The 72,089-nt window shown below is 34.6% G+C and overlaps 2 protein-coding genes across 6 annotated transcripts; one reads left to right on the forward strand and one right to left on the reverse strand.

The window, feature by feature from the left end:
- Positions 1 to 2,326: 2,326 nt before the first annotated feature.
- On the forward strand, positions 2,327 to 11,530 carry LOC103560602 (killer cell lectin-like receptor subfamily E member 1). Its single transcript, XM_070619057.1, has 7 exons — positions 2,327 to 2,461; positions 3,762 to 3,962; positions 7,389 to 7,502; positions 7,735 to 7,773; positions 8,460 to 8,608; positions 9,455 to 9,555; positions 10,649 to 11,530. Exons 2-7 carry the CDS (start codon positions 3,776 to 3,778, stop codon positions 10,791 to 10,793), a joined length of 735 nt encoding a protein of 244 aa, XP_070475158.1. The 5' UTR covers positions 2,327 to 2,461; positions 3,762 to 3,775; the 3' UTR covers positions 10,794 to 11,530.
- LOC139083337 (uncharacterized) lies at positions 11,065 to 52,310 on the reverse strand. 5 transcript variants are annotated; one of them, XM_070619059.1, is made up of 5 exons: positions 52,150 to 52,296; positions 51,127 to 51,222; positions 50,231 to 50,314; positions 45,430 to 45,509; positions 11,065 to 11,442 (listed from the first exon to the last, which is right to left on the reverse strand). In XM_070619059.1, the coding sequence occupies exons 1-4, from the start codon at positions 52,226 to 52,228 to the stop codon at positions 45,439 to 45,441; spliced, it is 330 nt and encodes a 109-aa protein (XP_070475160.1). In that variant the 5' UTR covers positions 52,229 to 52,296; the 3' UTR covers positions 11,065 to 11,442; positions 45,430 to 45,438. The 5 variants fall into 5 exon arrangements, with proteins under 5 accessions (XP_070475160.1, XP_070475161.1, XP_070475159.1 ...); XM_070619060.1 differs by lacking the exon at positions 11,065 to 11,442 and adding an exon at positions 22,954 to 23,084; XM_070619058.1 differs by lacking the exon at positions 11,065 to 11,442 and adding an exon at positions 28,845 to 30,156 and having other exon boundaries at positions 52,150 to 52,310.
- Positions 52,311 to 72,089: the final 19,779 nt, after the last annotated feature.

The raw sequence follows: 72,089 nt of genomic DNA on the forward strand, positions 1-72,089 counted from the left end.
TGTGCATAAACCTTGTATGTTGCTATGTTTTCTTAATAAATTAGCCTCTTTATTGTCATGAAATCAACTTCTTTATCTCTGGTAATATTCTTTGTTCTGAAATTTACTTTGTGTGATATCAGTATAGCATATCAGCTTTCTTTTGATTAGGATAGGTATATATTTTTTCCATCATTTTAGTTTTCACCTATTTGTGTCTTTATATTTAGAGGGTGTTTCCTTCAGATGACATATAGTTGTCTTTTTTTTTTTTTTAAATACAATCTGTCAATATTGGATTTTTTTGTGTGCGTGAGGAAGATTAGCCCTGAGCTAACATCCACTACTGATCCTCCTTTTTTTGCTGAGGAAGATTGGCCCTGAGCTAACGTCTGTGCCTAACTTCCTATTTTATATGTGGGACACCTGCCACAGTATGACTTGATAAGTCCTGCATAGGTCCACACCTGGGATCTGAACCTGTGAACCCCTGGCCACTGAAGTGGAGCGTGCGAACTTCACCACTACACCACCTGGCAGCCCCCAACGTTGGATTTTAATTGGGATACTTAGGCCATTTACATTTAGTTTAATTATTGATATGCTTACATTTAATTTTACCAATTTTTTTCTTTATTTTCTACTTGTCTCATCTTTTATTCCCTCTATCTCCACCTTTTCTTTTTCTTCAGTCTTCCTTTGGATTAATTGAATATTTTTAATGATTCAATTTTATCTTCCTTGTGGGCTTATTAGCCTACTCTTTGCTTTGTTAATTTAGAGGTTGCTTTAGGCCTTATAGAAGACAACTTTACCTGTCACAGTCTACTTTCTAGTGATATCACTTCATCTGTAGTATAAAGACCTTATAAGACTGTGCTTTCGTATCTCTCTTCCTAACCTTTTGCTACTATTGTCAAATATTTTACTTTTACATATATTATAAACTCCACATTGTATTGTTACTACTTTTATTTGAATAATTATTTTCAAATAGATTTAAAAAGTAAAATTCTCATAACCATGTAGTTACAATCTTTGTGCTCTTCATTCCTTTGTGTAGAACCATATTTCAACCTACTAATCTTTTCTTCCGGACTGTTTTATATCCTATTGATAATGCTTTATTCTCTACAGCCTCTCAGCACTATATCCTCACTAAGAGTATACACTTGGCTTCACCAGAATTCCCCTTCCCTGTGCTGTGGTTTGGAAACTCTCAAGTCAGTTAGCTGTGGCAATCATAAGCTCATATAATTTGTTTTCCATTTTGCAAGAATCACTGTCCTGTGCTGCCAGATGTTCAGTGTCTGAAACAGTGTTTAATATCTTTTATCTGTTTCTTTATTATTTTTGGTTGTTTCATACAGAAGTATAAATCTCATCCATTTTATTCTATCTTGGCTGGTAACTGAAGTCTACTCTTTGTTTTGTAGTTGCATTGTTTAAACCATTAACATTTAATACCATTACTGATATTATTAGTTTTAAGTATATTATGTTGCTATTCACTTTCCATTTGTAAATATATATATATTTTCTAACTGGATCTCAACCACCTCCTTATTCTCCCTTAACTAATTAATTTAGCTTATTATTTCTAACTCTGCCCAAATATCCCTTTCTTCCGGAAGCCTTCCCTGACTCCCTGAAAGTTCAGTTTTTCCTAAGTATTTTTATAGAATCCTATATTTTTCCTATCCACTATTTACACCATTAGTAAATATATATTTGTGAAGTTATTTCATTATTCTTTCAATGAGTCAACAGACATTTATTAAGCATGTACTATATGCTAGGTGTTCTTGTGTCCTAGGATTATACCAGTAAATCTATCCACCTATCTATCTATCTATCTATCTATCTATCCATCACATTTATGATGATTATGTGCTAATCACTTTGTGTATTAATGAATTAACACATTTGAAGGGTTAATATTTCAGTTAGTATAAAAATTAATGAATAAAAGAATGAAACCGATCAGATGTACATCCCAAAGAGAACTTCAGAAAACAAGATAGCTATGATTTTTCTGTCTCCACATATAAATTTCAGTATAAACGTGAATATTTATATTACCATTATGACTTAATCTAATTTAATTCATGGCTTCAAAAAAGCCAATTTGAAAATCTTAGTGAAAATATGCTAATTGAAAAAGAAGATTTGATCTCAGCTTTCTTTTTGTTTCACAGAGTCTGTTATTTAGCATGGCTTGAAATGAAATGCGTGTAATATTTTTTTCTAAGCTAACCTAAGTTACAAGACATAAGATCCGTGAGATAATCTTGTGGGTGCTAAGGACAGATAAAAAAAAATAAAAGTGTAAAGTCCTGTTGGTTATTTCTGAAACATGACCTAGCAAGTACTTTTTCCACTGGGGAACACAGTTTCTCATTCTGTTTCAAGTTACCAGGTCCTGCTTCCTTAGACTCACACACACTAATTCTTAGCACAAGGAATTCCCTCCTCACTTCAGGTATGTTTTACCATTTCTGGTTCCCTTGTAATCTTCCCTTCCCCAATTCCTGGAAAATGTGACCAATAGATATTTCTTCTCTGTGCTGTTTCTGTTTGTGGATATTATTAATAAAAAAATTAAGTATAATATATTTTTTGGCTTCAAGATATCAAAGTTTTGCTTTATTTGACTATGTTTTAAAAAAAATTTTTACCTTATGTCTAGTCATTTTTCTTAATAAAACTTTTCTGAGAAATTCAAATGGAAGATGAGTGACTTTTTCCCGACCAGTGTTTTCCCAGCTCTGAAGCTAATAGCCCATATTAAGAAATATTTACAACAAAATTCTCCAAATTTTTGAATTTTAACTATCTTGATAGATAATCTATTTTAGTTATTTACTTTTTTTTTTTTGGTGAGGAAGATTCACCCTGAGCTAACATCTGTTGCCAATCTTCCTCTTTTTGTTTTTTGGCTTGAGGAAGATTAGCCCTGAGCTAACATCTGTGACAATCTTCCTCTATTTTGTATGTTGCACACCTCCACAGCATGGCTGATGGATGGAGTAGGTCCATGCCTGGCATCTGAACCTGTGAGCTTGAGGCCGCTGGATCTAAGTGTGCAGAACTTTAACCACTCGACCACGGGGCCTGCCCCAGTTATTTACTTTTTAATAATAGAGAGGACTTATATAAACATATATAGAATCTAATAAGTCAATTGGCTCTGCACATATATGGATTGTGGTCTTATTTAAATCATAAAATAATACAAAAAGCATTTGTCCATTAGTCAGTTTTTAATTATGGAGTCACTTAGGAAAAGTCTAAAATGCAATTATTAACCTTATGTTTTAATCAGAAATTGTGCAGTGCTTCCTGGGGAGCACTGCTAATAAGCATAACACTTTGATTTCTATGGTAGTAAAACATCAACTTTGTCTTTTATTATTCAATTTCAAGAGGCAAACTGCAATAATGTTAGAGAGGGATGGCCTTAGAATTTTTGGAGATGACTCCATTGGAGACCTAGAATTAATTTTTAAATTTTGTACTAAAGGCAATAATTACTCTCTGTATAAGAATTAGATAAATAGTTCCTAAAAGCTCTTTTAGGATTATTTTATTTCTAAGTTTTTGATAGTATGTTTTCTCATATTGGGGGCTTCAAACTGTTAAGAACATGCTTCCAAGAATGCTAAAAGGCATATCTATTTATCAACTCAAATTTTTAAAATTATTACAGCCCTCTTTATTATAATATAATGTACCAAATTATAGAATGATATACTGACATTTGAGCTGTTTATCCCACACAGTTTTCCCCTATGTAATGATGAATGAGGAACCTATAATTTATACTACACTATACAAAGATTCTCAGCAGAAGCACACACCAAAAAATAATATCAAGCATAAATTTAGTTCAAATGAATTGCCGTTAACCAAGGAGGAGCTGAGACACCAGAAACCTTATAAAAAATGGCACAAGAAGACAGCAGAAGATGTCAATGGCCAAGGTAAGATATATTAAAATACAGTTTTCAGTAAACATGTACAGAATGCCTAAAATTATGTACTGATCTATTCTATGTACTAGTGAAATACAAAAATATAACAGTTTCTAAATCTACTTAGAGAAAATATACAAGCAAAAATTTAAGTATCAATTTAATGCAGATTATGACAAGGACCAACTGGTAAATATCATAAATAATTTAAAAGATCACTCGGAACATTAGAAATTTCACTGCTAAAGTGAAAGTTAACTTAGATTTTAAAGGAAGAGTACAATTTGAATAGAAAAGGTTTGGAAAGTAATTCCCTTGAAACAAGAATGAAATGTTGCTATCCACAGCTGTTTAAGAGGACTGGGCTTAGACACCTTGTTTTGAAACACAAGAACTGTATTGTGAGAGAAGTAAACATTGTTGGACTGAATGATTTCTGGGCTAGAGTGTGGCGTACAGAATATGCCATAACTTCTAACATAATTATTTCCTGAAACAAGTAAACCATAAATGTATTTCTTTTAAATTTGGAGCACAAAATGGATTTGGTAGTAGTAAACATAATAATGAAACCTGGTGTAATAAGGTTTAATGATGTGAAGTTAAAGTTGCAGGTTGTTGCTTGTTTCTGGAATCTTGAGACTGATTGCTGCAGGGTTGTCTTTTCCTAACCTGACGATTTTCTGGGAAAGAGAAGAAAGCTTGCCTGTAGGCTGGTGAGCTTTCTGAAGTGACAGAGACCAATCCCAGAGATTCCAAAAAGAGTTTGTTTTTTGGAATGATTTTTTTCTTTTTCAAAAACACAAGCACTTTTTTGGTAAGTTTGTCTGAAATCGATAATAAAATTATAAGTGAATATTTTTCTCCTAAAGAAAGAAATTATAAGTAGTCCTTATATTGCTTGTTGATTAAGTTAATATATGTGCATTAGGGATAACATTAAAAATACAGGCAACTGTACACTTTGGAAGTCACCCATAAGGCTACATTTCGTCATATACCTATATATGTTTCTGGACTTGTAGTTTTATATTCTTTATGTTTATAGTTTGCATTTATTACCACATAATGAACGTCTTCCATATACTGTCTGATTTTATTTATATTAAGTTTAAATTGAGCAAAATTATTTGGTGGCAATAGAGATAAGGATAGTGGTTACCTTTTGGTCCTGGGAGGGGCCCTGTGGAAAGCTTTGATGTCACTGGTAATGTTCTATATTATGATTAGGGTGATGGTTACATAGATGTGTTCATTTTGTGAAAATTATTGATCTATACGTTTATCATATGTGAACATTTCTGGATGTATTCTATACTTCAAATTTTACTTAAAAACAAATTTAAAAAGTTGAAACTATATATAGTAGTAATTGGGGTCTGTAGGATTGTTGATGTCAGTTTATTCTTCTTTGTGAGTCAGTGAGGTAATTTTTGTTGTTGTTGCACCTTTTATCATATTCTAACTTTTTTATGTATTAAAATCTGTTTCAGACACACCTATTTCTGTTATATCTATCTCTTTAAAAATCAGTCTTTCTTAGTAAGACCACTTAATTTTAATCATGGACAGAATGAGATCCTTAATTATATTTCAAAATTATCATGATTTGTTTCATTTGCCTCTTTTCCAAAAGTACTCTAGATCTGCTTAGTCAAGTTCCAGAACAATTCCCACTACATTTCTTAAACTGTATTATATTTATTCATATAATTTAATTTGAGAAAACTACCATTTTTATAGCAGTCTTTCCAACTCTAAAAATAATCTGCCTGTCTTTTTATTAGATTCTTTTAATAGAATCTCACAGAAAAGGTTGTTGTGTTTCTACCTTGTAGCAAAGTTAAAGGACATTTCTCAAACTTCTGAATTTGAATTCCTAAGCATAGTTCTAGCACAGCTGCTATTGTACCTGTTAGGAACACATGGGTGATGTATGCTGTTGAAGTGGTCACTAAAAGCAGCTTTTATTTTCTGTCCTAAATAACTCGGAAGAACCATACTAAGCCATAAATCTCTATCTAGTTTGGCTAAGCACAAGTAGCCTGAACAATGCCTCCTTTGTTTTGTGTTCTACATTGTTCTGTGCTTGTGGTTGGTTCTATGAAGCAAGGGAGAGCTTCAATGAGAGACAACCTTAGGACCATGTTTTCTGCTACAAGAGAGAATAAAGTGAAATATATGGTCTGATGGAAGTTCAAATAGATTAAAACCCAAAGAGATTATAATACAAAGAGTCTACCAATGAAATGCAACCTAAGCCTTTGACATTTTCCCTTCATCAAACTTTGTCTTTTGATCTTCGTTCATTTTTCATAGGAGAAATGACTCAGTAGTGGTGGCTATTTGAAAAAAAAAAATACCAGTGCTGAAAATGGGAGAAATTGGTCAAGAATAATAAAATAATTGTCAAATGTGACTGAGAATCAAAGTGAAGTTTGAGACCTTGATGTGAATCAAAATCAGGCTGTTTGGCTTCCATCATCAGACATGTTTAACCCAGAAGTAGAAAGAGAGACGGTAGAATTTAATTCAGCTGAGTAACAGTTAACTAGCAGATATGGTGGAAAATGAATGTTTCATGGCAATACAGCCATTTAGATGACTCACCCTTAGGTCTAGGATGGGTGGTTAAGCCATACCAATAATGATGAATGAGGAGAAAATAAGTTGAGATGAATGCCTTAATATTATTGAGGAAAAATTCAGTGGGAGAAAGAAAGTTAGCATGAAAAATAAAGGTGTTCCACACAGATTATTTTTTTAGGTATTTAATATTCCGAAGTTGGAATGACAAAATAAGCTGTCATTTTATTGCTTTTGATCTTCCAACTGTCTCTAACTGATGGACTATACATTCAACAAAGGGCGAATGCCTCATTTCATTCTTTCTCTGTCTCCATTACTGATTCTCATCCTTGCATGACACATTGTGAAACTTCATATATGGTCATTCAGTTAAGGATGAGAGGGAAGAGTGGCAGAAGGAAGAAGAAGAAACAAATGATACTTATTTGACTTCCTAATTTAAAATCCAGCCACTTTTAGTTTTCATGTAGGGAAGAGCGCAGTACCTAAATGAATCAATTACCATTCTGATTTATGCTCAGCTCATCTTTTGTTCCTTATAGTGGGGAGGGATGATAGAGTAGGATTTGGAGACAGAATTAGTGAATTCGGGGGGCTTCATTCTGCTATTAATTGATTGTCATCTTAGACAAATAACTTATGTAAAAAATGAGATTTTTACCTCAGTTATTTCATAATTATCTAAAATTGGGTAAAAGTATTTCACTGGCTTGTGAGGATCAAGAATTAACAAGTATTTGAATGCATTCTTGACTGTAAACTGCTCTATAATCATTATATTTACTATTTGTCCTGTCATCTTGCTCCAATTACTCCTTTTGTTTTTGATTCTGCTTGTGTTTTTAGTTCTCTCAAGAGATTCCTCACCTCACCCATGGAGGCTTATTTCTATGGTCCTGGGCATCACGTGCCTTCTCCTGATGGCCATAGCTGTTGCAGTGGCTGTCTTTACTGCAAACTGTAAGTAACTATTGAGTCTGTTAAATTGTCTTCCCCTTTAGGAACATTATTTATTTATAGACTATGTTAAGCAGATACTAGGCTTAGAACAATTTTATCTCATCAAAATTCTTCCTTTTTTATTTTCTTTAAAGTTGCTGATTAGCTCTTATAGAATGTAGTCTTTTAATATTTCATTTTGATGTTTCAATTTAAAGCAAGATCTAATTATGATATTTGATTATTTTTGTAGCATCTCCTAAACAATCATCTCTCACAATCCAGCAAAAAGGTAGGCACTGGTTTTATAACCTAATTTCTTACGCTGATTTAAGCAGAAGAGTATTATTTGTACCAGCTCCACAGACATAGCACCTTTGCTAGGCAAGGTACTCTGGTATGTGTAGTAGAAAATATAAGGCATAGTCGCAGCGATTAAATAACTTAGAGTCTTGTGAAACATAAGTTTATGTAATTAACTGCAACATAAGAAGGCAGAGGTAAGGCTTTATTTTTTTAGAAATTCTTGTAAGATTTCATAGGTTTGTATGGAAGTAGAAATAATTGCTGGAAGCATACATTTTAGAGAGGTAGAGTTTGTATTAAAAGGGCAAAATTTCAACAAAAATTAATCTAATGGTGATGTATGGTGAAGACATTGCAGTCGATAAGTGCTATAATGGTACGGAGGTAAGAAAACTAGTGGCTCAACTACTCCTTAGATGAATAGACCCTGGTTGAGTTGTGTTATATGATATATAAAGAATCTAAAATGTAGCAGCAAGTTGAGAGAAAAATAAAAACAGAAGTTTTTATTTATAATTCATAATTTTGTTATAATTCACTTTTGTTTCTTCACGTAATGCTACCATAATTACAAAAAGTATATTTCCATTTGCAAGGTGTGTTTTAAAAAACAATAAACAAAATGACACTTTGTCAGTTTATTCAATTCAATGATGGAGAATCTTTGTCTAGGACCTCGTTGTCATTCTTGTCCAAAGAATTGGGTTTGGTTCAGATGCGGCTGTTACTACTTCTCCAAGGAGAGGTTAACATGGAGAGAGAGTCAATGTGCCTGCTCATCTCTAAATTCCAGTCTCATAAAGATAAACAGGGAGGAGATGGTAAGTTCTTATTTTAACTGAGCATCATAATTGTATGTGACATACATGAAGCTGATTAACTGAATTAAACTGAAGAGTCATTTACATTTACTTGACTTCAGCACTAGACAAATGGCTGAAGGCTATAACTAGTTTATCTTTTGTTTCAAGTTTCACACACAAAATGTGGCATGGAATCTACACATTACGTAAAAAGAAAAATTTTTTGAAATAATATTTAGAATGTCCCTAATGTAAAAAATGGTATAAATAATGAGTTTAGAAGGAGATAGTTATTACAGAGACAATCTCAGTCAGAGAAAAAAGAACCTGATATAGCCTAATGCTAAGATGTTATAGCTTTGTGGTCTAAAGGCTATTACCATGATTGATCAGTGCATCAGAATCTAGAACACTATGTGAGAAGATGGGAGAGCTTTCCCTCACTCCTACAATGTACATCAGCATCGAGTTAAAGTACCCACTGTATAAATTCTCCTGATAGAGAAGACTTTGTCTATCTCACACCTGAAGAGACAGGAGATAGACACTGGGGGTAAAATTAATCTTCAAGATGTCTATGAGGGCACTGCTATTCTTTTAAAAAGCTCACTCCCTTATGCCCCAAACCAACACTATCTTTTTACTACTTTTTATTTGTTTATTTTCTATACCTCTCACGAGCGCAGGAATTTGTGGTGTTCATTGCTATATCATTAGCATCTTGGAATATAGCATGCATTAATGAGTTTGTGTACTGGATGAACTAAAGAAACATGAATATGATGTTGATTTTTTTTAAGGTACTTCCACGCAGTTGATGAAAAGATAATAATGGAAACTTTGTATCTATTTCCCTACCACCAGCATTTCTTCTCTTTAAAATCTTTCTTTTGGATTGGAGTCTACCATAATGGAATTGGCAAGCACTGGCTATGGGAAAATGATTCGATTCTGTCCTCTGATATGTAAGCATCTCCCTGACATAATGAAACCTTCTCTATCCTTGGTTTAATTGCTGCGTTTGCCCAAAATAACAGAAATCAAGAGAGCTGAGGGATAATTTCAAATATATTTGGGGAATTGAGAAAAGAGACAGTAACTGAAATCCAATCTCGTATACAGCATTATGGATTCCAGAAGCAGGTAACACAACTCAGTTTCTTCATTAGCTCTCTCCTGAGACTTTCCGTATCAGTTTGCTAGGGCTGTCATAACAAAGCACCACTGACTGGGTAGCTTAAACAACAGAAATTCATTTTCTCACAGTCCTGGAGGGTAGAAGTCCAAGATAAGGTGTTGTCAGGGTTGGTTTCTTCTGAGGCCTCTCTCTTTGGCTTGCAGATGTCCATCATCTTCCTGTTTCTTCACATGGTCCTCCCTGTGTCTGTGCCCAAATTTCCTCTTCTTAAAAGGACATCAGCCATATTGCATTAAGACCCACCCTAATAGCCTCATTTTATCTTAATTACTTCTTTAAAGACTCTATCTCCAAATACAGTACATTTTGAGGTACTAGGGGTTAGGACATCAACATACGCGTTTTAAGGGGATGCAATTCAACCCATAACACAAATCATGGCTTAAAGTCTGCTAACTTTCTCACTAACCACATCGTTCTATAAGACCTGACTTCTAGGCCATTGATATATCCTTAAAGTCTTCTGGCTTTTTTATATTCTATTTTTTATGAGCGTAAAGACTATGGAGCCTAAAAATGTTTTTTTCTCCACTAGAAAAATTTCTTAGGCCTGTTGTTCATAGGGCTTTTATTATTTTATTTTTAATCTGCCTGACAATCAGCACACTTTCCATCCTCTTAGACTCTTATTCCTAGTTGTATTTTTGTTAATATTTAAGGTCCTGTAATAATATCAATAACTTTTAAATTTATAAAGATCTTATTTATCTGTGCTACTAATAGAAATTCAGTTCAATTACATATAAATTATGTTTTTAAAATTTATATTTAACTTTTAAAATGAAAGTTTTATATTTCTTCTCTTTGGTATTTGCATGTTATAGAATTCCGTGAAGACTGTGACATTTTTTGTCTTTTAGGTTTTCTCCTCCTACACCTCAAAAAGAACAGCTCTGTCTATCTTACAAATCAAGAGATACTTACTTAGGTGAAAAGTGCGAACTTAAACAAACCTACATTTGTAAGAATCCTCTTATTTATTCTATAAATTCACTGGAAAGATGAAAAGTACTTTTATCTAACCCTATGTCTTGATAGCATTGCCAATGTTGACTTTCTTTTTCTAGGGAGAAAATAAGTAAATTTATACCTTTGGTTTAATAAAAATAGAATCTTCTAAAAATATACAGCAATGCCATTTAAACAGTGTACTAAAATTTTGATGAATGAATAAAATTTTGATTTAGATGACTTTTCATGAAGTGACACTGTGACAATATTTAGGAGGATATATTTTATGTGTATGCACATTAGGAGACATTAAATATTTTCTGGATTAGACAGTGAGATAAGGTTAGACTTTATTGGATATTAAACAGGCTGTCTTGTGTAAGGTTGCACTATTGTCCCTGATATATACATATTGCTCTTTTTGTCTACAAAATTGTGAAAATATATTGTTAGGCAATAACACACAGAACTGTTATACCAGAAGCAGAAATTAGTATGACCACACAGGAAATAGAATTGTTCTATAAATTTTTGGAAATTAATTTTCAGCTTGATTACTATCCGAGAGTCCAACTTACTCTGTAATGTGGTGACTCTGAGACAACTAATCAGACTCACAGATGCTAATGTGGTACAGAGGGCTTTGCTTTAAAATCTTCATTGTTGAATTTTTATTTTCTTAAGTTGTTCTATTACATAGGACCTTTTAAAAATAGAAAATAAATAATTAGTAATTATTTCAGTTTAATTGTATCAAAGGCTTTGAATTATTAAAACAATATTGATGTCAAGCTGCGCTTTCTCTTCTCTTAGTTTGATAAGATTCTATGGCTTCTACACATATTGATACAGTAAACACCTTCTTTGTTTGTTCCGTAAGACTTGTACTATGATTATATACAAAGAGTAAAAAATTATGTTTTATCAATGTCCCTATTTTACTGTTCCAGAAACAACATGATAATGACAGAAGAATTAGGCACTCTATTCAGTGTTAGTTCCTTCCACTCCACAACATCTAGTTAAATACTTTTTTCCTCTAAATGTGTCCCTTCCCAGATGGTCATTTTAAACAAAAAAGCAGATCAGTAGGAATTTTTCAGAGTTTAAGTCTTTACTTTGGTATGTATCTTTATGGGAATTTTCTAAAGAGAGTTTACTTGCAATATTAATATATGCATGCAAATTTGTCAATACAGGACATTTATGGTAACAGAATGGATAGAGAGAAGAACTTGTGGGTAGAGAGAAGACTATTCTGAAAATCCCAACTGCTATAAAATTCAGGCACTGTTGTCAAGAGAAATAGACACTCTGTTTTTGCAATAGATAATTGTTTTTATTTCTGAGATGCCAATATTCTTCCTTATTTCAAGGAATATACATTTAGCATATAAGGTCTTTTCTAAGCCCACATGAAGGGAGGGTGGCCAACTATGCTTTATAGACTATGGTCACTAGAAAAGTAAAAATTCTCAGAGTTTTGACACTAATAAAAAAATTAAAAAATAATCCCCCACAAAAGTTTATTAATTCCTGCTGTTATAAAATATGATTACCATTAAATATGGGTTACAAACTCTTTCAAGGCTTGACAAAAAATATGCAAAAAAACAAGGAAGTATGTAGACACAGAAAGATAGCAATAACAAAATGGGCAAGAATGTGTAAGCATTCTCTGTAAACTGTACAGAAGAAAAAGGGAAGTTTTATTTTCAAGAAAACTAAATAAAACTGTTATTATATATAGGAGTTTGTGTTTATTTAATGTGGTGGTGTTAATTATATATCATCTTTTATAAGTAGGAATTTGTAAACTTTTCAGCTTTATTCTTTAAAAGTTACATGATTATTTATAACAATGTAGCACTCGTTCTTTTTTTGTTACCAACTGTTGAATGGTCATATCTGAAGTGCTGTCATGTTACAGTTACAGTTCATGTTACAGGCCATGTTACAGCTCTCCCTGATTGGAAGTCAGTGAATAATATAACTGAATTATATGTAGAAACTCACAAAATATCACACATAATTATACATATTTCACCCAAATATCCCTGAAGTATATGCCAATATTATCATTGGAAGAAGAGACTGGAACCACAGAAATAAAGTTAAGCATTGCCATTTAGATCTCCCCTCCACTATACTGTGAAAATTTCTAAACAGAAAAGATGAAGGAATTTTACAGCAAACATAGGTATACCCACCACCTGGATTGTACCATTAACATTTTATTGTACTTTCTCTATCACATATCTGTCAGTCTCTACGTCCTTTTATCCATCCATCAATACATCTTGTTTTTTGTGCGTTTCAAAAGAATTTCCAGATATCAGCATTATTCCTTCTGAGTACTACAACATGTATATCACTAGCTAAATTTCAATTTTTGTTTATGATTCACTTTGTCTTTTGAAGCAGAATTTATATATGATGAAATCCACAAATCTTAGTGTACCTTTCAAGGAGTTTGCCATACATCTGTAGCAAACCTTGATCGAGACGAAGAATATTACTGTTTCCCAGTAGATTCCTTCAAGCTCATTCCAGATCCCTACCTTCTCCCCAGAGCCAACCACTGTTCTGATGTTTCTCTAGTATAGATTAGTTTTGTGCATTCTTTTGCAAGAATTTGGATGATGCAGCATGTCCCCTTTGTGTAATACATTTTTTTCCTCAGTGTAGTGTTTTTGAAATTCATCCATGTTATTAAGTGTGGTGTTCAGATTTCAGACAAAAAATGATACTAATTTATGCTGAATTTGTTTCCCTAAGCTGGTGAGGATTTTATTTTTGGTGTCCTAGATTTCCTTTGGCAGTCTTCATGAAGTGATGAGTTAGTTTCACCATCTTCATGGATTTCAATCAGGTTTGTGATGCAGTGCAATCATAGACTGGCACGGAGTATGGGATTCTGTTTCTGATTGCAGAGGCTTCCACTGCATGCCTGACTTGTGACTCCCATTGTTGACCCTGTTTTCTGATGGAAGAGACCATAAAGCACAAGGCATTGATTTCACCCACTCCTGGCAGATTAATTACGTCAGATATTTGACACTTTCTTGGAGTTATCAATGGTGCCTCACTACTGTCAGCACTTTTATGGGTAATAGTGTTACTATTCCAGTCTGATCAACCAATTACATCCACACTGTTTTAATCCATTAATATAATCTGTGTCAGGTTTTCAGCTTTTGAGATTATTTACATTCTGACAATGGTGGCCATTTTGATAGAGAAGCCACTAAAAATGGATAACAGTAAAGATATTTAATAGACCTCCAGTCTCCCTACCACCCTTAGGCATCTGATTGTTGCTGAGTTTTAGTATGGCCTCTTCAAAAATTTATGAAAGAAATTTCTGACTTTCCTTACTTCTTAGTAAGACAATTTGGTCACTGAATGAGGCTGTCCCCAGAAAGATATGTGTGTGCATGTGTGTGTGTGTTTGTATTTTCAACCAAAAATAAAGAATATATAGCAAGGATTTGGCATCCATTTCTAGTTCTATTTCTTTAAAGAAATAATGCGAATACATCTTATATTTAACACAATCCCTGAGTAGGTGTTGTCTTGAATTCTCTTTATATTCTGTTGGTTCTGTTGTTTATCCCATAAGCTTTTGTTTCATGATAACCATGGACTTTTAAATCCTTACTATTATTTTAAAATAAATTTTTAGTTTTAAATTATATTCTTCCTAAAACTGCTATTTAAATACAGAGCTTTGGTTACTGATTACTAAGAATGGGTTGCTTCTTTCAATATGGTCTACAAATCATACCCTTTTCATCCACTTATTATTTCAAAAATTATTTTTTCATGTTCTCATGGTCTAGCTTTCTCTTTCTCTAATATAAATGTCTGCATTTCTATTTTGAAACTTTCTTGTCCAATCACAATTTAATTCTCTAAGGGGAAATAATTCAAGATTTCAAAAGATTCTGTTTTATATAAATCAGCAGTATGAGAGGTGTTCAGGAGTTGTGCCTGATGTGCGTTTACTTCCCTATTATTTTCTTCTAAAACACATGCCACCTCAATATACTCACTCAGGAAGACATCTCTAGGCAATAAATATATCATTCAGAATGTGACTATAACATTTACATAGTCATATGTATGACTTGCATCAATGATTTCTTCCTCCTCGTGTTATATCTCATTTTCATTATATCAAACATTTTTCCAGCCTCATATTATTTCACATTGTCATCTGTCTCTTCCTTCATTCTTCCCTCCTTTTCCAGAGGAAAATCCAGTCATGATTCTGAAGTTAATGTTTTACCTGTGATGATGTGTGTCTAACAGATAATAACACTTCTGTGACAAACTGCATAATGATCCCTCACTCACATCCAAGCTTGTAAATCTCAGTTTTTATTTTCTTCTCTTCTTTTGAACTAAATCTTCTGCTTCTTGACATTACACAGGATTGACTTCCAATACATTCTGAAGTAAAATCTTGTCATTCTTTCTCATTAAAAATTTAATTATCTTCTCCCATTACCCCCTTTTACAATCCTAAGAATCATTACAACAATATCAAGAGTTGTCTAGGTGCTAAATCCTCTTTTGAGCGCCAGCAACACTGTGGTTGGAAGTGTTCTATAAAAAGAAGTGTACTGTGAGTGGATGTGTAAGCACCACTTTTTATATATCTAGAGTATGTTAACCAGATGCATTATGCTTAAACTAAAAGAAAATGATTACTGGATTAGGTACAAAGAATTTCTTATCACATTCTCTGGGGAAAGAAAGGTCACAATATGCTATATTAGACATAATTATTTTTTACATAATTTTTGGCAAATAATTTTTAGCAGTGAAAATTGTAGAAAGATACAATAGGACACCCTATCAGAATCCAGATTTTGATTTCTTAATAATAATTTCATGGCAAATAGCTCTTTTTCAAGCAACCTATATTCTAGGCCACATTGTGTAGTGTGACAGGATAAGGATCACATTGTGCTTCATTGTTGAATGTAAGACGCCGCCAAGATCTCATAGGAGAGATTCTAGCCATTGCCAGGACATGGCAAAGCAAAGAGGAAGCTTGAGAAATAACTTATCCACTTTCTCCTTCCACTTTCTGATCTCCACCAATATCTCCCAATGGCTGAAACCAGCCAGAAGCCAGAGGGCAAGGAAGACTGCAGCATGCAGTTGTTAGAGTTCAGCTTCACCGGAACAGAATGCAGCAAAGAAGCATGGAAAATAGACGTGGTGGTGAGGGTGTGCAAAATGAGATTGACAACCATACAATGAAGTAGATTATGATGTCAGAGTCATGAAAGCTCCGTTGGGAACACATTATACATGTGCCAATACTGGGTTAAACTATGTCTGAGTGTTTCTTTTGTACTAAAAGGAGCCTACCTGAAGGTGAAAAGCAACTTGGGGTCTCCTGGATTTTGTGACAGACTAGTGGCCCCAAAGATATCTAAGTCTTAATCCCTGGGACCTGTGAATGTTACCTTCTATGGCAAAAGGGATATTACACATGAGATTATGTTAAAGATCTTGAGATGGGAAGATTATCCCAGATTATCCAGATGCGCCCTAATAAACACAAGTGTCCTTATAAGAGGGAAGCTGAAAGTGCTTTGACTATGGAAGAGGAGAAGGCAGTGTGGCCATGGAAACAGAGAATGGAGTGATGTAACCACAAGTCAAGGAATGCTACACAAGTCAAGGGAGTCACAAGAAGAGAATAAAACAAGCAAGACTTTCTCCCCTGAAGCCTGTAGAAGAAGCCAGTCATGATGAAACCTTGATGTTAGTTCTGTAAGACTCATTTCCACTTTGCAGCCTCCAAAACTATGAGAATACATTTCTGTTGTTTTAATCCCCTAAATTTCTGGTGATTTTTTTATAGCAGCAATAGCAAACAAATACATGTACTATATAAGAAGATTGTCTGGGGGGTTGTAAAGTTTGAACAGAATATATAGAACACAGAATGCCTTTGGTTTGAGGGAATGATTGTAACCAGACAACAAACTAGTGAAGGTTCATTGCCTATGTGAGGAGAGCTGCAGGTACAGGGCTCCAAGGGGATTTTCCAAGAAATCCCTGAGACCCTGCCCTGAGATGAAGACTCAGAATTTGAGTTTCTCCCATATCCAGAGAGCATAGTGTCAAGAAAATGAGAAATTCTCTGTTCCTTGTGTGTTTTTCATGCATCTTTCTCTACATGTTTGGAGAGGGGAGAACCAATATTATCAAGGCTGGGGCCAAAAAAAAAAAAATTAAGTGAGGAGTGGGAAAAGTTAAATACATCCCTTCTCATCTGCAAGTGTCATAGCCTGAGTGAAGTTAAAGTTGAAGGAAGGAAAGAAACTTTATTTATTATTATTTTTTTATTGCGGTAACATTGATTTATAACATTATAAATTTCAGATGTACAACATTATATTTCAATTTCTGTATAGAATTGTCATGTTCACCACCCAAGGTTAATTATAATCCATCACCATACACATGTGCCTAATCACCCCTTTCACCCTCCTTCCTACTCTCTTTCTCTCATAACCACCAATCCAAATCTTTGTCTCTATGTGTTTGTGTGTTGTTGTTTTCTTTTTATGAGTAAGATCATACGGTATTTGACTTTCTCCCTCTGACTTATTTTGCTTAGCATAATACCCTCAAGTTCCATCCATGTTGTCACAGATGGCCAGATTTCATTGTTTCTTATGGCTGAGTAGTATTCCATTGTGTATATATACTACATCTTCTTCATTCCTTGATGGGTACCTAGGTTGCTTCCAAGTCTTGGCTCTTGTGAATAATGCTGCAGTGAATATAGTGGTGAATGTATCTTTACACATTCATGTTTTCATGTTCTTTGGATAAATAGCCAGCAGTGGAATAGCTGGGTTGTATGGTAGTTCTATTCTTAATTTTTTGAGGAATCTCCATACTGGAGATTCCATAGTGGCTGCACTAGTTTAGACTCTCACGAGCAGTGTATGAGAGTTCCTTTTTCTCCACATCCTATCCTACACTTTTTTATTTCTTGTCTTGTTAATTATAGCCATTTGGATGGGTGTGAGGTGATATCTCATTGTAGTTTGATTTGCATTTCCATAATAATTAGTGATGTTAAAACTCTTTTCATGTGCCTGTTGGCCATCTGTATATCTTCTTTGTAAAAATGTCTGTTTAGATCTTTTACCCATCTTTTAACTGGATTGTTAATTTTTATGTCTTTGAGATGTATGAGTTCTTTATATATTTTGGATATTAACCCCTTATCACATATATGGTTTGCAAATATCTTCTCCCAAATGTTAGGTTGACTTTTTGTTTTGTTGATGATTTCCTTTGCTGTGCAGAAGCTTTTTAGTTTGATGTAGTCCCATTTGTTTATTTCTTCTTTTGTTTCCCTATGCCTGATCAGACATGGTACTTGAAAATATTCTTCTAAGACTGATGTCAAAGAGCGTACTGCCTATATTTTCTTCTAGAAGTTTTATGGTTTCAGGTCTTACATTCCAGTCTAATTCATTTTGAGTTAATTTTTGTGTAAAGTGTAAGATAAAGGTCTACTATCATTCTTTTGCATGTGGCTCTCCAGTTTTCCCAGCATCATTTATTGAAGAGGCTTTCCTTTCTCCATTGTACATTCTTGGCACTCTCGTCAAAAATTAGCTGTCCATATATGTGTGGGTTTATTTCTGGGCTCTTGATTCTATTCCATTGATTTGTGTGTCTGCTTTTGTAGTACCATGCTGTTTTGATTACTATAGGTTTGTAGTATATTTTGAAATCAGGGAATGTGATACCTCCAGCTTAGTTGTTTTTTCTCAGGATTACTTTGCCTATTCAGGGTCTTTTGTTGTTCCATATAAATTTTAGGATGCTTCATTCTATTTTTGTGAAAAATGTCATTGGAACTTTAATAGGGATTGCATTGAATCTGCAGTTTGCTTTAGGAAGTATGGACATTTTAACTATGTTAATGCTTCCAATCCAAGAGCATAGAATATCTTTCCATTTCTTCTTTGTGTGTTCTTAGATTTCTTTCAACAATGTTTTATAGTTTTCAGTGTATACGTCTTTCACCTCTTTGGTTAAGTTTATTCCTATGTATTTTATTCTTTTCATTGCAATTTTAAATGGGATTGTATTCTTAATTTTTATTTCTGCTACTTTGTTGTTAGTGTATAGATATACAACTGATTTTTGTATGTTGATTTTGTATCCTGCAACTTTATTATGTCTAAAAATTTTTTGGTGGATTCTTTAGGGTTTTCTATATATAAAATCATGTCATCTGCAAATAATGACCGTTTCACATCTTCCTTTCCAGTTTGGATCCCTTTTATTTCTTTTCTTGCCTTATTGTTCTGGCTAGTACTTCCAATGCTATGTTAAATAAGAGTGGTGAAAATGGGCGTCCTTGCCTGGTTCCTGTTGTTAGAGGGATAGCTTTCAGTTTTTCTCTATTGAGAATGATATTAGCTATGGGTTTATCATGTATGATCTTTATTATGTTGAGGTAATTTCCTTCTATACCCACTTTATTCAGAGTTTTATCATAAATGGATGCTGTATCCTGTCAAATGCTTTCTTTGCATCTTTTGAGAGGATCATGTCATTTTTATTCTTCATTTGGTTAATGTGGTGTATCATTTTGATTGATTTGCAGATGTTGAACCATTCCTGCATCTCTGGAATAAATCCCACTTGATCATGGTGTATGATCTCTTTAATGAATTGTATTTGATTTTCTAGTGTTTTGTCGAGGATTTTTGCTCCGATGTTCATCAGTGATATTGGCCTGTAATTTTCTTTTTTTGTGTTGTCCTTGTCTGGTTGTGGCATCATGGTAATGTTGGCTTTTTAGAATGAGTTGGGAAGCTTCTCCTCCTCTTCAATTTTTTGGAAGAATTTGAGAAGGATAGGTATTCAGTCTTCTTTGAATGTTTGGTAGAATTCACCAGGGAAGCCATCTGGTCCTGGACTTTTATTCTTTGCAAGGTTTTTGACTACTGTTTTGATCTCCTTACTGGTGATTAGTCTATTCAAATTTTCTATTTATTTTTGAGTCAGTTTTTGAAGGTTGTATGAGTCTAAGAATTTACCATTTCTTCTAGATTATCCAATTTGTTGGCATATAGCTTTTAATAGTATTCTCTTACAATCTCTTATATTTCTGAGGTGTCTGTTGTAATTTGTCCTCTTTCATTTCTGATTTTATTTATTTGAACATTCTCTTTTTTTTCTTGGTGAGTCTAGCTAAAGGTTTGTCAATTTTGTTTATCTTTTCAAAGAACCAGATCTTGGTTTCATTGATTTTTTCTATTTTTTTGGTCTGTATTTCATTTATTTCTGCTCTTATTTTTATTATTTCTTTCCTTCTACTGATTTTTGGCTTTGTTTTTCCCTCTTTCCCCATTTCCTTTAGGTGCACTGCTAGATTATGTATTTGAGATTTTTCTTGTTTGTTGAGGTAGGCCTGCATTGCTATAAACTTCCCTCTTAGAACTGCTTTTGCTGTATCCTATAAATTTTGACATGTATTTTCATTTTCATTTGTCTCCAGGAATTTTTTGATTAAGAGAAACTTTAACTTTGAATAAAATAATTTTGTTATTATTCTGAACTGAGGATATGAATTGTTGAAATAAATGGTCCTGTGCTGAAAATGGGTAAACGATTTGAACTATCTGAGAATTACTTATATTATTGGAGACTGAATGGAAACATGGAAAGAGCAAGCTTATGTTTCAAGTTTAAAGAGAAATTGAGAGAAAAAAAGTAAGTTGCTTTCAGCCCTTCCAATATAACAGATGTGTTCTTATAGTGCCTAGTTATTTTTGACTCAAAACTAAACTTACACAGACAGTGTCTGACTTATTACAATTGTTCCTGTTATAGGAATAGAATTTTTGAGTCTTGAGTCACACTGACTCCCATGCAATTATAAACCATTTTATCTGTGTTTTTTAAAAAAATATCAATAACCTCTGATCTCGTCTAGTTTCAGTCTTCCCAGACTATCTAGGTTTCCAGTTGAAATGAGACTCATGTCTTCGAAGGTTTTATGTCATTTTTTCCTTTGTATTTGTTAAAATAAAACTATCTGATCTCTATAACACTGTCTATAATCTTGATCAATCTCAGTATTATATAATCATAAAAAACTTACCATAAAGATACAGAAGTCCAATAAAAATTCACTTAATAAAATTTACATATAAGAGTAGATTTAAAATATTGGGTCATTTTAGATTTGAATTTCAGTTGTTGGTTCTGTGAAGGAACTTGGGCTTCTTTATCTGTGTAGGAAATATTATAGATTATATGGAATGATGGGTGTACACATTTAGAAAAGGTGGTCAGGGAAGTAGTCACAGCCTAGGTGAGTGACATTTAAGCAAGGTCTGAATGAAATGAAGGAGCGAGCCTCTAAATTATTTGGAGGAGGAGGTCCACAGAGTGAAGGCTCTGTGATGTAAGATTGAACGGCATGTCTGAGGAATAGAAAGAAGGCATTGTGACTGGAGAGGAGTGAATGAGGTGAAGAAGGGGAGGGAACGGACCAAAGGAATAGTCAGGGGAACAAGGGTGTGGCAAATAGTTGATCATATTTGAAGGAAGATGGTGTACCTATGACGTTCCAGGCAGGCAAATAAGCCCATGCCAGATCCTGAAATAGAGGGAACTGAATACAGGAACATATGTACAAAGTAGCTGGGAAACATGAAAAGACAAACACGACAAAGAGGACAACCCAGAGATGAGCATAACAGAAAGCTGGTACCATTCCTAGGGCTGGAGGAACTGAGAGAGCAAATGGCTTTCCCAGAGTCACTTTTTGGGAACTGGGACTACAGTGGATGGTGCCTGGTGGGAAGAGGAGGTAGTTGTCATTTGGCAGAAGTTAAAACCATGTAGCATGAGTGGCCATGACAGGAGACATACCCTGAAGCAGAGAGAGAAAGGAAAAAACACCAGCCTTCTCCCCCCTTTCCACCTTCCAAATGTAAGTCAGTTGTTCCCGTTGACTGAATCTAACTGGAAGCTGGTTGGCCAAGGAAACTGTGAAATGTATTTTGCGTAAATCAACACCCTGGGGTATGAACAGAGCAGGGGGAGGGAGAATAATAAGAAAGCAAAACAGCCTTATTTCTGATATGGAGAAGGTTTTAGTGGTCTGGATAGATCAGACCAGTGACAATATTATCTTAAGCCAAAACATAATTCAGAGGAAGGCCCTGACTTTCTTCAATTCTGTGAAGGCTAAGAGAGGTGAGGAAGCTTCAGAAGAAAAGTTTGCAGCTAGCAGAGCTTGGTTCATGAGGTTTAAGGCAAGAAGCCATCTCTATAACATAAAAGTGTGAGGTGAAGCAGAAAGTGCTGATGTAGAAGCTGCACGTTATCCAGAAGATCTAGCTAAAATAATTCATGAAGGTGGATACACTAAATAACAGATTTTCAATGTAGACAAAACAGCCTTATGTTGAAAGAAGATGCCATGTATAACTCGGCATAGATAGAGAGGAAAAGTCAATGCCTGGCTTTAAAGCTTAGAAGTCAATGCCTGATTCTCTTGTTAGGGGCTAATAGAGCTGATGACTTTAAGTTGAAGCCTATGCTCACCATTCCAAAAGTCCTAGGGCCCTTAGGAATTATGTTAAATCTTCTCTGCCTGTGCTCTCTCAATGGAAGAACAAAGCCTAGATGACAGCATATCTATTTACAACATGGTTTACTGAATATTTTAAGCCAACTATTGAGACACACTTCTCAGAAAAAAAATTCCTTTCAAAACATTACTGCTCATTGACAGTGCACCTGGTCAACCAAGAGCTCTGATGGAGATGTACAAGATTAATGTTTTCATGCCTGCTAACACAACATCCATTCTGCAGCCCAGGGATCAAGGAATAATTTTGATTTTCAAGTCCTATTGTTTAAGAAATACATTTCATAAGGCTATAGACGCCATAGATAGTGATTCCTCTGATGGATCTGGGCAAAGAAAATTGAAAACCTTCTGGAAAGGATTCATCATTGTAGATGCCATTAAGAACATTTGTGATTCATGGCAAGAGGTCAGAATATCAACATTGAAGATGAGTTTGGAAGAAGTTGATTCCAACTCTCATTGATGACTTTGAGGGTTTCAAGACCTCAGTGAGTAAGTAACTGCAGATATGGTGGAAATAACAAAAGAACTAGAATTAAAAGCTAACCCGGAAGATGTGACTGAATTGCCGCAATCTCATGATGAAACTTCAACACATGAGGAGTTGCTTTTTATGGATGAGCAGAGAAGGTGGTTTCTTGAGATGGAATCTACTCCTGGTGAAGATGCTGTGAAGACTGTTGAAATGACAACAAAGGATTTAGAATATTACATAGACTTAGTTGATAAAGCAGTGGTAGGGTTTGAGAGGGTTGACTCCAATTTTGAAAGAGTTCTACTGTGGGTAAACGCTGTCAAACAGCATCACACTCTACAGAGAAATCATTTGTGAAAAGAAGAGTCTGGAGCTAGTTGGTGGTGCAGTGGTTAAGTGCGCACGTTCCACCTCGGTGGCCCGGGGTTTTGCTGGTTCAGATCCCGGGTGCGGACATGGCACCACTTGGCTAAGCCGTGGTTTGGCAGGTGTCCCACATATAAAATAGAGGAAGATGGGCTCAGATGATGGTTAATATTTTTTAAGAATAAAGTTTTGGGGTTTGTATTGATGAGGAAGATTGGCCCTGAGCTAACATCTGTGGCAATCTTCTTCTACTTTGTATGTGTGGTGCTGCCACAGCATGGCTCGATAGGAGGTGTATAGGTCCACTCCTGTGAGCTGGCCCCTAAAGTATTTTGTAATTACAGTATGTACTTTATTTTTTTAGACATAATTCTTTTGCACACTTAATAGACTACAGTGTTGTGTAAACATAACTTTTATATTCATGGCAACCAAAAAATTTGTGTGACCTACTGTATCACGATATTCACTTGATTGTGCTGCTCTGGAACTGAACCCACAAGATCTCCGAGGGGTGCCTGTAGTTAAAGTTTAATCTCCAAACTTACTGTAATTCATGACCTCTGTCCTATGAGCCCTAGCATACATATATTTTTTCCTAATATTTTTGATCATTTATTAGTTGCTAGGTACTATGTTAATACTTTACACATTTATACATTGAACCATTCTCATGACATATTTGTAAGAAATTATTCAGTTTAATTTTACATTTTCCAGATGATGGAAATGAATCTTAAAGGGATTATGTATTTGATTCAAGTTTAGAGATATAACAAATAGCAGAATAAGACACTTGAAACAACTGACTTTTGACACCTCACATTTAGCAGGTTGAAAAAAGGAAGAGAAAATTCACCCAATTAGGATCAATTAAAAATTAGTTTTGAATGCTAAATAGTCCACCTTTGTATTGTATCTCCTTTAGCTCTGTGCTGCCTTTTTTCTAGCTACACTGTGTGCTTTGCTCTCATTAGATATTCCACTCAATCAATAATTTGGAAGAATGATGAACATCATTGAGCAAACCCATTTAATTCAGTTTTCTTTTTCTGCATGTTATTGAGACAGTTGTGTTGAATCTGACCTTAGTTGATTCTTAAGTGCCATTCAGTTTTATCATGCTACCCCTCACCTGGTTTCATTTATACATCTTTTCATTGAAAAAATAATTAATAAAAGGTCGGCAATGGTTTAGACACAGTTCTAAGAGCTTTGGATACAGGAGTAAAAAGGACAGGTAAAATCTGTGATCCGATGTTACTTTTTCTGGTAGGACTGACAGAAACAGAAAGTGACAACGTGGACATTATTTTAGAGTCAGAGTTTCAATAGTATGCACATGAATTTTCCTGTCTTCTCAATGCATTCTGTGCATATAGAACTATATTATCAGAAACTCAGTTCATTGCAATATAGGATTAGTACTTTTTTAAACTGTTCTGGAAAATTTAACTTAATTTAATGTTTTTTATTGTGGTGAAACATTTAACATGGTATTGCCTTCTTAACAAAGTTTTAACTATAGGCACAATGTTTACAGCAGATCTCTAGAACTTATTTGTATTACATAACTAAAACTTTGTACCAGTTAAACAGCAACTCCCCATTTCTCCCTCTCCCCAGCCCCTGATAAATACCATTCTACTCTGTTTCTATGAGTTTTAATGCTTTTATATACTTCATATAAGTGGAGTCATACAGTATTTGTCCTTTTGTGTCTGGCTTATCTCACTTAGCCAAATATCCTCCAGGTTTATCCATATTGTCACATATGGCAAAATTTCCTTTCTTTCTTTTTTTTTTTTTTTTTAACGCTGAACAATATTCCATTGTGAGGGCATACCACATTTTCTTTATCTATTCATCTGTCAATAAATATTTAAGTTTTCCTTTCTTGGTTATTGTGAATAATGCTGTAATAAACATGGAAGTATAAATATCTCTTTTAGATCCTGATTTCAATTATTTTGGATATTTACCCAGAAGTAGGATTACTGGATCATATGGCAGTTCTATTTTTAATTTTTTGAGGAATATCTATACTGTTTTCATAGTGGCTGCACCATTTTGAATTCCCACCAGCAATATACAGGAGTACCAATTTCTTTACATTGTTGGATCATTTGTCTTTTGTTTTTTTGATAAAGGTCATCTTGACAGACATGAGGTGATAGCTCATATAGGTTTTAATTCTCATTTCCTTGATAATTAGTGATGTTGAGCATATTTTCATATATCTGTTGGCCATTTATATGTCTTCTTAGGAGAAATGTCTATTCAAGTCCTTAGCTCATTTTTTAATTGGCTTATTAGTTTTTTTGTTATTGAGTTTTACAAGTTCCTTATATATTTTGGAAATTGACCCCTTATCAGATATATGGTTTGAAAATATTTTCTCCCATCTTGTAAGTTGCTGTTTCACTCTGTTGATTGTTTCCTTTGCTGTACAGAAGCTTTTTAGTTTGATATAATCCCACTTTATTTTTATTTTTGTTGCATATGCTTTTGGTGTCATATCCACATAATCACTGCAAAGACTGATGTCATGAAACTTTCGCTTATGTGTTCTTCTAGGAGTTTTACAGTTTCTGGTCGTATATTTAAGTCTTTAATCTATTTTGAGTTAATTTTTGTGCATGATGTAAGATAAGGGTCCAAATTTATTGTTTTGTTTCTGGATATTCAGTTTCCCCAGTGCCATTTGCTGAAAAGATTATCCTTTCCCTATTATGTATTCTTGGCACCCTGGTCGAAGATCAGTTGACCATACATGTGTCAATGTTTTTCTGGGCTCTCTATTCTGTTCTATCAGTTGATATAACTATTTATTTTTATGTCAGTACCATACTGTTTTGATTACTGTAGCTTTGTAACATGTTTTGAAATAAGGTAGTGTGATACCTCCAGTTTGCTTCTTCTTGTGCAAAATTGCTTTGGCTATTCGAGTTCTTTTGTGGTTCTGTATGAATTATAGGATATTTTTCCTGTAAAAAATGCCATTGGGATTTTGACAGGAATTGCGTTGAATCTGTAGATTACTTTGGGTGGTATGGACATTTTAAGAATATTGTCTTCCAATCTACAGACACAGAATTTCTTTCCATTTATTTGTATTTTTAAAATTTCTTCCATCAGTGATTTTTAATTTTCACTATACAAGTTTTTCACCCCGGCTTGGTTACATTTATTCCAAAGTATTTTATTCTTTTTTGATGCTATTGCAAGTTAGATTATTTTCTTAATTTTTTTCACCTAGTTCACTAGTTTATTCTTGGTGAATAGAAACACAATTTATTTTTGTATTCTTAAGTTTGCAGAATTCACTTATTGGTTTTAACAGGGTTTTTTTTTTTTGATGGAATCTTTAGAGTTTTCTACATATAAGATCATATCAGCTGCAAAAAGATAATTTTACTTCTTTCTTTCTGATTTGGGTGCTTTTTATTTATTTTCATTGCCTAATGTCTCTGGCTAGGCCTTCAGTACTATGTTGAATAGAAGTAGCAAGAGTGAGCTTTTTTGCATTATTCCTGATCTTAAAGGAAAAGCTTTCAGTTTCTCACTGTTGAATACAATGTTAACTATGGAATTTCACAAGAAAACTGCAGACCAATAACACTGATGAATATAGATGCAAATATCCTCAACAAAATACTAGTAAATAGAATTCAACAGCACATTAATATGATCATACACCATGATCAAATGGGATTTACACTTGGGATGCAAGGATGGTTTGACATACACAAATCAATTGATATGATACACCACATTAACAGAATGAAGGAGAAAAATCACAGGATTATCTCAATAGATGCAGAAAAGTCATATGACAAAATTTAATGTCCTTTCATGATAAAAGCTCTCAACAAAATAGTTATTGAATGAATTTACCTCAACATAATAAAGGTCATATATGTAGCAGTTTCTTGATCTGAACAAGTTTTGTATACTTGTGTGCTTGTTTGAGGTGTCATGGCCAAGCATAAAACTGTATATGCATGTCCGAGGACCTACCTCCTTGGGAAGATCATATCTAACAAAACAAGATGGATTTGCAATGTAGGGCAAAAGTTTATCATTAGATAAAGAACCATTAAGAGAAGAGAAAGGTATTTATGAGATAAGTACAGTTACTAAATTAATATTTATAAAACACTTAGAAGGCATGCATTGCATATATATAATAATTTTATAAGAACTTGTTAAATAATAAATTGTACATGCATAATATGTAGATCATTCAGAAAATTCTGTGACTTAACATTCACACTTTTGACCAGGAAGCTGCAAAAAATAGTGTGCAAATAATATAAGAATATTTTCCCCTTATGCTCCGTGTTATAATAAGCAAATGAGGTGTCTTAACCATTCATTTCAATAATTTCTTTAGCAAATAGAGGCCATATTGACAGTTTCTGCACTAATGAGAAATACATTTTCTATAGATATATGTAATTCTCAGCATTCCAGGTATGAATTTTTATTATCAGAAATACTAGTGCCTTAGATAAGAACTGGCAATGAAGCCTTTGTTATCAGAAGTGATTGGAAACATTCCTTCAGCAACCGAGCGACCACAGGAGATGATTTGTATGAGTGTAATGAAGCCCAGAGACCTAATAATTTGAGTACCATTGATTTGGGAAAAAACTATTTTTTTCTTTGAAAAGCAAAAGCACGTATACAATTGTATTTCCCTGTCCCAATAGTTTCTTATGCAGTTGCTACCATCCTATTAATTATAACTTTTAACCAAAGTAACTAACTTCTATTACACAGAGAATATTCTGAAATGAGTAATTAGGAACTGTTTGTCATGCAAAAGCACTTTATCATATTAGCAGAAATTATGAACATAACACAATTTTCTACAGCCACGCATAACCGTTTTACATCTTCTTAAAGTTGCAAAAAGAAATACATTAACATAGTATGATATTTATTTTAAAAATACCTGCTTTTCATTTTCTTCAAGCTATTTTGCAACTCCATAAATCATAGAAACCTAATAAAATATTTGAAATTCCCACTATTATCAACAATAAACTATGTGTGTTGTATGAGTCTCCATTATAATGGTTACAAAACAAGATTACCAGAGTGATTTTGGTTTTATTTTGTTTTAGTATTTTTACTCTTTTAAGTGTTATTTATAATGAAATTATTATTTATAAAATAAACATTTGTTTCATAACAATAACACCGAAAACACATTAACGGGCCAGTTTTCATTCAAAATATTAAGAGATATTAAAGTCTTGAGATCTTGTTTGAATTTCCTTATTAGTTTATTGGGCCCAGAAAACAAAGATTGGTTTCCAAATCTGCACAATGACTCTGATGACAAAAAAGAAGCATACTCTCTTTACTCAGGTACTTTTTGATTCTCATTCCCTAATTCTTATTCATTGATTATTGCTTGTCTCACTCAGAACTACACTCAATATCTTGCTTTATGTTTTTATTTATTTCCATATCTCTAGTATTGTCACTAGGTCCTTGGACAACAAAGTATATTGTGAAAAAACATATGCACATCAATAAGTATAAGTTTCAACGTAACATCAGCCTTTGAATGACTTCAGAAATGTTATTTTTTTTTTTATTAATGTTATGATAGATTACAACCTTGTGAGATTTCAGTTGTACATTTTTGTTAGTCATGTTGTGGGTACACCACTTCCCCCTCTGTGCCCTCCCCCCACCCCCCCTTTTCCCTGGTAACCACCGATCAGATCTCCTTATCAATATACTAATTTCCACCTATGAGTGGAGTCATATAGAGTTCGTCTTTCTCTGACTGGCTTATTTCACTTAACATAATACCCTCGAGGTCCATCCACATTGTTGTGAATGGGCCAATTTTGTCTTTTTTTATGGCTGAGTAGTATTCCATTGCGTATATATACCACATCTTCTTTATCCAATCCTCAGTTTCTGGGCATGTAGGCTGGTTCCACGTCTTGGCTATTGTAAATAATGCTGCGATGAACATAGGGGTGCAACGGACTCTTGAGATTTCTGATATCAGGTTCTTAGGATAGATACCCAGTAATGGGATGGCTGGGTCATAGGGTATTTCTATTTTTAACTTTTTGAGAAGTCTCCATACTGTTTTCCATAGTGGCTGTACCAGTTTGCATTCCCACCAACAGTGTATGAGGGTTCCTTTTTCTCCACAACCTCTCCAACATTTGTCACTCTTGGTTTTGGATGTTTTTGCCAATCTAACGGGGGTAAGGTGATATCTTAGTGTAGTTTTGATTTGCATTTCCCTGGTGATTAGCGATGATGAACATCTTTTCATGTATCTATTGGCGATATTCATATCTTCTTTTGAGAAATGTCTGTTCATGTCCTCTGCCCATTTTTTGATCGGGTTGTTTGTTTTTTTGTTGTTAAGCAGTGTGAGTTCTTTGTATATTATGGAGATTAACCCTTTGTCGGATAAGTGGCTTGTAAATATTTTTTCCCAATTAGTGAGCTGTTTTTTTGTTTCAATCCTGTTTTCCCTTGCCTTGAAGAAGCTCTTTAGTCTGATGAAGTCCCATTTGTTTATTCTTTCTATTGTTTCCCTCAACTGAGGAGTTACAGTGTCCGAAAAGATTCTTTTGAAACTGATGTCAAAGAGTGTACTGCCTATATTCTCTTCCAAAAGACTTATTGTCTCAGGCCTAATCTTTAGGTCTTTGATCCATTTTGAGTTTATTTTGGTGTGTGGTGAAAAAGACTGGTCAATTTTCAATCTTTTGCATGTGGCTGTCCAGTTTTCCCAGCACCATTTGTTGAAGAGACTTTCTTTTCTCCATTGTAGGCCCTCTGCTCCTTTATCGAAGATTAGCTGTCCATAGATGTGTGGTTTTATCTCTGAGCTTTCAATTCTGTTCCATTGATCTGTGGACCTGTTTTTGTACCAAGAAATGTTATTTTGTTTTATAGGAAACTGTTGTTTTTTGCACAAAAAGAGATGATACTACCATGAGAAAAAACTTTTATAGTTTCTCTGACAGAGAAAGCCAAGTAAGATATTTATCAACAGATTTCCACATTATATAATGAGGAGAACTGGTAATGTATACTTCTCTTATTTTTTTTCTTGTAGTGAGAACTCTTACGATTTACTCTCTTTACTGTGCTATGTATCATATAGCAGTGTTAGCTAAAGCTATCAAGTTTTAAATTACATGTCTAGTACTTAGTTATCTTATAACTGGGAGTTTGTAACTTTTGACCACTTTCCTCCAATTCCCCTTACCCTTCGCTTCTGATCTCTTCTGATCACGTCTGATCTATTTTTCTATGAATTTGGGTGTTTTCCCCTTATATTTTTTTTAACTCCCTAATTTGAATCAAATGGTATATGCAGCATCTATATCACCTTTAGTCACACTACATTGATAATAATTTTAACAACACCATCTATCTTTTGTAGGTTACATAGTGATTTTGCACTAGGCTCTGTGTTTACATTTACCATCTCATCTTTTCTTATTATGGTAAAATATACATAAAATTTACCATTTTAACCATTTTAAGTGTACAGTTCAGTGGCATTAAGTATATTCATATTGTTGTGCAACCAACACCACTCCATCTCAGAACTTTTTCATCACCTCAAACTGAAACTCTGTACCCATCAAATAATTTTCCATTTTTTTCTTCCCTCCATCCCTGCCAACCACTGTTCTACTGTGTGTCTCTATAAAATTGACTACTCTCTGGGGGTTGGGATTTCAACAAATGAATTTGGGGCAGAAACAAACATTCAGTCTATAGCATTCAGACCCAGATCCCAAATGTAACATCCCATTGACTTCTAGCCTCCAAGGATATCCACTGGATAATCTACTAATAATCATAGCAAGGTTCCGTTTTACTTGACACATTACTTTTCTTTTGTTGTTTTCAGGATTATCTCTGGCTTTGGCTTTTGACAGTTTGATTGCATGCCTCAGTATGGATCACCTTGGGTTTATCCTACTTGGAATACATTGAGCTTTTTGGATTTATAGATTTATGTGTTTCATCAAATCTGGTAAGCTTCTGCCCATTATTTCTTCAAATAACCTCTCTGCGCTTTCTCTCTTCTCATTCTGTGACACCCATAATGAATGTATTGGTCTGATTGATGGTGTCCTGTAAGTACCTTTGGCTCTGTTCACTTTCCTGTATTCTTTTTTCTTTCTGACTCAATAATTTGAAATATCATGGCTTCATGTTAGCTGATTCTTTCTTTTGTCTGTCTAATCTGTTTTGAATTTTTGTATTGAATATTTCAATTCAGTTGTTGTATTTTTCAACTCTATTATTTCTGTTTGGTTCCTTTGAAATATTTTCTGTCATTTGTTGACATTTTCATTTTGTTTGTATATAATTTTCCTGTTTTCATTTAGTTCTTTGTCTATTTTTCTTTAGCTCCTTGAGCATATTTAGTTCAGACATTTTAGAAGTTTGTCTAGGTAGACTGATATTGTGCTTCCTCATGGACAATTTCTGGAGATTTATTTTGTCCTTTGAGTAGGCCATATTTTTTTTCATGCCTTATGATTTGTTGTTGTTGAAAATTGGGCATTTGGTAAAACGGCTATCTCTTCCAGTCTTTGCAAATTGGCTCTGTGTCAAGACATCTGTATTTTTCAATTGGGTGTACTTTGAGCTTTGGGATTAGTCTGAGGTGAAGGCTTAAGGTCTTCTCAGCCTTTCTGGGCATGCATCTTGCCTAGGTCTGCATGTAGCTTTTTAAATTTCTCCATATATACGGCTGGTTTTGAATGTCTTAACTACCCAATGTGTCACACCCAGGTTCTCCACAAGGAGTTAGATGGTCTGTTGTATGTCTCAACTTCTGATCTCTTGCCCTAGGTGCCTGTGGCTCTATAGTCTTCTGCAGCATTTAGCTCAAGTGCCTGCCATTTTCACTGCTTTTCCCAGTTTGAGATCTGAGTTTTGCTACTATTCCTCCCCTGAGCTCCAAGTTCAGTGAAACAAAGAATAGTCCTTCAGGCAGCCCTCAGACAAGTTAAAACATTGGAAGTAAGGTATGCTTTTCTCCCTCAGTTTGAGGCAGGGAATTGAGATCTGGGTTGCCACTATCTCCAGGCTAAGACCTTGCCACATGAGGGAGAGTGTGGGGCAATTACAAGTAAAAATGCCATAAAAATTCCTAATAGTTTGAATGTGGCTTTTTCTTGATTGGGCATTCCCTTGGTTGCTGTAGGTCTTTGACTATTTCTCAGACCACCTATAAAGTCGTTATAGGCAGTGTTTAATTTTTTTTAATGCTTTCTTGGAAGAACAAGGGCCTGGAGCTTCCTATTCTGCCATTTTGCTGGCATCATTCCAACTCTCTCAATTTTTTATGATGTATATATTTTGTATCTATGATCAAAGTACTTTTTAAGCCTTGGCTTTCTTTACCTTACATTATAAGTATTTTTAAAATTGTAGACATACAAACTTGTTAGGCTGATGGATGACTTAGTGAGTCTAGCCTAGGCTAGATGATCCCTGCCACTCCCAATACCTCTATAAACATACGAATCTGAAAGAAATCAGGATTCCTTTCCCATTAAGCAACCTATACTGTTCAGCTGTGCTCAGCACAAGCTCATCTTTGGTTTGACCAAAGTCTGTGGTACCAAGTGCTATTCCTGGGTTTCTTTTGTCTTGTATCATGTATCGTTTGTGGTGTTTGTTCTCTTTTACTAGACAGTTAGTTCACAACATAGGACATAAACCACTCTTCACCCAGATAGTGGCATTTTGAAAGTGGAACATAGTCTGTCCAGCAACTTTAGGTGGGGAGGCATCTTCTTTTGAGGGAATGACGGTAAGGCATTGAACCTAAATAGTATAGTCAGTGACAAGATGATCATGGGAATTTTATCTGGGGACTACAAAGTCTGGGTGCAGAGGATCTATTGATAATAGAAGATAATAAAAATGCTTGGAATCTGGTTCAAGATGTCATTTAGGAAGATCCTGAACTCACCTCCTCCATGGACACACTAAGGTCTACATCTACAGATAGAACAATTTCCTCTTAAGAAAACCTAAAGGCTGGCTGAGTGATGACTAAACATTGGGAAGATGTGAAGAAAACCATATTGAAGTAGGTAGTTGAGACTGAGACACGGTCTTGTGATAAACCCCACCCCCAATGTGGCATCCCACAACTGGGAGGGGATTCCAAAAATGGGCCTTCTCCCTGAGGAGTGACCAGTTTGAACTTCACAATGAGCAGCCCAACTTTTAAGACATAAACTTGAGAGATGGGTCCCCAAAACATCTAACTTTGAAAACCAACAAGGCCACCATCCTGAGACCCACAAGACTGTAGCAATCTGAGAAACCACTCTTAAAAGGCTCATGCATTCCGACTCATCTACCCTAGAGGCCAGCTCAGAGAAAACTGATTTCTGGGAGCGAAGGAGGCTCACCTGCCTATATTAAGGTGTTGGCTCAAAGGGAAGATATATAATTTAACACACACATCTAGAAGCCTGCTGAAACCCTCTCTGGGGATGGAGACTGGCAGGTACCATCTTTGTGCTCTCCCTTTGCCATGCTCTGGAGTACCACTGTGTCCTGGAAGGGACCTTTCACTTGCATCTGGTGCCTGGAGTTTTGTGACTGCTGCCTAGGGGATGCCTCCTGATTGCGTGTTTCTGAAGGTTAAGGGAGCTTGTGTTCCTGGTCCCATGATACTGTAATGATTAGTGTTACACAGAAAGAAGCTCACAGCCCTGTCCAGCATCCCGACTTTTGTGACTGCTGCCAGGGGACACCTCTACATTGCCTGGCTCTAAAGGCCAGTGGAGTTTATGCTCGTGTGCCCCACAGGACTGTAACCAACAGACGAGTCCTTAAATAGCTACCACCCCCAGGGCACAGCAAGAGGTAACAGACCCAGGAGCTGAATCCTTCTGTGAAGGAGACCTATTAGCTAATTATCATTACTGCAGCCTGAGGGATAGGCTTCTAATTAAACACACAACTTCCAGCCTACTGTATTCCTTTCCATCGACCTCAGAGTGTGGGCACTATCTTCATGCTAACCCTCTGCCATGCTCCAGGGTTCCACTGTCTCCTGAAGGGGAGATTTACACATGCCTGATGCCCTGGTTTTTGTGTCTGCTGCCCAAGTTTATGCAGCTGCCACCCAGAGGACACCCCTTAATTTCCTGGTCCTAATGACCAGTCCCCCTGCTTGCATTCCTGAGTCTCACAGGACTATGGCAATTGGAAAGATGATTCTTGGCAAACTGCCACTCCAAGGGCACTGCACAGACATCAGACTGAGGCACACTCTCCACTCTTTCTGTGAAGGAGGCATCTTTGTTTATCTTGGAGCTTTGACCTGAGGATCCGTCTTCAGGTTTGGCACACATTTAGTGGCCACTAGAGTGCTTTCAAAGAACATAGGCTGTGGGTGCCCTTTTTGCATTCTCCCTCTGCCTTGCTCCAGCTCACTGTTATTACCCAGAAAAGAGCTTATATATCTGAAGCCCTTATTTCTGCAATTGCCACCCAGGGGACACCTCCAGAATGTCAGGACTGTATATATATATATATATATATATATATATATATATATATATATATACCCACTGTTAAAAGCTGATGCCTGAGAGTCTGCCTTCCAGTCACCCTGAATCTAGGTGCTGAGATCATCTTGTTTGGGAAACTGACAGTCTTGGCACATCCTCTACTACTGGGAGCTATTAAAATATAATAGACTGCTTGAACAAGCACAAAGGTTTACAAGACAACCAAGAACTGAGGAAGGGTTGAATGATATGTTTCATCTCCTACACAAGCCTTCTTCTTCAAGACTGGAAGAGCTGGTTATTTCATCTACTATATAGAAACCAACACAGGGAGTCAAGCAAAATGAAGAAACAAAGGGATATATTCCAAATAAAAGAACAAGATAAAACCTTAGGAAGAAAACAATAATGAAATGGAAATCAATAAGTTACCTATTAAAGAGTTCAAAGTAATGGTCATAAAATGCTCATCAAACTGGGGAGAAGAACGAGTGAACACAATGAGAACTTCAACAAAGAAGGAAAATATAAGAAAGTACCAAATAGAAGTCACAGAGCTGAAGAATATAATAACTGCACAGGAAAATAAACTAGAGGGGGTCAATAACAGACTAGATGAAAGAGAAGAAAGGGTCAGTTAATTCAAAGACAAGACAGTGGGACTTACACAGTCAGAGCACCAAGAAGAAAAAAGAATGAAAAAGATAAAGATAGCTTAAGGGACTTATGAGACAACATCATACAGATTAGCATTCATATCACAGGGCTCCCAGAAGGAGAAGAGAGAGAAAAGTGCAAAAACCTTATTTAAAGGAATAATGGCTGAAAACTTTCCTAACCTGGGGAAAGAAACAGACATCCAGTTCCGGGAAGCCCAGAGAGTTCCAAATAGGAGGAACCCAAAGAGACTCACACCAAGACTCATTATAATTAAAATGTCAAAAGTTAAAGATGAGGAGAGAATATTAAAAGAAGTAAGAAAAAGACCCCAACTTATTAAATACAAGAGAACCCCTACGATACTATTGGCAGATTTTTCAAAAGAAACTTTTCAAGACAGATATATTCAACATGCTGAAAGAAAATAAGTTCCAACCAAGAATACTCCACCCAGCAAAGTTATCATTCAGAAATTAAGGTGAGATAAAGAGTTTTCCAGAGAAGCAAAAACTAAAGGAGTTCTTCACCACTAAATTAGCCATAAAAAAATGTTGAAGAGACTTTTTTAAGCTTAATATAAAGGGTAATAATTAGTAACAAGAACACACGTGAAATGATAAATCTCATTGTAAAGATAAACATATAGTAAAAGTTGCAGATTAATTACTTGTAAAGCTAGTGTGAAGGTTAAAAGACAAATGTAGTAAAAGCATTCATGATTACAATAATTAGTTAAGGACTACACAGATAAAAAAATTTAAAATGTGACATCGAAAACATAAAACTTGGGAATAGAAGAGTAATAATGTGAAACTTCACAATGGGCTCAAACTTAAGATGTTATCAACATAAACTAGATGGTTATAGATACAAGTTTTTATATGTAAGCCTCATGATAACTACAAAGCAAAAACCTATAGTAAATACACTAAAGATAAAGCAAAAGGAATTTAAGAATGTAACTAATGAAAGTCATCAAAGCACAAAAGAAGAGAGCAAGAAATGATGAAAGGAACAGAACACAGAGGAACTACAAAAATGACCATAAAACAATTTAAAAAGTGGCAACAAACACATACCCATCTATAATTACATTAAATGTTAAAGGGCTAAATTCTGCCATCAAAAGACACAGAGGGCCAGCCTGGTGGTGCAGTGGTTAAGTTCTCATGTTCCACTGTGGTGGCTCAGGGTTCAGCAGCCTGGGGTTTGGATCCCATGTATGGACCTAAACACCACTTATCAAGCCATGTTGTGGCAGGCATCCCACATATAAAATAGAGCAAGATGGGCACAGATGTTAGCTCATGGCCAATCTTCCTCAGCAAAAAGAGGAAGATTGGTGGCAGATATTAGCTCAGGGGTAATCTTCCTGAAAGAAAAAAAAAAAGACAGAGTGGCTGAATGTATTAAAAAAAACAAGGCATATCTATATATTGGCTACAAGAGACTCACTTTAGATGTAAGGACACACACAGACTAAAAGTGTAAGCATGGAAAAAAGTATTCCATGCAAATGGAAACCAAAAGAAAGGTTGAGTAGCTATACTTATATCAGACAAAATAGACTTAAAATAGACTATAATAAGAGACAAAGAAGGGCATTACATAATGATAAAAGGGCCAATACAATAATAAGATACGTTTGTAAATATTTTTGCACCCTACAAAGAAGCACCTAAATATAAAAAGCAAATATTAACAGATCTAAAAGAAGAAATAGATAACAATATAATAATAGTAGGACACTTTAATACCCCACTTACATCAATGGATAGATCATCCAGACAGAAAATCAAAAGGAAAGATCAGCCTTAAATGACACATTGGACCAGATAGACTTAATAGATATTTACCAAACATTCCAACCAAAAGCAACAGAATACACATTCTTCTCAGGTACACATGAAATATTTTCCAAGATAGATCTTATGTCAGACTACAAAACAAGTCTTAATTTTAAGAGGACTGAAATCATATTAAGCATCTTTTTCAACCACAATGCTTTGAAACTAGACATTAATTAATTAATAGCATGCTACTGAACAAGATTGGGTCAAAAAAGAAGAAATCAAACGAGTAATCAAACAATACCTTGAAACAAATGAAAAAAAAATGTTACATACCAAAATTTTTGGCATGCAGAAAAGCAGTTCTAAGAGAGAAGTTCATAACAATAAAGGCCTACCTCAAAAAACTAGATGTCTCAAGAGGCTCAAGATGGTGGCATAAGAAGATCCTAACCTCACCTCCTCTCACAAACACAACACATATACAGCTACATATGGAAAAAATCCCTCTAAAAAGAATCCTAGAACTAGCAGAACATTTGTTACACATAAAAGTTTAAAGGGGCCACACTGAGACCGGTAAGAGAGGCAGAGACATGATCATGCTAAAAACCCCACCCCTGGCATGGTAAGCCACAATTGGGAGGGATCGCAAATCAATCAATCAATCAATCAATGGAGCTTCTTCCTGAGGATCAAAGGGTTTGTACCCCACACCAGGCACCCTACCCCTTGGGTCCTACACTAGACAGATGAGACCACAAAAATTTCTGGCCTTGAAAACCAATGGGGCTTACATTCAAGAGAAACATAGGACTAGAGAGAATGAGGATCCCATTCTTAAAGGGCTCACACACAGACCCACTCACCACTGGACCCAGCGCAAAAAGCATCAGTTTGAAAGAGCCTTGACCATACGTGAAGGAGAGTCACTTGTTAATCTTAAAGCAGCTGCAAGAGTGGCGAAAGTCTGTTGGGACTCTCTCTTAGGATAGAAAACTGGTAGGCACCATTTTTAAGGGGGAACAGCCCTGCCCCCCAGCACCATGCTGCCTGTGCATGAGACCAATAGACATGAAAGGTGAGGAGCCCTGCCCTCGCATGCTACTTTCATGACCCTACCAGAGCCAACGGGCACAAGCAGACCACACAGCGGACAATCCTTTAGCGCCTAGCTCTGGTAGTCAGAGGGGATTGTGCTTAAGGGCCTCAAGTGACATTTATACAAGTCTGCTAGAGGCACTTAATTTGTCTAATACATAGAGACAAACACAGAGGATAAGACGAAATGAGGAGACAAAAGAATATGTTCCAAATGAAAGAATAAGACAAAACATCAGAAAAAAAATTAATGAAATGGAGATTAGCAATCTACCTGATAAAGAGTTCAAGGTAATGGTCATAAAGATGCTTCCTGAACTCAGAAGAAGAATGGATGAACACAGTGAGATCTTCGAAAAAGAGATGGAAAATATAAGAAAGTTCCAAACAGAAGTTACAATGCTGAAGAATACAATAACTAAAATGAAAAATATGCTAGAGAGCTTCAACCGCAGACTGGATGAAACTGAAGATCCTATCAGTGACCTGGAAGACAAAGCAATAAGACTCACCCAGACGGAGCAGCAAAAAAGAAAAAAAAAAGAAAAGAAAATGAAGATAACTTAAGGCACCATTGGGATAACCTCAAGTGGGCTAACATTCACATTATAGGAGTCCCAAAGGAGAAGAGAGAGAGAAAGGACCAGAAAATTTATTTGAAGAAATAATGGTTGAAAACTTCCCTAATCCGGGGAAGGAAACAGATATCATGAAAAGAAGTTCAATATCACTAGTTATTAGGTAAATGCAAATCAAAACCACAATGAGATATCACCTCACATGTTAGAATGGCTATTATCAAAAAGACAATAAATGACAAGTTTTGGAAAGAATGTGGAGAAAAGGGAGCCCTTATACACTGTTGATGGGAATGTAAATTGGTGAAGCTGCTATGGAAAACAGTATGGAGATTCCTCAAAAACTTAAGAGTAGAACTACCATATGCCCAAGCAATTCCACTTCTGGGTATTTATTCAAAAACACAAAAACAATAATCTAAAAAGATGTATATGCACCCCTATGCTTAATGCAGCCTTATTTACAATAGCCAAGACATGGAAACAACCTAAGTGTACATTGATGGATGAATGGATAAGGAAGATGTGATATATATGTATATACACACACACACACGCATATATATATATATATATATATATCTACACACATTTGCGTGAGTGCATGCTCGTGCACACACACCCACACCCACCCACACACACACACACACACACACCAGAATACTACTCAGCCATAAAAAAGAATGAAATCTTGCCATTTGTGACAACATGGATGGACCTTGAGGGTATTATGCTCAGCAAAATAAGTCAGATGGAGAAAGACAAATACTGTATGATTTCACTCATGTGTGGAATCTAACAAAACAAAACAAACAAACAAAACAAAAACAAAAACAAGCTCATAGATTCAGAGAACAGATTGGTGGTTACCAGAGGGGAAGTACTCAAATAAATAAAATCAGAAATGAAAGAGGAGTTGTTACAGCTGGTACCACAGAAATATGAAGAATCATGAGACTACTATCACCTATGTTTTCTTCTAGGAGTTTTGTGGTTTCAGGTCTTATGTTCAAGTATTTAACCCATTTTGAGTCAATTTTTGTGTAAAATGTAAGATAGGAGTTCAGTTTCATTCTTTTTCATGTGGCTATAGAATTTTCAACACCATTTTTTTAAGAGACTGCCCTTTCAAGTGTATATGAACAATTATACACTAACAAATTGGACAACCTAGAAGAAATGGATAAATTTGTTTCTACTACTTAGCAACACTGGATGCTAATGAAATGGGAAATCTGAATAGACTGACTACTAGTAAGGGGATTGAATTAGCAATCAAAAATCTCACAACAAACAAAAGTCCAGAACCAGACAGTTTCACTGGTGAATTCTACCAAACATTCAAAGAAGAAATAATACCAACCCTTCTCAAACTCTTCTAAAAAATAAAAATGGAAGAAACTCTGCCAAACTCATTTTATGAGGCCAGCATTACCCTGATACCAAAACCAGACAAGGATGCCATAAGAAAAGAAAATTACAGGCTAAAATCCCTAATGAACATAGATGCAAAATCCTTCACAAAATATTAGGAAACAAAACTCAACAGGAGTTTCAAAGAATCATGCACCACGGTTGAGTAGGAGTTATTCCAGGGATGCGAGGATGGTTTAACGTCCCCAAATCAATCAATGTTATACACTGCATTAATAAAATGAAGGATAAAAATCATATGATCATCTTAATAGATGTTGAAAAGCATTTGACAAAATTCAACATCCACTTAGGATGAAAACAAATAGTCATAAAAATTGTATGGAACCACAGAAGACCTTGCATAGCCAAAGAAATCTTGATAAAGAACAACAAAGCTGGAGCCATCAGGCTCACTGATTTCAAAGCATATTGCAAAACTATAGTAATTAGAACAGTATGGTATTGGCATAAACACTGACACATAGATCAATGGAACAGAATAGACAGCCCAGAAATAAACCCACACCTATATGGTCAATTAATTTATGACAAAGGATCCAAGAGTATACATGGGTGAAAGGGCAGTCTCTTAAAAAAATGGTGTTGAAAATTCTATAGCCACATGAAAAAGAATGAAACTGAACTCCTATCTTACATTTTACACAAAAATTGACTCAAAATGGGTTAAATACTTGAACATAAGACCTGAAACCACAAAACTCCTAGAAGAAAACATAGGTGATATGGTATTTGACATAAGTCTTTGTGATGATTTTTTGAATCTGACACCAAAAGCAAAAGCAACAGCAACAAAAGTAAAAATGTAAACAAATGGGACTACATCAAATGAAAAAGCTTCTGCACAGCAATATAAACCATCAACAAAATGAATAGGCAACCTTCTGCATGGGAGAAAATATTTGCAAATCCTATATCTGGTAAGGGGCTAATATCCAAATCTATAAGGAACTCATATAACCCAATAGCAAAATACCCCAAACAATCTGATTAAAAATCGGGCAAAAGACTCAAATGGCCATTTTTCCAAAGAATACATACAGATGGTCAAGAGGTACATGAAAAGATGCTCTACATCATTAATCTTCAGAGAAATGCAAATCAAAACCACAATGAGATATGACCTCACACCTGTTAGACTGGCTATTATCAAAAAGACTTGAAAAAACAAGTGTCAGCAAAGATGTAGAAAAAAGGGAACCCTTGTGCACTATTGGTTGGAATGTAAATTAGTGCAGCCCCTATGGAAAGAAGTGTGAAGCTTCCTCAAGAAGTTAAAAATAGAACTACCATATGATCCAGCAATTCCACTTCTGAGTATTGATCTGAAGCAAATGAAAACACCAGCTTGAAAAGATATGTGCATCCCCATCTTCACTGCAGCATTATTTACAATAGTCAATATATGGAGACAACCTAAGTGTCTATCAATGGACGAATGGATAAAGAAAGTGTGATATATATATATATATATATATATACACATTTTGTATATATATATATATGTATAATGGAATATTGTTTAGCCTTAAAAAAGAATGAAATCTTGCCATTTGCTACAACATGGATGGACCTTAAGGGCATTATACGAAGAGAAATAAGTCAGACAGAGAAAGACGAATACGATATGATTTCTCTTACATTTGGAAACTAAAATACATCTATATCTATCTTTATATATAAATCTAATCTATGTATCTATATCTAATCTATATCTAATCTATGTATCTATATCTAATCTATATCTACATTTATAAACCAAGCTCACTGATGAATAGAACAATTTGGTGCTTGCCAGAGGCAGGGGATGATGAGTGGGAGAAATGAGTGAATTGTTTTTGTTTTTGTTTTTGGTTTAAATAAATTTATTTTAAAAAAATGTAATGGAAATTAAGATAATAAATATGCTTGAAATCTCAGCCATTGAAACATTTGGAACAATCATATACTATCAGTTCCACATGGGGACAAACTAGTTCTTACAGAGACATATGTATCTTAAGGGGAGGAAATAGAGCAAAATTGACCTCAGAAATTTATTTTGGACCTTCATTTGAGATTAAAATAAATCGGGAGGGAATGACAACGATGAGGCTCTTTAATGTGGCTTCCTCACACAAAACCACATGGCTATTTTTTTAGAAAAAGAGATTGAAAAAATATATTATGGGTTTCCAAATCATATATATATATATATATATATATATATATATATATATATATATAGCATATACTTAGATAAGTGAATCTGTAAGAATTATTAAGAAGCCAAGGGAACCTAAATAGTTTTTAGGAAAAGGACCAATGGACAAAGGTAAATGAAATTAGTCTGCAGGTGAGAGTAGTTGATAGGAAAATGGAACACAAGAAAACTGACTCGGAAGCATTTAGAGATGCTTCCACTTTCGTGATTGGAATCATTCATTCCTTCTCCAATATCCTTCTTCAGTACTTTATGGGCCCCTGAATATCCAGAAAGAACTCAGGAGATAAAGCTGAAGATCATGCTTAAACTCCTGCAACCCTCAGCATCTTTGTCCAAGAATGATCCTGATATGAATTCTTCTACTTCATTGACTGCATTATATATTGTTCTGTTAAGAATTACTCCATTAAATTATTATTGTTCCATTAATAGAGATATATTCCTCCAATATTCTCATAGTTATGTAATATTTTGTTATGATTTTGGTGCTTATCCTTAAAATTCTAACATGCATCTTTGATTTAATGTCCAATATAAAAGGTTGCTTGATCTCTTCCTAGCCATTTTAATAACTCCATGTCTCTCCCTTTTGATGTAATTGCAACACTTAAAGTGTACTTTAATTTTATGCAATTTAAAACCGTTAATATTATGGTTGTATGTAATCGCTATCCATTTACATTTACACCCATATTTACCTATTTCATTGCCCTTCATCTTGAATTGCCCTTTATCCTGAGGTTCCATTTGGGATCATATTCTTACACCTAAAGAACATTATAGTGTATATCCTTAGTGGAGTCCAAAGAAATTAATTCTTTTCTTCTACCTATCTTAAATTACCTTTATTTCACCTATGAAATATGATTATATACTCATATCATTCTCATATAGTTAGCATCTTGTCTCTGGGAATAGAATTTTAGTATGGCACTAGTCTTTCAGTAATCATATGGCTTTCATGTTTTCTTCTTTTTATGTTAGCTGCCAATTTTTCCTTTGAAGGTAAATTCTGTTTTTCTCTGCCTGCCTTTCAGCTTTTATTTTTGGTCTGGTTTTCAGCAATTACATATGATATACGTAACTTTGTTTTCATTTTGTTCACCCTACTGGGGTTCACAAGGCTTTGTCAATACTTAGTTTGTTGTCTTCTATCAGTTTTGGAACATTCACAGACATGAGTTCTTCTACTAAAAGTTACGGGTAAACTGTGATTTACAAAAGCAAATTTTGAGGTAATAGATCATTAGGAGACATTGCCTTAGTAACTGATTACTGTTTTTATATATATTTTTACTTGCTCTTCCTGGGAGATTTGACTGGTGATCTGTACATACAAGTCCAGTTTGAAACAGTATGTATACAAGACGAAAGCAAGGCAATGGGCAAAAACTTTCAGGTGTGCTTTGTTGAAAATTATTCAACGTGGAGTCCAGCCTCAGTAGGGAAGAATGTTGTAATTATAAGGAGTACCTTCCAAGAGCATCGTATGGAAATTGTCAGTATATATGCCATAAATTTACCATCACTGATATGGATTGAAATCTTTATTAAAGGCAATAACAGAACTTGAATACAATGTAAAAGAAGAAACAGTATAGAAACAACAGCCACAAAGTGGAAGAGAACTAAAACGTAGGAGACCTCTATTCTTTAGGCTTGCTACAGTCTACTAAGGGGAAAAAATCACTTCTATTAATCTTTTTTTCATATTCCAAAAAATAATTAGTATAAAAATAGTCATTCCTTATGAAAAATTATTATGGTATTTGATTCTTGAAAGTTCTTTTTCTCATTTGTTTCTTGCTGAAAGATACATCCAGAGGAGAAAAATGTAAATCTGCTTGCATGAGCAGCCCTGACTATTACCAAAGAAGCAACATTCTTACAACTTGGTTTGATATGATTCATTGTTCTGGGGTCAGCATACATAATGGTTATGCTCATGATCTCTAGAGTAAGACTACTTTGGTTTAAATCTTGGTTCTAATTGTTACTAGCTATACAACCTGGGAAAAATTTCTCACACTTTCTGGGCCTCAGTTTCTTTATTAGTATGACAAAAATAATGATAGTACTGTCTTATAGGATTATTGGGGCAGTGTATGCTTTAATACACGTAATCACTGAAGTAGAACCAGGAATGTTAGAAGCAATCAATGAATGTTGGTAATTTTTTAGGTGCCAATTGTGACCAGATTCCCTTTGGTTTGTACGTCCTATGTTGTTTTCCCCCCATTTGTTTACCAAGGTCAGAAAGTTTTATATGTTAGTATTTACTTCTATATACAAATATACTGAAAATTTAAAAATAACATAATCATTTTAAATCCATATCTTGATCTTTTGGGATTAAGAGATTTCCAATTATAATATGTTGAGTGTAGCATGCTTGAATGAACCCAAGATATTAAAAATCTCTATTTATAATTATCTTCCATATAAAAAAGATAGGGATGAATATTATGCCATACTTCCAATTATTCCTTGCTATTTGTCTTGATAAGACTGTAGATGTGCTTCAGAACAATTTTCTTGCTGACAAAATTTTATTTTCAGCAGAAATAAAATACAAATTTTCTTCAGAGAACGACCAGTTACCTTGACAGACAAAAAGTACATGTATGAAGATAATTTCATCACACAAAGTCACTCCGTGTATTATAATTTTTGCATTATTATTTGCAATTATCCTCCCTAAGTTAGAGAGAAGTCTTTATATATGAGAATTTTTGTACATGCGCCATAGTTATCTAACTTTGATCTCATGTTTATTAATTGTATGTGTATATATATATATCTAAATTTAAATAGCTTGCATGTGATACCAAGATTCCCATTGCAATGCAATACATACCTTTTTTTGCTACTTCAATTTGCAATATGTAGTTGTATCTGATATATTCAACTCCTTTAAAGTCTCTTCTAGACAATGAACTGAAATTCATAAAATTTGCAAAAGAAAATATGTTTTAATACTATTATTACTTTCAAACATTTGAGACAGCAAGTAAAATAGAAATCTAAAATTTCTTAAATATAATTTATCCATTCATTTTTTTATTATTAAATGAGGAATGAATTTTAAGTTATTTGCAAGTAACTGATAATAAAGTATGAACTTTTACTTATAAAGTATATTTATGAGTTAATAACTGGTGCTTTAATAATTGCAAGTTTCAACATCTGATTGATACCATTCTCAGTAGTTCGTAAACTTGGACAATCAGGACGTAATGACCTAAGCTATCTTTGAGGCAAATATCTTTGACATAGCACACATCCAATCAGTCACAAAGTACTATTTATTCCATCATTTCAATGCTTCATATATATGTTCCCTTCTTCACAGTATCATAACACTTTCCCTATTCAAATTTTTGTTGTTTTTATGTAGAGGTAGTATAATATTCTGTAAACTCTCTAGTTCTCACTTTACAATAGTTCCCTCAAAATGCTTCAACCCCAATGCACAGCTTGAATAATGTTACCCTTTCAACCATGTTCAGAGACTCTCAATCGTTTATATGCTAAAATTCAAACTCATTACAATTAAGTTTTTACAAAATTTGGCCATTTTTTAACAGCTCTATTTCTATATTCAAATACAAAACCTTTAATCCACATCACTTCACACCGATGTGTTTTGTTTTATTTGGAAGGATCTGGCACACCAGATGGCACAACTTGAATTTTAAAAAAAATGAGTGAATGGAATGTTTCTAGCTTGAATTTACTTAAGTCTGAATGATCTATGGTTACTTCTAAGAGATTCTGGAGACCTCATATGAATTGGAGAGAAAAGATTCCTGCGTACCTGCTTTACCAAGATCTGATCCCAGTTCAGTTATACAATCATGGAACTTGTTATTGGACATAGGGTTTCAATTTGGTCAAGTACAACATGATTTTAGATCTTTTTATATCAACGTGACTTTAAATTCTCTGGACCACATTACTCCAGTTTGAGTTCCAAATTCACTGCTGGACTCATTGGAATAAATGTAACAAATATTGCTGGGTCATTTCCTAATCAGACCACTTACAGTATTAAAATTCAATATGTCTTATGATGAATCAGTGTAAAGAAAAGAACATATTATCATCAACTTTCCATTTCCTCACACTTGCAGTCTTCCATGTTTGTTCCCTAAATTGATCATTCCATATTTTAAACATATTCTCCTAAGATGGATGCTTCTAGTCACTGTTCTGATGCAGTTGAACATGGACCTACATCTTCTCTATCTTCTTTAAAATAAGAAACCAAATCTTAAGCCACCATTGAGTAAGCAAGCTATGCTCGACTAAATTTTCTACCCAAGAACATTCTTGTTTATTTACAGGCTTTATCCTCCATTTATGTCATAAGTTTATTCATCCATGATTCACTTATGATATCCAAGATCTCCCTTCAATTACCTATAGCTTATAGACTATTTTGGCACCTGGAAAGCCTAGATCCCTACTTCTCTTGTTAATATATTTCAATATGTATTTTGTTAATCTCAGGCATTTTTACTTTTATGTATAATTTACAAGTAACTTATCATGAAAATGCATTTGCATTGGAATCACGTAAACCTTAGTCTTTCCACCAAGGTACATTTAATATATACTCAATTCATTAATGCCTTTCTTTATGCCTTTTAGTAAAGTATTATAATCTCTTTCATATAAGCCATATCAATTGTTAAGTTTATGAATTTATTTAATCAAAAATATTCACTAAGTATCTGTAAGGTGTCAACATAGTATTTGAAGCAAAGATTATATGTAGAGCAAATACAGACATGGGCTTTGTGATAATGAAGCTAACAATCTAATGGGAGAGACAGACATTGAATAAACAACCACATGAAGAATTATACATGTGGGATTGTGAAAGATGCTACAAATAAATGGTACATAAGATATTGTAATAGAGATATTTTGTCTAATTATAAAAGAATATTGATTATTCTGAGATAATTAATTACGCTAGGATTTAGTTATCCTGAGAAAAGTAGAAGGAAGGATGCTTCAGGTCAAAGGAATAGTTTATGCATATGCCCTGTAGAAAAGGGATCACAGATAAAGTCACAATTCAGACCAATCTGCCCAGAGAAGTCCTGATTTATGCTTGTTGTCCCAGAGTAATTATTAACAACATCAACTCTCATTCTTAAAATTATCCTTGTTTTTATGATGTTACACTGTAACTCTAACCATAAATCATTCAGTGAACTAAAGGGCAACAACTATGGCTGGAGCTTAGAGTGTGAGAATGTATGTAGCACTAGCAGGGGTAGAAATCTATGGACCACGCAAGGAAGGACTTTATAAACTATGTTAAGGATTTTTAAATTTATATTGAATTTAAATTACTAAGAAGCTAATAGTAAAGTTATGGTGAGTTTATGAAATTTATATTTTGAAGAAGCTACTCTGGAAATAGACTGGAAGAAGTCAAGGGTGGATGAAGTTAGAGGCTAGTAGAGTAGATAGATAAAAGAGAGAGAGTGATTATTATCTTGCATTAGATAGATAGTAATGCAAATGTAGAGAAGTGTACTAACTCACTAAATTGAGATAATCAGTGGTAGTTAGGTAACACAGATGACTCTCAGGTTCATTTCACTAGATATCAAGTGCCAAGAAAGATAACAATATTTAAAGTATATTATTTTTTTCTGGATGTTGGTAAAGATCAAGGCTGGGAAGATAGAGGTTTGGAAAAGTAGTGTGCTGCGTGTTTTTTAAGATGTCTAAGAAGAAATGTCAAGTAAGAGGTTTAAAAGATGGACCTAGGTATTAGATATTAGCGCCTGCCAGTATGTAATAAAACTTGGTTAATTTTGTATCCAGCTTCATTATTGAAGTATTCGTTTTATTCTGATTTTTTTTTCCAGTAGATTTCCTTGTAATATCTGGGTAAGAAAGCACATCATATGCAGATAATTTCAGTATTTAATTTTTAATATTTATTTTATATCTAACTAGGTTTTCCTGCATTATGGCTTTTTTTTTGACCAGGACATCCAAGAAATGTTGAATAATAGTTATTATATCAGTCATCCTTGTCTTCCTGATTCTATTGAAACAATAATTTTCATCATGAAAGATTACATTTGCTGAAGGTTCTTATACACATCCTTAATCAAGTTAAATATGTTTTCTTCTAATTGTAGTTATTTCTTTTTTTTCTCTCTGTTGACAAATCTCTCAACAGCAGTACAAACCCCTCTGATCTTAACCAGGATTTGTTCATCGTGTAGTGTTCTTTTAGTCAGTGGTGTATTATGTTGGCTCTCTCATGTAGAATTTTTGCTTCTATGTTTGTAAGGTCTATTGTCCTAAAATAGCTTTCTGTGTACAGAGATAATTTGGAATAATGCTATGCCCATCTTACTGATTTGGGTGGGGCTCTTTCATTTTTTGCTAGCTACTAAACAGTTTATCTTGGCGTCAGTTTTTGTTATTAAGATATTTTCAAGTTCATCCTTAAAAATTATCAGTCAGTTATCTGTTTGGATGTGCATCTTTGATTAGGTTATTTATCTGTAGAATATAGTTATTCAATTTCTCTACATTGTCTTGGGTCTCTTTATTATCATATGTGTCTTTGCAGGATATCATACACTTAAACAAGGTTTTTGTGTTTACTATTAAAAATCACATATTCTGCAATATTCTGAAATAATTATCTTTGAGATTATAATTGCTTTAGACAAATTATGCCTTTTGAATAAATTTCTACTCCATGTGCTTTGAGCAATTTGAGCACTTATTTTCCTGTTTTATAAATCTATCTTTTTCTTTTTAAAGATTGGCACCTGAGCTAACATCTGTTGCCAATCTTCTTATTTTTCTTCTTGTTCTTCTCCCTAACGCCCCCCCAGTACATAGCTGTATATTCTAGTTGTAGGTCCTTATGATTGTGCTATGTGGGCTTGCTCAGCATGGCTTGATGAGCAGTGCCGCATCTGTGCCCAGCATATGAACCAGCGTAACCCTGGGCCACCGAAGCGGTGTGTGGGAACTTAACCACTTGGCCACCGGGCAGGCCTCTAAATCTAATATATCTTACTTTCTGTATTTGAAATTTTTCACATTTCTGATTTGCTAATAGTACTAAGAGTTTTATGGATTTATTCTTTTAAGTGCTATATATTTTTTGTAATATTGACATATTGAATTCAAGCAACGTGTAGGCTCAGTCCAACATCCTTGATCATTTTGCTTCATTTTTTGATGAATATCTGTCCATAATCTTTTATTTCCTCTATTAAATTCTCTCTTTCAAATTACTTGACTTGATGCCCTTACAGTTAATTTTTAACTATCCCACCAGTAAATTATATAAATATTTTCACATTTTATTACACCTCAGTTGGTGAATCTAATGTCAATAACATTATGATAAAATATAGACTGCAGCTATTCTTTTCTATTTTTATCAAAACACCCAGCTATCCACTGACATCTTTGATAAAGTCACCTGGGCCTATGCTATTCTTGAAAATTCCAAAATTGAATTGACAAAATTATCATATAATTAAAATAACAAATGAGAAAAATACCTTGAGGAAATTCTTAGAACCAATTTTAAAGGCTTTTAAAAATTATACTGTACTGATTTAAAACACGTTAATGAAATAGTTCTGAAAATTACTTACCCTTAGCTGTCATAATTGCAGCTAGTGCGAGGAAAATTAGATAAAGGAGGGCAAATACCCCTGCAGCAACGCACCATGGAGAGCCTGTCCAAAGAGAGGGAAGTGGGCTACTATGCTGATCAATGGAAAGACGACTCAGGAGTCGGGATTAGAAAGAATTTTGGTCAGGAATACTCAACCCACTTATATTAGATTGAAATCTAAGCTCATGGGAGCACCACAGCATGGGAAAATATACCCTAGTCTGTGAGAGGAACTCTAAAGTGTTTTGCAGATTTGGGGACAACCAGGGAAGATATGAATATTTTTATGTAGGAAAGGGTTGTTTGTGGACTAACAAGTTGCTCTATTAAAGAGACCTTACAAAGACCACAAAAGATCCCTTCACAAATCCTAGGGATTTAATTCGTCACCTTCCTCCAATTTTTAAAAAATGGTTTCTTCCATCTTTGTAGCAGATCTAGTTTAAGAATAAAACTCCTGCATTAACTGTTGGCCCAGACAGATATCCTGTGACAGTTTTGATAAAAGTCCATTTATCATGAGATACTTCACAAGCTCCATTTTGTTTTTAGAAATACTGAAGCTTTAAAGGAACAGTTACCTTTTGCAAAAGTAAAATATCAACCCAGAAGAGTATATATGAAACAGCCTTTATCCTACGGCTATGGTATATCATTGTAAGTCACTGTGGCCGTCAGTGATTCATTGTTCATTTTCGTTTGCTCTTAACAGAGCACTTTATGTCTCTAAGACTAGTTAAAAAGTGTTGGTACAAGAGACAAATTCTGATTCAGAGACTAGTCCAGGAATATTTATTTTTATGATTAGTTCATTAAAGCATTAAAGTTCATTATTCAAGCAAAAAAAGAAATCTAGTTTTAAATGTTTTTTACCTTTTGACTTCGAAATCCTAGTTATTTTTCTCTTCTGAGTATTTGAAGAGTTTTGAACTTTGACTGCTGTGTATGTTATACCTTCCTCACAAAACTCTAGAAAAGAAAAATACATGCAATAACCATAATTTATATATACGTACATACATATTTATACATATATATTTATATACACATACATAATTTATATATACATACACAAGTACTTATACATACCTACCTGTATGATACATAAACATATAATTAAAAAGAATGCTAGAAATCATAAACAAAATTTGCCCCATTTTATGCCTATAAGAAAGTTTTAAAATTGACCCAGTCATTTAATTACTTTGTGAAATGTGGCAAGTTCTTTTTCATTTTTAATCTTAATTTCTTTATCACGATGAAGTTCCCTTCACAGAGGTAACAACAGTATTCATTCATAGATATATTATAGAGATTAAATTAATGTACATAAAGTCAGTAGCAGAGTGCTTGAAACAATAAACATGCAATAAGTGTTCTTGTAGTAGTAGTAATAGCAGTGTAGAATGGTAATTCTAAGAATATAATGGGCAATACCATCAGCAGTAACACTGGTTGCAGAAGCAAGAGTAGAAAGATAAAAATTAACTTAAATACCTATCTTTGCCCCTTCTTATAGTTACATTTAAGCTTAATAAAAGGAGCATGAGAAAAAAATATCATCTGTCATCTAATTCTCAGTAGGTAGAAAAATTCTCTTAGCAACATATTGCATGTACTCCTTCAGTTCAAGCGAAGCAAAACTCATAGGCACCAAGTCAATAACATTTTTCCAAATAATGTTAAATCTAATCCATTTGTAAATATTTACTTATCAAAGGATGATTGTCTGAAATTTAAATCCCCTTCAAGTGGAAAATCTTAAATTCACTTATAAAGACAAAAGATTTTCAACTCCTCATCTAAAAGTATCTGGCGGTGGACTTTGTTGTTTATAATATTATTTTCTCATCAAATAAATGGATTACTTAGCATAACAACAGTATCTGATTTTACCTGTATTTTCATGAAGTTCCACTGGCGAAGAATGAAGATCAAGACAGGGGCTGGACAGTGTCGGTGTCTCTGGTTCCATAGTTTAGATTAGGTTGCATGGATCAGATGACGAGCAGAGGGTCAGAATGAGACAGGATCAAGGAAACACATCTCTTAACATTGCAACATGAGACAGGATGTTTACTCTAAATTTAACATGTAAACTATTTTTTCACTTAAGAAAATAAAAGGCAATGTAATCCAGCCCCTATAGATTAAATTTGTTGTTCTTCTATGTAAGAAAACACTTCTTTATTTCCAAAGATAAAGTTTGAAATTATTTAACCATAATGATTTGTTCTCTGCTTGTTATTTTTCAAAAACAACGATGACTAGAACATATTTATGTAAATAAATGATATCTTGTATTTGAATAAGATTGTAACAGATACTGATTTTTGGAAATATCTTTTTTGTGATTATATATCTAGAGTCATTGTAAATAATTCAAAAAATATTAGAATGTGTCGTATAGAAAATGAAATGACGTACAACCCTGTTCCCTCAATATAACCGCCGTTAACATAATTATTCATAACCTTTCCTAATTTTTCAAGTGACCAATGGATGTTTTGTTTAGAAAAGTAAAAGGAACAATTTAACTATCAATAAAGTAAACAATAAAATAAGTTATGATGTACTCCTCTTATAAAACTTATACAGTCATTCATATAGAAAAGAGTTCTGCAAGTATTGATTGGATAATTTCCCATGATGTATTAAGTAGGAAAAAGGTACAAATTATTGCATAATATGATTTTATATTATGTTTGGTAGAAAAAAATCTGTTGTTATGTGTGTGCTTGTAATGTAATAATGTATATCTAACCTGGTAATTTAAGACTGTAATGTAATAATATTTAAGTGACTAACTTGGTAGGTAAATTTTTATTTTACGTATGTGATTTTTCATTTTTGTGCTACTTTTTTAAATGAGCATAATTAAATTTTATCGTTGAAAGGATTACAGTGTGCATATGTGAAATTTTATTTTCAGCCTTGTGTGCTCTGAGATATACATACCACAGTGACCACAGAGGCCCCTGCCCTCACCTTTGATCAATAGAAATAAACTTCATAGCATAAGTGTATAACTTGACTGGGAGACCATAGAGTGTTCTTGGAAGAAGCAAAGATGATCAATTTCAGACATTAATAATTTGAGTGCACATGCATTAGATTCTAGAATAAATGCTGAAAGGATGGAAAGAAATTATAACTTCAAAAATTATAGAGGAATACATAGAGGAGAAGAATAAATAAATCTGAAAGAAGCTAGAAAGGAAGGAGGAAAAACCAAGAATAGGTAGGACAAATAGAAAGCACAAAAGTATGATACTGATAAAAAATACAATATATCAACAGTAAATGTGAACTCTCTAAATGCTCCAGTAAAAAGATAAAAATTATCACTGGGTTTTTAAAAAATTTTAAATGGTATATCTTATTTACAAAAGTCACTTCTAATAGATATGAATGTGTAATGGCTGAAAATATATATAATGCAAGTGCTAATCAAATTAAAGCAATTGTAGCTCTTAATATATGACAAAAGACACTTTAATGCAAAATGTAGTATTTAAGGTGGGTTTCCTAACAACAATAAAAGTTTCAATTCACCAATAATGTATCACAATTTTAATGTAACCTTATAATATTACTTCAAAATATAGCAACGATAAATGATATGTAAATATAGAAGGGAGCAATAAACAAAACACAATCACGGGGAAATTTTAATATACCGCTGATACATCAAGTAGACCAAAAACAAAAATCAGATTCGGACAATCTAAAGGAGATTCAAACAACACAATTTCATTTATTGAGTGAAGATGCCAATTTCTCTCAGGTTTTGTTTGTTTGAAAAATATATTTTTTTCTCATACTTTGGAAAAATGGCTGTGTATTGAATTCTATCTTGATTCATTTTATTGAGCCATAAAAAAAAAAAAGGAAATCCTGCAAATTGCAATAACATGGACAGAACTTGAGGGCGTGTGTAAGTGAAATAAGTCAGACAGAATCAAACAAATACGTACTGTATGATCTCACTTATCTGTGAAATCTGGAAAAAACAAACTCATGGAAACAGAGGTCAGATCTGTGGTTGCTAGAGTGGAGCATGGGGGATGGGGGAAGTGGGTGAAGGTGGTCAAAAGGTACAAACTTCCATTGAAAAGGTAAGTAAATTCTGGGGACATAAGGTACAGCATGGTGACTATTTAACAATATTCTATTGTATATTCGAAAGTTGCTAAGAGAGTAGATCTTAAAGGTGCTCATCACAAGGAAAAAAATGTGTAATGATTTGAGGGGACTGATATTAACTAAACTCATTATGTTATAATTTTGCAATAAATACACATATCAAATCATTATATCATACATCTTAAACTTATAGAATGTGATATATCAATTATACCTTAATAAACTGGGAAAGAAAACCAACAGAAAAAAAACCCCAAAAATAAAATCTTGGCCTGGTAATCTTTTAACCAGAGAGGTGGTATTAATGCAGACTGAAAATCCACAAGAAGTCTGGTTTCAGGGAAGCTATTTCAGCAGGAAATTTTCCTTTTAGTAATCTGGGGAAAACTGATTTAGTTTAAGTTCACCTTTATCCTAAGACTGTAGTTAGGGTTGCCAGATTTAGCAAATAAATGTCCATTTGAAAAAATGAAGATCCTTAATCTCTGTCGACTGGATTCTTAAATATGATTTCTTACCAAATTCACTATTTCAATTCCCGTCTAAAAGCCACAGTGTATTAAAATATTATTTTTCCTCACAACCACCAATAGGTTCAGTGAGTGAGTTAACCCACAGATCAATAGCACACAATAAATAGATCAGATACACGGGATGCAAAGTAGAGTAAAGATACCTCTTTTAATTGAAAATAATGTATTTCTTTTTTTCTTTTTTTCTTTTTTTTGAGGAAGATTAGCCCTGAGCTAACATCTGCTGCCAATCCTCCTCTTTTTGCTGAGGAAGACTGGCCCTGAGCTAACATCCGTGCTCATCTTCCTCTGCTTTATATGTGGGACGCCTACCACAGCATGGCTTGACAAGTGGTACATAGACCGCACCCAGATCAGAACCGGCAAACCCGAGCCACCGAAGTGGAATGTGCGAACTTAACTGCTGCACCACCGGGCCAGACCCTGAAAATAATATTTTTGATGTAATGATATTTTAATAACTTAAATACTAATGTTAATTAAATTAATTCAATGTTAATCATGGCTTTACCAAAAATCTCAAAGCTATCATTAATATGACAATTAGATTGTTTTTAAAATATGTTTTCATTAAAAGTAATAGATTGAGGAATAAGTTAGGGGCATGAATCTTTCCTACGCACTAGGTGTAATTATAATTCTTGATACAGAGATTGTTTAACAAAAAGAATGTCTTCTGAATGCATAGTCAGCTATCCAGAACTATAGTTAGTTTACATTTCTCCAGAAGCTGAAGTATATTTCTGAATTATAATTTATGTATAGTATAAAAATAATGACTTTGACCACCACTCTGAAATACGCATCATTTATGGTTTATAAGTAAACAGACTTAAGACTAAAAAAATAATGATAGGTGCTGGCCTGGTGGCATACTGGTTAAGTTCATGTGCTCTGCTTTCCCAGCCCAGGGTTCACGTTTCAGATCCTGGGTGTGGACGTACACATCTCTCATCAAGCCATGCTGTGGCAGCATCCCACATACAAAATAGAGGAAGACCGGCACAGATATTAGCTCAGCAACAATATTCCTCAAGCAAAAACAGGAAGATCAGCAAGAGATTTTAGCTCAGGGCCAGTCTTCCTCACACACACGAAAAAAGATAAATTAGGGAAAATCAGATTTAAAAGGAATGGAAGTAAAACTGAGAACATAGTGTAAATACACAAACCAATTGGAATTTTTTTTCTCTTAATATCTGACTCATTTTCATTTATCAGAATCCAACAGATAAGAAGCACATTCAAGATAATTTGAGGAAGTTAATTTACAAAGGAGCACATTACAAAGACATGGGTGAAGGGTAAGGGAAACAAAACAGAGCAGAAATTTGGGGGTAAAGAACAGTGAAATTTCAATACCCTTAGATCTGAAGGACAACGGAAAGAAGTCACAGGGGCCAGAAAAGAGAAAGAACCATGTAGAGTAGTTCAATTGATTTATTTGGTATAATCATACGAAGTGTCACTTCCACTTCCACCTCCTTGCATTCTGGCTTTTAGGGGACATTACCATAAGCTGGCCACTAGTTTAAGGCATATATTGCATCCAGTAGGACTATCAGCCTTGCAGGGTCCCATCTCCCAGCTGTCACCATACCTGGGCTTTCAGTAGGTGTTCTTCCCTTCTATCAAGACAACTCCTTCTAGGTGATAAGGTACTTTTATAATAGCTGATCTCTAAACCTTTATGGTCCTAATTAAGTAGCAGATCTAACTTGCTGTGTAGACTACTCTTTGTTTTAGAAAATAACATTTTCCATGCATAAAATAATGTTTAAGTTTCTGCACTTTACAGCAAAAGATATCTGTCCAATTTAACCATAATTATTTCCTCAGGGTCTTCCAGGTAGTAAAGGGGAGGAGAAATCTAAGTTGCCTTGGGATAAAAGCTATAATCTTAACTAATGCTCTTTATAATCCTACCTAATTCTCAGACTGGAGACACCGTGGGTCAGAGGTGGACAGTTTAGAGTGTTGTGGGAAGTCTGAATTAATCAGGAACCAGGAAGTCAGAGTTCAAAGTCATAACAGAATGCTATTTTAGTCATAGCTTTAATATCAAATGATGTAATATACATGAAAACACTTTGCATTTGTATATCTTCCATTATTTTAAAATGAGCTTTTATGGTAATAAAAATAATGAATTAAATGAGGGAATCATATAGGGTTTTAGTTTTCACTGTGAAATTTGACAAATATACAGCAAAGTGCAGAAAACATATATAGAGAGCTCGATGAGTAATGATAAAATAAGAGCTAGGTCAAAATAAACATTACTAGATCCCAGAGTATCTCCTACACTGGTCCTCTTTTCTATTATAATACTCCTTCCTAGAGTACCATTCTTTTGATTTGCTTGCTTCTTCCTTGTAATGAAAACTTATACATGCCTCTTTAAATTACCTTTTTTTGGCTTGTTTTAATTTTATTGTATGTGAATAAAATCAAACTGAACATATTATTCTGTACATTGCTTCTTTCATTCAGTGTTATGCTTGTTAGATTCATCCGTGTTGCTGTGGACAGCTGTAGTTTACTCATTCTATTAATGTTTATAATTTCTTTGTATGCTATACTCTCAATCAATATACCCTCTAAGTTTAGAGTCTATATCTGCTTTCGATGGACATTTGGTTGTTTCCTGTTTTGGGATATTATAAACAATGTTAGGGATATGGTGTTTATGCAACCATGTGGGTACGTGGGTATAAATTTCTTTAGTGTAGCCTTTGACATTTTCTCCTCATCACAACCTTTTAGTCTCTTTCAACCTTTGCTCACTTGCCATAAGAGAGAGGGTAGAAGAGTAGCAGTGAAAATTTTAAAAACAAAAAATAACCTCAAAACCAAGCTGGTATTGAAAATGTGAGAAATTGATCAAGAACAAGTAAAATAAATTTGTTAAAGGTCACTAAGAATCGAGGTGAAATTTGAAAGCCTGATGTGAATTAGCATTAGGCAGTTTGACTTCCTACATCAGATATATGTAACCTGAATGCAGAAAGAGAGAAGGAGTCTAATTCAGCAGAGCGCAACAGCTAATTAGGCATATAAAATGGAAAATGAGCAGTTATTAGCAACGAAATTGTTCAGACCCCTCATTAGGTCTAGGTTTATGTGACTGTGTCATGAAAGTAGTGATAAATAAACAGAAAATAAAAGTCAAGAGATGAGTGCCATAATGATATTCAAGAAGAAATTTAGCAGAATGAAGAAAGTTAATAGGAAAGATAAATGTTGCCTTCGTAGACTTTTTTTAGATATTTAATATTCCAAAGGTGGAGCTGCTTCCGGTCTTCTATCTCACATTAAAAGATCCATTGAGACTGAAACCTGTTTTTCTGTATCTTGACTATTGGTTCTGATCCTTGCATGGCACATTGAGAACTTTAAAATATGTTCATTGAATTAAGGAAGGGAGAAAAGAAGGGGGACAGAAAAAAGAACAAACAAATGTTATTGTTTGACTTCCTAATTAATAACTTACTATAATTGCTTTTATTTTTATTACAGGGGAGAGCTCAGTGCCTAAACGAATCAATTGCTATTCAGGCTCTGGATAGTTTTGAAAAGTTTTTTAAACTCTGCTTTTTATTATTTTTCCCTCTTTATGGTGGAAAGGGATGAAAGAGAGTGAGATTTGGAAGCTGAATTTTTGAATTAGGGACATACTTCTGCCATTAATTTATTATGTTTATTTATGCAAACAATCTATGTAAAAAATGGAATTTTTACTTCAATTATTTAATTATCTAAAATTGGGTAAAAGTATTTTGCAGGCTGATTGTGAGAGTTAAGATAAAAAATATTTGAATATATTCTTAAATGTAGAATGTTCTATAAACATTATATTTATTATTTTCCCTGTGATACCAAGGAGTGTGATTGTTTGATTATATGGTAAAAGGATGTTTAATTTCATACAACATTGCTTAACTGTCTTCCAAAGTGGCTGTAACTTTTTGCACTCCCACCATCTACGAGTGAGAGTTCCTATTGCTCCGTATCCTCACCAGCATTTGGTCAGGTCAATGATTTGGATTTTAGCCCTTCTAATAAGTATGTAGTGGTTGCTCTAATTTGCAATTCCCTAATGACATATGATGTTGAGTATCTTTTCATACGCATATTTGCCATCTGCATATCTTCCTTGGAGGCGTTAGTTCAGATCTTTTGCTCATTTTTAAATTGGATTATTTGTTTCCTTGTTGTTGAGCTCTAAGAGTTCTTTGTATATTTTGGTTAAAAGTCCTTTATTAGATGTGTGCTTTGAAAAAATTTTCTCCCAGTCTGTGGCTTGTCTTCTCAATCTCTTGACAGTTTCTTTAACAGAGCAGAAGTTTTTAATGAAGTCCAGCTTATCACCTTTTTCTCCATGGATTGTGCTTTTGGTATTGTATCTAAAGTCCATTGCCAAATCCAAGGTACATTTAGGTCTACGATCTATCTTGAGGTAATTTTTTTGAAAAGTTTAGAGTCTATGTCTAGATTCATGTTTTGAATGTGGACGTTCATTTGTTCCAGCATCATTTATTGAAAAGGCTATCCTTGCTCTTTGAATGGCCTTTGTGGCTTGGTCAAAGATCAGATGACTATATTTGTGTATGCATCTCTTTTGTGATTCTGCTTGTGTTTTCAATTCTATCAGATTTTTCACCTCTTCCATTTCTAGGGTGCTGGCCATCATGTACCTTTTCCTGATGTCCATGGCCATTTGCAGTGACTGCAAACTCTGCATTATTATAGAGTGTTCCACATTGTCTTCCCCTTCAGAGCATTATTTATTTCATAGAATACAATAAGCAGATACTTGGCTCAGAACAAGTATACTGCATCAAAACTTTTCCCCTTTTTACTTTTTTAAAAATTGATGATTTACTTCTATGCAGCATAATCTTCTAATATCTTATTTTGATGTTTTAAAGTATAATCTATTTATGATATTTGACTATTTTTGTAGCATATTCTAAATGAACATCTCTCAAAATTCAGCAAAAAAGGTAGGCAGTGGTTTTATACCCTGACGTCTTATGCTGCGAAGGCATTCATTGTATTTATCAACTCCACAAGCATAGTCTTCCATAAGAAAGCTACTGTACCACATGTTATAGGTGATATAAATATGAATAGAACATAGTCCAGACATTAAATATTTATGTCCTAATTTAATAGGTGTTTAGTATAACTAACTTAACTTCAAGATAAGAATACAGAAAGAAGTCTTTTTAGAGATGCATATATAATTCTGTAGGTTTCTAGGAGAGTAGAATTATTTATTACTGCAGATGATCTGTGATTTGAGAAAAAATAAAAAGAACTGTTTTAATTTCTAATTCACAATTTAATCATAACTAATTTTTGTTGTTTTTGCATAATGTTATTAAAGTGATTAAAAAATGAACTTCTGTTTGCAAAATTAGACTTGAGGATTTATTTAATGCAATGATAGAGAAACTTTGTCTAGGAACTCATTGTCATTTTGGTCTAAAGTATTAGGTTTGCTCAGTATTTTGTCTTTGGTGACTTAGGACTTCTCTTGGCAGCCCTGCTTTTAGTGCCCTATTTCCATATGTGATGATTCCATCTCCACCGTCTTTATGGATTTTATTCTTTTTTTTTTTATGCAGTGATATTTGCCCTGCTTTGGTAGAGGATAAAACCTTAACATTCTGGGTATATTCACAATTTGAACCTTCTCGAGAGCCAGGTCTTATGAGCAGAATTAGACAGTGAGAATCTAGAAGAAGAGCAGAAGGATGGAGGAAGGCAAGAGAATTAAGGCAGCAAACTGAGTTTAGGACCATGTAAAAGGTCTCTGTTCAACAAGGGGTTCCTTCGAAAGGGCAGAACAGGAGACTAAACACATAGCAGCAAAGGCAAGATGTTGACGCAGATATTTGTTGATTCTTTTGTAACCAACTTTGTAGTTCTCTGATAAGCCTGGATGGCCTTATGTTAGAAAATTATGTTTAAATTAATGGAACACAGGTGAAAGTTTACGGAAGCAGAAGAATACTTTTCAATCTTAGTTATTCTTAAGAATTTTCTGTGGTACCTACGCAAAATCCTTATTCTCATATTCCACCACAGAAATTGTGAATCAGTAGGTATGAGATGAGGCAAAGGAATCTATAGTATTAAAGCAAGTACGGTAGGTAATATACCAAGGTAGGTGTTTTACTGATGGCTCTTTAAGAAAGACTGGACTAAATAGAAAGGAATTGTTCAAACTTTCACATAGAATTATTAAATTTCATCCTTGTTCTGTTGGTGACTTCTATGACACAATTCTTTGGTTGTCATATATGAAGTAAATGCTGTATAATCTTAGTCTGGTGACATAATTCACACTAATTAAGATGCTTTCATACTCAAGAGCCTGTTTCTCCAACCACCACCTTAGCTCTGTCAATCACACTTCGAATCCAGATCACCAGAAATCTTGCCGAGTATTCCTTAGTCACAGCCCAGGTCCTTTAGCTTTAACAGAAATGTAGTAACTTATCAAAATATACTTCACAAAAATATTCCATTCTATGCCTTTAGATTTTTTTTTTTGAGGAAGACTGGCCCTGAGCTAGCATCCGTGCCCATCTCTCTCTACTTTATATGTGGGATGCCTGCCACAGCATGGCTTGATGAGCAGTGCCATGTCCGTACCCGGGATCAGAACCAGCGGACCCCAGGCCACCAAAGCAGAATGTGCACACTTAACCACTGTGCCACTAGGCTGGCCCCTATGCCTTTAGATTTTGAACTCCCATTTCTATGCCTACTCATCCGTTTCTTCTTTTTCCAATAATTGATAGCAACTGGAAGCATTTTCTGTCAAATTTATAATACTAATTTAAGCAAATTTCTTTCTATCCATGCTAAAACCGAAATCAAATAAAAATAAAAATTAGAAAAAAATATGTAAATAGAATAATACAAAAGCTCACATACCTATGTATAACCATGGCAAATACCTACTCTTTGTGGATTCCAGCATGTATAAAAATCTGAATATTCAAATATTTAGAATCCATTTAAAATCAGTGACTTTAGTTTGATAGACATGTTACAAATATCCTCCCTCTCACAAAAAAAATTTCATGGAATTCTCTAGTGCAGAAACCAAGTAGAATATTCTTTTTGCTTATAAATTATTGCCTATTAAATCATGTATAATAAGGCTCTGTTTGATACAGTCACTCATGTCAACAAGACTTATTTGTGAAATGGAAGTGTTATACTCAAGAACACAGAGAGCCTGGTCCCAGCAGTGTCTTGTCTTAACCTGAAAAAGTGGCAACTACTCCTTTTGTGGAAACTTTATCCCTAACTCCGTAATCTGAAGAAAAGTGATGGTCTCAGTCTCTCTCTTGAGTCACAGAGTTTCCCCAAATATTTAGGCCTGGTTCACTCATGGCTTGTCTATTTGAAATCTTATCCTGATGTGCCTGTTTTGCCACAGTGCTGTCTATGCACACTCAAAAACTGACGTGGTCGCTATACTCAGTTGGCAGAACTCAAAGCCATTCTCATAGCTCTAGCTAATATTTCTCTGGATGAATCTCATTATGTTTTTTATTGACTCATGGATGGATTGTTGCCAGTGGCCTACCTATGTGGTCTAGATTTGGATATCTATGCAGGCAGATTTAAGACACTCCTCTAGAGGGTCATAAACTGTAGAAAGAATTTACAGTGAGTGATTTAACTGCCTGTGTCTTTTGTGTAGATGCTCACGTTCTCTGATGAGAATGATCAGAATCAAGCTGTTGATTGAATCCGCACTGTCTGATTGCTACCATTGCTGCCTGGATCCATCATCACACTGGGCATGACAACAGGGTGCCATCATAGACTGGCACAAAGTATAAGACTGTTTCTGATTGTGAGCCCTGCCCAAGATGATCTTGTTGTTTTGTGGTGGAGGAGACCACAATGTACAGGACACTGCCCCCATCCACTCCTGTCGGATTAACTACATCAGATATTTGAGCTTCTCTTGGAGTTATCAGAGGTGCCTTACTGCTGTCAGCACTTTTCTGAGCAATAATGTTACTGTTCTAGTCTGATTAGCCAAGTCTACCTAACCATTTTAGCCTGTGAAAATAATCTGTGCCAAGCTATCAGCTTTCCAGACTATTTACATAACAGTGGTGTACATAAAGCCACTCAAAATGGCTAATATTTAAGGTTTTTGATAGAATTCCATGCTCCCTACAACTCATAGATACCTGGTATTGTTGAGCTTTGGTATGGCCTCCTCAAAAGAACAAAAAATAAATGTTTGAGTCTACCTTTCTCACCTTATCTTGGCCTACAAAATATGTATTTAAGGACAATCTCTGAACAAGTACTGTCTTGATTCCTCTTATTTTTCTGACACTCTTGCTTCTCTTGTGTATCCCGTATAGGCTGTGTTTCATGATAATCATGGATTGAAAAGCCCTGGCATTATTTGCAAAATAAGTCCTTAGTTTTAAATTATATTCTTCCTAAAACTACCACTTAAGTTTGAAGTTTTTGCTATGATTGCTAAGAATGAATTCCTTGTTTCAATTTGTTATGCAAATCCCGGATATTTTATTCATTTATTCTTTCAGGAATTATTTTTATGAAGGTCTAGTTTTCTGTTTCTCTACTATAAATGCCTGAATGTGTTTTCTGAAAACTTTCTCATCCCCTCACATTTTTTTTTTTTGGAAGTTCAAGATTTAAAAAGATTTTTTTTAAGTAGGCAGTGTGACAGGTGTTCATACATGCATTAACCATTATTTCTGTTTACAAAATATGTTACCTAAACAGACCCAGTTGAGAAGACGTTTCCAAGAAATACATATTTAGAACATGACTGCAACATTCACATAGTCATATGTATGACTTGCATCATTTTTTTCATCCTCATGTTATTTCTCATCCTTATTATAGATTTTTCCAGACTCATCTTATTTCACATTGTTATATGTCTTTTCAATTCCTTCCTCCCTCCTTCCTCTTCCAAAGAAAAATTCTGTCATGATTCTGAAGCTAATGCTGTTACCTGTGATGATGCATGCCCAACTTATAATGACACTAATGCGACAGTTAAAGTGGTAGTGATCTCCCACACCCAAGCTTGCAAATCTTCGTTTTGATTTCCTTCTCTTCCTTTAAACTAAACCTACTACTTCTTGGCCAGTTATACAGGTTTTACTTCCAAAATCTTTTACAGTAGAATCTTATTTTTCATTAAAAATTTCATTCTCCTTTCCCATAACCCCTTTAGAGTCCTCAGGAATCATTACAACAACATCAAGTGTGGTCTGGGTGCTAAATGTCCTTTCAAGTGTTAGCAGCACTGTGGTTGGAAATATTTTGTGCATAAGAGTGTACAGTGAGCAGATACGTCAACAACAACTTTACACACATAGAGTGTGTTGACCAGATGCGTGATGCTTAAATTAAAAATAAACACTGGATTAAATGCAGAAGAAAATCTAGTATTCTTTCTGAAAAAAGAAATGCAACATGGGCCATATCAGAACATAGATGGTTTATTTATTTGGTAATGACATGGCAAATATTTTTTTAGCAACCAATATTCTGGAAAATACCACAGATCACTTTATCAGAACTAATTTTTTATTTCTTAAATAAAACCAAATAGATTTTTAAGCTACATATATTCTAGGCAATATTGTGTAGGGCAGCAGGATAATGATCAGATTGTACTCCATTGTTGAGTGTCAGAAGATGCCAAGAGTTCAAAAGGACAGGTTCTAGCCATTGCCAGGGCCTGAACAATCAAGAGGGAAGCTGGAGAATTAAACAGTTTGTCTGCTTTCTCCTCTAACCTTCTGAAACCCTGCTAATGTCTTCTGGTGGCTGAAACCAGCCAGAAGCCTGAGGGCATGAAGGCTGAGTGATGCAATTGTTAGAGTTTAGCTCCCAGGGGAACAGAATGCAGCAAAGAAGTATGGACACGGATGCGGGAGGGGGTTTATGAGAAAAAGATATTAGAATCATGCCCACTGAAGTACCTTGTGGTGGCACGGTAGTGAAAGCTCCACTGGGAACATATTGCATTTCTGAAATACTGGGATAAACTATGTCTGAGGGTTTCTCGTGGGCTCCAAAGGGCCCACGTGAGGGCAGGGAGCTACTTGGGGGCATCTTGGATTCTGTGGTAGTCTTCAGACTACCAGATCACAGTCACTGTAAACTGTGAATATTCCTTATACGACAAAAAGGATTTTGGAGAAGTGAAGAAGGTTAGAATCTGAAGGTAGAAAGAGTATGCTGAATTTTTCAGGTGGGCTTGGAATATAATCACAGTATTTGTATAAGACAGAGGCAGTTGGAGATTTAAATCCAGAAGAGAAGGCAATGTAACCATGGGAGCAGAAACTGGAGTGATGCAGACACAATACAAGGATTGCTGGCAGACATGAGAAACTAGAGGAGGCAAGGAACAGATTCAGCCATGCTGAAACCTTGATATTAGGCCTATGGAATCTTTTCAGGCTTCTAGCCTTTAATGAGACACAGTGTCTTCGGTTTGCAGAAAGAATCAAAACTATACAACAAACCATAGGGGTTGACTTCCCATGACATAGGAGCTGCAGCTTCGGAGATGCAGCTCCGGAGCTGCGTGGTGATTTCTCCAAGAACTCTCTGAGACAAAGAGAGAAGTCAAACATAGGCCTTATTCTGTGTTTTTTAAAATCTTTTTTTATCTATTTTTTTTTTTTTTTTTTTTTTGAGGAAGATCAGCCCTGAGCTAACATCTGCTGCCAATCCTCCTCTTTTTGCTGAGGAAGACTGGCCCTGAGCTAACATCCATGCCCATCTTCCTCTACTTTATATGTGGGACGCCTGCCACAGCATGGCTTAATGAGCAGTGCTATGTCCGTACTGAGGATCCGAACCCGAGAACCCTGGGCCTCCAAAGCTGAACATTCAAACTTAACCGCTGCGCCACTACGCTGGCCTCTATTCTGTGTTGTTTTTCCAGCCTGAGTTCAGTTGAAGCTGTAAGAGGAGAAAAATACTAAATTTGTATAAAATTCAATAATTTTGTTGTTACACAGATTTGGAAATTTGAATTGATGAGGTGATGTGTTCTTGTGACTGAAAATGACTAAAAGATTTAATTATCTGAGAATTGAGTACATTATTGGAGATTCAAGGGAAGGAGGTAAAGAACAAGACTATATTCAAGTTTAAAGGGAAATTGAGAGAAACCTTGATCCTAAACTGAGACCAGGAGTATCTGAATTATTTTAATTGTTTTGGTTATATGAATAGGATTTTGGAATCCTGAGTGACAATGATTAGCGTACAAATATGTATTTTTATGTCAATCCCCTTAAAAATATCAATAATCTATAATCTCTTCTGGTTTCAACCTTGGATTATCTAGTATTCTTGTTGATTTGAAAATCAAGTCCTCTGATGATTATATGTCATTGTTTTGTTCATTATAGTTATTGAAATCTAAATATTTGATTTTTTTAGCATTGCCTATAATCTTGGTAAATCTCAGAATTATATAATAAAAATAATGCATTCTCTGTAAAGTTACAAAGATCAAATAAAAATACATTTAATATAAAGTTCATGTATAGTAATACATTTAAAATATTGTGTCATTTTAGATTTGAATTTCAGCTGTTGGTTCTGAGAAGGAACTTGGGCTTCTTTATCTGTTGTAGGAAATATTGTAGATTATATGGAATGATGTGGGTACACATTTAGAAAGGGTGGTCAGGGAAGTAGTCACAGCCTAGGTGGGTGACGTTTGAGTAAGGCCTTAATGAAAGGAAGGAGTGAGCCTCTTAATTATCTGGGAGAAGAGCTATACAGTGCGGAGGCTCTGTGATGTAAGACTGCATGGCATGTTTGAGAAATAGCAAAAAGACATTGTGACTGGAGCAGAGTGAATGGGGGGAAGGGGGGTAGGAAATGGTACCAGAGGAATAGTCAGGGGGCAAGGGTGTGGCAAATAGTTGGTTCTGATTTGAAGGTGGGTGGTATACTGGTGAGGCTCCAGACAGGTAAACGAGCCCACCCAGATCATGAAATAGAGGGAACTGAACACAGGAACACATGTACAAAGTAGTTGGAAAACCTGAAAAGACAAACAGGGGAAAGAGGACAACCCACAGATGAGCACATAGAAAGCTGGTACCATTCCTAGGGCTGGAGGAACTGAGGGAGGAGGTGGGTTTCCCAGAGTCATTTGTTGGGAACTGGGACCACAGTGGATGGTGCCTGGTGGGAAGAAGAGGCAGTTGTCATCTGGCAGGAGTTAAAGTTACGTAGCATAGGTAGCTGTGGCAAGAGACATACCCTGAAATGGAGAGAGAAAAGAAAAAGCACCAAGCTTTCCCTTTTTCCGCCTTCCAAATGTCAAACCATTTGTTCTGGTTGACTGAAACTGGAAGCTGGCTGGCTGTGGAAACCGTGAAATGTATTTTGCAGGAATCAGCATCCTGAGATATGAGCAGAGCGGGGGGAGGCTGAAAAGGACAAAAGGAAAGTGATTGACACAGAGTGGAAGAAACTAGATCTACCAACACATAGAACCATTGTATTTTGACAGAGATGCTTCTCATACCCAATCAGAAATACGACTTGTTAGCACAATATTCTGTGAAGACATTTAACTTATCTTGTCTTGTCTATATGTCAATCTCTTTACCCTAACGTGGGGTAGGATCACTAAGATAAATTATCAGTATGGAACCACACGTAGAAGGGTTCAGTAAGAAGGGAAGGGATTTTAGACAAAAATGTTTTTGAAGAAAGAATTGAGTATACTTTAATCCATATTCTGACATGGGAGATACAGGTCCTCCATCACTTATTCACTGTGCTGAAAAACAAATATCTATAAAGCAAAATATTTGTGTTAGTTTGGTTCCAAAACCTGAACTAAGTTAATTATGGTTTTTGTTTTATACATTTTTCTGTGGAAATATTGATGTGCTTGGTGATAGGGCAAATCACCCAATTCCACTGACACTGCTAATTTATATATGTATATGCACATATTATGTTTTAAAGTACCAAATTATGGATTTTAAAACACATTTGTCCCAAATGATTTTGAGTATGGCATTACGGACTATATTTGTGTCTTATACATCATTTAATTTTCTGTTCTAACTCTTAAAAAATGCTCAGAAAATACAGTATATAAAAGAACAATCTGTGATCTATTCTGCTTGATTTCTCTCTATTTTGGCTCTATTGCTATTGTCTGTGTACCATGCTAGTGATGTCTTATGTTAACCTGGTTTAGAATAATACTTCCTTATTTTCCAAAACACTTTACTACTATTTGTAAAATAAGTTCTTACCTTTCCATTGTATCCTTGCTAAAACTGGCATTTAAGTACAGTGTCTTGCCACCGATTACTAAAAATGGGTTGCTTCTTTTAAAAGATTCTCCAAAGTCATGACTGTTTGATTCTCCTTTATTCTGGAATTATTTTTTCCATATACTAGACTTCTTTTTCTCTCTTGTGAACTGGCTGTCTATTTTGAACACTCTCTGTTCCAACCACTGTTCTGTCATGATAACAGTTCAGAAAGAACTCAGGGAGACACAATTCCTGTCACAAAGTTTTATATAAATAGGTACCCCAATAATTTTTGTGGTATTATTTTAATAAACACCTTTTTCCATAGCAGCTTAAGAGTTGTTCTTTTGTGTCCTTACTTACTCATTATTTCCATCTACAAGAGATGCTACCTCTATGCACTCTATCAAGAAAATTCCAGGTGGAAAAATATCTCATGTAAAGTACAACTCCAGTATTTACAGTCTAATCAATGCTTCATGATCCTCAGGTTATTTTTCTTCATGTTCTACACTCAGAGTAAATTTATTAAATTATATTTTAAAATTTATTTATTATTTATACTTGTAAAAACATAAAATAAAAGAAAATAGAATAAAATAAAATTGCGAACAAATAGAAGAAAACATACATGTAATAGTGATCGTATTAAGATGAAATATCACACAGCACAAGGAAACTACTGAAGATAGGACCAATAGAGATGGCGATTAACAGTCAAGAAGACACTTTAGATATGAAGATAAGTTAAAGAAAACGTGATTAATGAATCAGATCTGTTAGTGATTCTAAATAATGACTTCTCCATAACTCCCGTTTTAAACTTAACATTTGGTTAGGTTTAATAGCAAGTTAGTAATGTCACTTTCTGAGTATATTTTCATATGTTTAATTTGACTGGAATCTAAGAATGTACTAAAATTAAAATTTTAGTTAAAATTGAAATAAAACTAAAGTTTCCTGACTAGATAAAACTTGATAGATTTCTTTGAAATGCTTTGGGTAACATGTGTAACATTGATGTATATAAAAGAACAAAATAATATAAAACTCTTAGAGAAAACCGTGGAGCAAGACAATGCAAAGACTTGAAGTGGATATATTCTTTTTGCTTTGAGAGAAGCTTTTAATTTACATGCTTATCTCACATTGTTTCTGTTATCTATTTCTATGTGCCAAACTACACCAAAATTTAATGGCGTAGAGCAACAATCATTTTTTATTTCTCATGTTTCTGTGGGTTGGCTTGGCAGGGCTCAGCTGGATAGCTCTTATTTCTGACACAGGCTGCAAGGCTAAGGCCTGTGTCTTCTTCGTCTTCATTCTGAAAGACTTCTCTCCCTTAATGGCCGTTCCTCTTCTATGGCCCATCTCACCCTGTGGCCTTACCAGCATGATAGCCCACACTGCTTTACATGGCAGATTAGTTCTTCACAAGAGAGAAAAACTTCAATGCCTCTTAAGAACTTGGTTAGGGAACTTGAGAAACATCATATCTATTACATTCTGTTGGTCAAAGAAAGTAACAAGGTCAGTTCAGATTCAAAGTGGAAAGGGACAACACAAAGGCATGAATACAAGAAGATATTCTTTAAGGGTCATATTGTAACGCTCTGCCACACATATTAATCAATTATCAATTTAGTCGTGAGTCCATAAATGTGGAAAATGAAATCGAACATCTGCTGTTGCCCATCAATGTTAGGTGATGCAAAGAGAGTAAAGCATAGTTAAAGCCTAACATCCGTAATGTTATGGATTCTGATTCTCTATAGGATTTAATTCGGTCAAAAGAGATTTACTTTCACCGGATTGGTTTGGTTCAGAAAACAAATCAAGCAAGATCTGGAAATGGGAAGATAGCTCAAACAGATCTACATATATAAATTGTGAACGTTGAAAATCATAGAGTTTTGAATGTTAGAATGGATGTTTGATCATCTAAATAAGTTATTTCTAATTTTTAAAAGTAGTAACCTTAGATCCTCACAAGGAAGTATGGGGAGAGTTAAATGAAAGGGCACTCCTAGACTAAACAATAATACTTCTGGGTTTTGTGCATTTTATTTGTTTATGTTTCTACTTAAAATTTTATTTATATAAAGTTCTACTCTAAAAGATAAAATTATGAGAATCAAGGACTTAAATCTTCACTCGAGAACTGCTGCAACTGATAGCTAGAGAATTGATTTGTTCTAGACCACATCCTGGTTAGTTGTACAACTGTGTGTGGAGTTCTGGTCCTCTAATTCCCACTTTAGCATTTTTTCCCCACCATACCTCTCTGAATATAAATGTGTTAATACATTTCTTTTGATCCTGAACATGGAAAATTCTGATTATTTCCTTCTCCTCCTAAGAATCAACAGTTTAATGTATGAATAATTCATTAACTAATTATTCCTTCCATCCTTCAGGAATTTTCAAAGATCCAATTAGTGTTTTCCAAGTAAGGTTAAATTTGGAGCTAAAAATTATTTAAATGAATTTAAATGAATAAATTAATTTGGGAGAAGAAATCTATAATAAACCCTAATTTGTCACCCAAGATGTTTTACTGTAACCCTTCATTGTGTTTCTCCTATTCTTTGTAATGCATATCTTTTGTATCTGTGATAAAAGATTTTTTTTTTACTCTTTCTTTCATTTAGCGTTGTAAGCACTTTTCTGAGTGTTAGCTTACTGTATGACCTTGTGAATCTAGCTCAGGTCAGATTCTTCCTGACATCTTCAATCTCTCTATAAATGTATGAATCCAAATGAAATCAGGATTTCTTTCCTATAGCACTATCTTCAGTGGCTTTGGTTGTGCCTAGCCAAGCATGCCTCTGATGGTGTGACCAGGGTTGGGGCAGCATGTGCATCCTACTTTCTCTGAATTTCCTTGAGTTGTATCATGTGTCATTGGTGATGTTTGTCTGATTTCATTACTGGACAGGTAATTGGTGCCCAACTTGACACGGAAACTACTCTTTCCTGAGATATGGCTTTTTGGAAGTGGAATAAGTGTTTTGCATTCACTTTGGAAGTGGGAGACATCTCCTTTTGGGAGAAAAATAGTGAGAATTCAGTGAAATAGGATGGTCAATGATAGAGTGATCATGGGAATAATATCTTGGGACTACAGATACATGGAACAGAGGATCTACCAAAAAATAGAAATCCAGGAGAATAAATTTGCTTGAAATCTCAGCTATTGAAACAGTTGGAAGAACCAGCTAACACCGCATCCACAAGGGGACAGATTAGTTCTTCTTAAACCATGTATGTCTCAAGAGAACAAACAGAACAAAGGTGACCCTGAAAGTTTATTTCAGGACTTGGTACCTGACTGAAGACTTCCATGTCCTTAATGAGAAAGGGGTCACTGTACCTCCAGTTAGGCTGGACATTGTAACCTAAGTGCATTGTTGTCACTGCCAACATGTGGGTAAATTTAATAAGTGGCAGCCACTAAAGACATTCCTTGCATTTTACTGCATGCTTCCTAAGCTCAGCTTACCAAGGTGGATAAACGCTGTACACAACTGTATGGACATTAATTTGGAAACACTTTTGTGCTTTAAGATGGCATCTGGTGTTCATATACAGCAGAAGGACCACTCTTACCTTACCTTTGCTCATGTTTTCTACGTTTTCACTCAATTCCAGTCCTGAAATTATGAGACACTGGCCCAGTTCTTACTCATGTGCAGCCACCTTCCTGTATTTCCTGGAATTTCCTTTAGTGTTAGAACAGCGACTCCTACGTTCTCATTGGGGTTTTCAATCAGGACAAGGGACAAATAGCCAGGCCTTTCCAGAGGGGGGTGAC

This window comes from Equus przewalskii, chromosome 5 (genome assembly GCF_037783145.1).
Source record: "Equus przewalskii isolate Varuska chromosome 5, EquPr2, whole genome shotgun sequence".
Classification (NCBI taxonomy): domain Eukaryota; kingdom Metazoa; phylum Chordata; class Mammalia; order Perissodactyla; family Equidae; genus Equus; species Equus przewalskii.

What these genes read in the sequence shown, in the direction of transcription:
- LOC103560602 (XM_070619057.1), top strand. Translation starts at nt 3,776, where the DNA reads ATGATGAATGAGGAACCTATAATTTATACTACACTATACAAAGATTCT. An exon ending in AGAAGATGTCAATGGCCAAG is followed by an intron (nt 3,963 to 7,388) that starts GTAAGATATATT and finishes TTGTGTTTTTAG; the next exon opens with TTCTCTCAAGAGATTCCTCA. An exon ending in TCTCACAATCCAGCAAAAAG is followed by an intron (nt 7,774 to 8,459) that starts GTAGGCACTGGT and finishes ATCTTTGTCTAG; the next exon opens with GACCTCGTTGTCATTCTTGT.
- LOC139083337 (XM_070619059.1), bottom strand. Translation starts at nt 52,228, where the DNA reads ATGGAACCAGAGACACCGACACTGTCCAGCCCCTGTCTTGATCTTCAT. An exon ending in GGAACTTCATGAAAATACAG is followed by an intron (nt 51,223 to 52,149) that starts GTAAAATCAGAT and finishes TTTCTTTTCTAG; the next exon opens with AGTTTTGTGAGGAAGGTATA. An exon ending in TAGGATTTCGAAGTCAAAAG is followed by an intron (nt 50,315 to 51,126) that starts GTAAAAAACATT and finishes CTCTTTGGACAG; the next exon opens with GCTCTCCATGGTGCGTTGCT.